Here is a 72089-nt window from a genome sequence, read left to right on the forward strand (position 1 = left end):
TAGATAAAGTCGAGGCACAACACAAGTCAACCATCATATATCATTCTTGGGTTTGCCATAATTCCACTAGGCAACCCCCCTTGTTTCAAATTTTGATGCGACAAAATCTGACCCATCTGGTTTTCCAATTACTTGATCGAGACGAAATGGGAGGTAATTGTCTAAATGAGAGTTGACATATCTTCTTTTGTTTCCTTTAAAATCTTTTTAGACCCCTCAAATTTTCTAAAGATACAAGTAAGCATATCCTCGGGATGGCCACCTTCCAACTCGTTTGGATTTTGTCACTAATGGGGAGGTCCATACATATCCTTCTTCATGTCTTTCTAGTTGGGATTTTGTTCCCTCCTCTCATAGTCTCGATTTTTTCAACCTTCTTCTCTAGTTCAACCTTGGTTACCACTCTCCCTCGAGTATTTTGACGATAACCACGTCTTCCTTGGCTAGGAAATTTACATCTTCATTATAAAAGGCCTCAAACTTGGACTTATTTGGTTTAGCACACCCGATACCCACAACATTGACACTAGCACCAGCTCCCATGACATTTTTAGATAAAATTTCAAGTTGTTCCATGATCTCTGCCATGTCCCAATCCATCTAATGATCTTTCTCCGTCCGCTCCTTCGTCAATTTGAATTAGAGGGGAGATACGTGATCTTCACGAGTATACCAGGCCCGGTAGATTTTGGCCATTCAATCCAATAGTTGCAACAACTATCACATAAGGTTGCTGTATTAAACCTCTCGGTGAAAGTTTGTGAGCACCACTCTTGTTTAGCGAGTCAAGGCTTCGATAAAAATATAGTAGACAGGGGCGGATTTTGGTTGTGGTAAAGGGTGTCACATGACACAACTTCGTTGGAAAAAAATGTTAAATACGTATAAATAATTGAAAGGCAAAAAATAAATAAGGGGACAAATACAACAATGTGACACTACTTATCACAATTAATATTCAAGATCAGTTTGTCTGAAGTCTTTTGTCTGAAGTGTCAATTCTTAGCTAGAGGTCCTGAAGAAACCTATGCCCTAGAACAAGAACCTGGTTCTTGTAAGTTGCTTTTAAGTAAAGATACAAACACTTATTAAATTAAAAACCTTCCTCACTCAAGGAAGGAAAAACCTCATTTTATTAATTCAACTATAAGATTTTTTGATTACAACTCAATAATCAAAAAGCCTTACAACTACTACCTCTCTCGATTGACTACAATCGACTTCTACTCTCAAAAGGTCAAACCCATCTTTTGTTACAACCCTCACAGAAATTTAACCCTACAAGAAGCCAAACCCACTCCTTGTACAATAACTCGTAACTTACAATCAAGAACTAAACAAGAAGATAGTCTTACACGTTTAAAACTTTCTCACTCAAGAACTTTTTAAACTTAGCAAACCTATCGATCTTGAAGACTTCTGCTCGATGAATAAATCTCACTTTTGTCTCTATGTGAAGTCGTCATCTTCTTCATCTGACATTGTCCTCTTCTTATAGAGTTTTATTTTGCCTTGAATCCTTATCAAATAAGGTAAGGAAATTATAGTTAAACAAGGATTACTTTTTATAGTACAATCCTTATTATATACAACTTCCTTCCTTAATAACATATTTAAGGTTTCCTTATTTGTATCAACTTATACCTTTAATATATTATTTTAGGCTTTGACAAATAACTCTATTTTTTGACTACGTGGATGACCCATTTTACTCCCTTTTGGCTGCTTTGCTGCGTCAATTTGCTACTGATTATTTGCACTTCTTGTCTATCATCAAAACATCTATTTTTATATTCTTGTAGTAGAATTATCAATTCTATTATATTCCCCCTTTTTTATGAAGACAAATCTATCAGTGTGATGCAAATACTCTTCCCCCTTTTGACAAATCAAAAAGAGTCCAATAGCAGCTAAACAAAGCCAAATAACATCCATAGCAACAATTGAAGCTCAGCTAGTTGAGCATAATAAAATGTTCTGGCAATCAAATGAAGAGTAACAACACAATGTTTAACAACTAAGAAAACCAGGTTTAAACAAGATGCTTTTTCAAGTTGAAGTTTGACTAGGCTTGGTTGAAGCAGAAGCAAGCATATTTATAACTCTGTGAACCCTTGCATTGTTAGGAAGTTGCTGCTCCACCAACTGATCTTTCAACCTATGAATTTCAGAGTTTGTAGTATGAAGTTCAGCACGTAGATTCTGGTTTTCGAACTCAAGAGTGGCATATTTTTCTTCAGCTACTTTGAATTCCCTGAGTAACTGAGCAACATGACCAGATGTTCGTCGAGAAGCATTTGCAACCTGCTCCGACTCCATGGGATTGCCACACTCAGTAAGAATGGTTTCAGTGAACATATCTACACGAGTAAAAATTCTACCTTCTCCCAATGGTACTTCAAATGCATCAAACACTCTAGTTAATAGATTTCCAAAAGCTAATTGATGAGAACCTAGTTTACGATCAACAATTCTAGCAAGATATTTGATAATCAGTGTGGGCCAGTCAATGCGTTCTTTGCACTTAAGAGCATTCAAGTCCCATGTCTCTTGTGGAGGAAATGTGACGTTGGTGACCTCTAGGCAGTATCACCTTATGTACTATCTCAAAGAGGAGCTTATGCAATGATCTCATAATCCCCTTTAAAACAGTTTGTGCCCCAGAATTGACTCTACATTGACAGAACTTAGCTGGGAAGCTAGAATGTTCATCAAAACCCCAATCATACTCATTAATCCCCACAGATGGTATATGCAAGATATCCCCAAGTTTTGTTGCATCAAAAACAATGTCAACTCCCTTCACATTAGACGATACCACATCTTCTTCCAAGATTACAAAATTTGTATAGAAATTTACCACTTGTTGTTCATAGATCAAATTAGGTTCAAGAAATAACTCCTCCCACCCCTGAAACCTAAGTAGTTCATAAACCTGCTTGACTATATCCATTGATAGTATATCAGGGTGAAAGGTTCTACCCCTAAGCACTCTCTTGGTTTGAAAATACTTTTTCTTTTACCACTTTGAGAAAGTTATCTACATTTCTTTTTGCAAATTTTGATTTTGATTGAGGAGTTTCAGAATGTTTAGCCTCAGAGACATCATCAGTTTCAGAATCAAGATTCCTTGGAGAAACAGATGAGTGAACATGAGACTTACCCAGACGATGACGTTTCACACTATATGTTGCACCATCAGTTGGTTTGACAACATTTGCACTCCGAGTCACTGGCCTGTGTGGACGAACCTGTTTAACTGCAATGTGCTTTCTTAGCCATCTTGGTTTTTTAGGGTGAAGTGTACCCAGAAGAATATCACCATTGATTGGAGAATGTGGAGATAGTGGTGGAACTTGAGGAGTGGTTTTGTGAGATGGAGAAGTAGAGGGATTTTTTGGGACAGTGGTTGTGGGAGTTTCTGGGTTCGGTGGTAATGGGATTTCTTGGGCTACTGGTGGTGGTGATTATGTGACGGGTAGTGGTGGAGATTTTGCAACTGGAGGTGGAGATGTAACTTTTGGTGGTGGAGATGTAGCCGGATCTGATTTGGGTGAGGATATAGATAATTTGGTTGGGAGTTGGCTTTATTCCCCTTGATTAAACACAGTATCAATGACGGGGTTCTCTTCCCCCTGAGAAGATGTACTGTCATATGAATTTTCGTCATCTGAGTAAGCAACGAGTGGATTAACCATGGTGATGGAGAGGATTTTGTTTTTTTTCTTCTTCTGGAGAATGAAGATGAGAAAGAGTTGGTTCCTTGTTTAGAGAGAGTGCTTTATTGGGAATGTTTTTGAAGTTGTATTTGAGGGGTTGAGTAATTATAGGGGATTGACATCGAGGAGACGTGTGCTTTGACGGTTGCACCTGCTTTTCAGAGACGTGACATAGGAGAGAGAAGATGAAATTGTTTCCCCTTTTTTTTATTTTTTTTATTTTTGACAGCTAAGTGTAAAGCAGTTGTACAACCAACTTTACTGATCCTGGTTCATATCTCCTTAGAACTTGGATGGACAGAATTCAATCTAGAAAGATGAGCCCTAACTCAAGTCTATTTTTCTGAAATGATTCTCTTCCTAGTGCCTTGGTGAAAATATCAACAACTTGATCCTAAGTTTTGCAAAACTTCATTACTATGTTTCCTTTTTCAACATTATCACGAAGAAAGTGATGTCTAACATTTATGTGTTTGGGGCGTTTGTGTTGAACTGGGTTTTAGGCCATGTTCATAGCACTTGTATCATCACATAGAATAGGAATACAACCTGTTTCTATGCCAAAATCTTTAAGGTGCTGTTTTATCCAAAGAAGTTGGGCACAATATGAAGCAGCTGCAACATACTCAGCCTCCGCAGTAGATAGAGCCACTGAATTTTGTTTTCTAGTTTCCCAAGATATTAAACATGGTCCTAAAAAGTGTGCAATCCCAGAGGTACTTTTTCTATCAACCATATGTCCTGCATAATCAGCATCAACAAATCCTTTTAAATCAAAGGAGTCCCCAGTTGGATACAAGAGAACCAGGTTCATTGTTCCTTTTAAATATCCTAGGATTCTTTTGACAACTTTTAGATCTGATTCCTTGGGACAGGACTGAAACTGTACAAATAGACCAACACTGAACACTATATCAGGTCTACTGGCAGTAAGGTATAGGAGTGATCCAATCATACCTCTATATTTAGTGTCATTTACTAGTGAACCTGGTTCATCTTTATCAACCATTGTTATTGTCCCAATAGGTGTGTCATTTGACTTAGCTTCATTCATATCATACTTGTTCAGTAATTCCTTGATGTATTTTTGTTGATGAATTGATGTTCCAACTGGAGTTTGCTTAATTTGGAGTCCCAAAAAGAAGTTTAACTCTCCCATCATACTCATCTCAAACTCACTATTCATTAGTTGAGCAAATTCTACTCCCAGTAAATCATTGGTTCCTCCAAATATGATATCATCTACATATACTTGGACTATGAACAGATCTTCACCTTGTTTTAGAAGAAATAGTGTATTATCAATTTTCCTCTTGTGTATCCATCTGTGAGAAGAAAGTGGACAATCGATCATACCATGCTCTAGGTGCTTGTTTTAGCCCATAGAGTGCTTTGTCAAGTTTATATACATGATCAGGATACATGGTATTCTCAAAACCTGGGGGTTGTTTCACATACACCTCTTCTTGCAGATAACCATTTAAGAAGGAACTTTTGACATCCATTTGGTAGAGTTTAAACTCCACGTGGGCAGCATATGCAACAAATATTCTGATTGCCTCAATTCTTGCTACTGGTGCAAAGGTTTCATCGTAGTCTATACCTTCTTCTTGGTTGTATCCTTGTACAACTAGCCTAGATTTGTTGCGTACTATTTGACCTTGTTCATCAAGCTTGTTTCGAAACACCCACCTTGTTCCTATTACAGTCCTATTTTGAGGTTTTGGAACCAGGTTCCATACTTTGCTTCTTTCAAACTGATTGAGTTCCTCTTGCATGGCACTAATCCAATCAGAGTCTAGTAGTGCTTTCTTTATATTTTTTGGCTTAATTAGGGACACGTAGGCAGAGAATGCACACATGCTCCGTAATTTGGATCTTTTAGAGATGCCTGAGTTAAGAGGAGTAAGAATGTTTTTCAAAGGGTGAGAGCTTTGATGTTTCCAACTGTGAGTTGGAATGTTTACTGGCTCTTGAGGTGCAGAACAACCAGTTTCATTAGTAGACTTGTCTCCTATTTCAGCTGTTTTATGCGTGGGTGTAGATTCTTCTCCCCAAATTTTTGGTTATGATGGCTTGGAGCAGGTTTCCTCATTCGGTTCATCCTCTGAATTTCCTTCAACTTCACTACTATTTTCATTAAAGACAACATGAACACATTCTTCTACAAGATTTGTTCTTTTATTCAGTACCTTGTAGGCTTTGCTTTGTGACGAGTAGCCCAGAAAAATTCCTTTATCACTCTTGGCATCAAATTTTCCCAAATTGTCCTTGTCATTGTTGTGTATAAAGAATACACACCCAAAGGCCATAAGATATGCCAAATTTGGTTTTCTTCCTTTTAGCAGCTCATATGGTCTTTTGTTTAACACTGATCTGATCATACATCTGTTTATTAGATAGCATCTTGTGTTCACTGCTTCAGCCCAACAGAATTTTGGAAGTTTTCTTGAGATTAACATTGTTCTTGCAATATCTTCCAGTGTTCTATTTTTCCTCTCAACTACACCATTTTGTTGTGGTGTTCTAGGTGCTGAGAAGTTATGCTCAATCCCATTTGTAGTACAAAATTGTAGGAATTGTGAGTTCTCAAACTCCAGTCCATGATCAGATCTGATGCTAATTATTTCTTTGTTGAATTTTTTCTAAACCAGCTTTGCAAAGATTTCAAACATAGTGAATGTCTCATCCTTTGTTGCAAGAAACAATGTCCAAGTGAATCTTGAGTAGTCATTAACTATTACAAACACATATCTTTTTCCACCCCTGCTTTGTACACACATTGGTCCACACAAATCCATGTGAAGTAGTTATAGTGTCTTGTTAGTACTTACTGTCAACTTTGGTTCGAAGGATGATCTAACCTGTTTTCCTTGAATGCAGGTTCCATATACATGGTTGTCCCTAAAACTTTTGGTTGGCAGTCCCCTAACCAGGTCTTTAGATATGAGTTTATTTATAGTTGTCATGCTAATGTGTCCCATTCTTTTGTGTCATAGCATGGAGCAATCAGAGAATGCACTTAGACATTTAAGAGCATTTTTCTTGGAGTCAACAATCTTGGCTTTGTACACATTCTTGTGGCTCTTACATAGTAGAACAAGGTTCCCAGTCACTGAGTTTGTTACTCTGCATTCCTTTTCTGTAAAGAGAACATTGTTTCCTTTATCTCATATTTGAGATACGCTCAATAGTTTATAATGTAGGACATTCACATAGTATACGTTCTCAATTGCTTGAGTATCCATTGGTCCAACGTTTCCTCCTTTGATGTTCTTAAGTGAGAGTAAGTTGCTTTTATCTCCAGTCATGTGTCTGGAACATGCACTATCCAAGTACCATTGTTGTTGCTTCCTCTTCACTGATCCCTGCAGTTTAATTTTGGGGATTCGATTTTGGAACCCAAATCCACTTTGATTTATGCTTAGAGAATGGATGGATAAGATTTCTTCTGGACCATCTAGGAAGATATTTGACTGTAGGAATTTGTTTTTGCTCATTGGTTTTCTCATGATGAGGTTTTCTCAAAAATTTCAAGTTTTTGTTATGAGCAGTTTGTTTTCTTTGACAATCATGAATTTTATGCCCTACCAGCCCACAGTGCATGCATAGACAATCTATGTTGGGATTTCTTACTTGAGAGCTAGTTCTATCAAAATCTATCCCATGTCTCTGAGATGTGTGATTCTTGTGAATGTTGTCAAGCAATATGGAGGACCTGGTCCATCTCATTCCATTTTCAGCTTCACTTTTAGTCAGAAGAAGCTCTTTGGAGAGTGCTTCATTCCTTTTAGTTACCAAGTCTAGGTTTTTACTTAGTCAGTATTTTTGGATAAAAGATGAAGATTTTGTTTTTCAAGATTCTTGTTTCTTCTCTTAGTGATGCATAGTCTTCTATTATCAATTCCCTTTTTAAGTCTATGGTTTTATATGCATCAATTAGAGTGTAGAGTAAAGATTCTAGCTCCCTTTTTGTGTATGAGTTTAGATTGTCTTGTATGTGATGAAGACTAACCTTTTCATTCATAATCTTCTTCTTCTTTATCCTCTTCAGAATCTGATCCAGCTATGAGTGCTAGTATGGTTTTTTATGATCTGCAGGTTTCCTTTTCTTCCTTGGTTTCCACTGCTACAAGAGCAAGAAAGTCATAATCATCTTCTTGTTCTAGTGCAAGAAGGGACTTGTTTTCTGTCTCATCACCCTCAGACTCTTCATCAGATGAATTCCCCATTGCTGCAAAGGCCTTTTTCATTGAGATATCTGCCTCTTGAGTTGTCATTCTTCTGTTTGAGGAAACAAACTTATCTTTCTTGATGTCTTTGACCTTCTTAAAGTTTGCCTTTTTCTGCTCTAAAGCCCAAAGTGGACAGAATTTGATGAAGTGATCCGGGCTCCCACACTTATGACAAACCAGGTCTTTAGTGTTTTCAGATGATTTTTGAGGAGTTTTCTTTTGAAAAGCCTGCCCTCTCTTTAGTATTCTGGTGAACCTTTTGGTTATGAGGGCAATATTTTCATCTTCAAAATCATCTGATGTAGTAGCCTTTAGAACTAGTTTTCTTTCCTTCCTTTTTCATCCAATTTCCTTTTCTTGGTTTTTCTTGAGTTCGTAAGTGATGATATTACTAATCAACTCATCCATGGCCAGTGAATCTAGGTCGCGGGCTTCAGTGATAGCCTCGACTTTGCTTTCCCAAGTTTCAGGAAGGACACTCAACAGTTTCCTTACTGCCTTTCCATTAGGAACTATCTCTCCCAAGGAGTACATCTCATTGATGATGGAAGTGAACCTGGTGTGCATATCTTGAATAGTCTCCCCTTCTGCCATCCTGAACAGCTCATATTGCCTGTTCAAGTTATCAATTTTGGACTTCTTGACTTCCGTTGTTCCTTCATGAGCGGTTTGTAGTGTTTCCCATATGGCTTTGGCATCTTGACAAGATGAGATTCGATTGTATTCGTCTGTTCCTATGCCACAGATCAAAATTTTCTTGTCTTTGGCATTGTTTTGGATTGCATGCTTGTCTTCAGCATTCCATTCTTTTCTTTCCTTTGGGCTTTTGGTGATTCCATCAGTTGAAGTTTTCATAGGTATAGTTGGTCCATCTAGAATTACTCCCCATAGATCAGTGTTTTCGCCAATAAGATGGTCCATCATACGATTTTTCCACCATCCATAGTATTTGTCATTGAACAGTTGTGGTCGTATTTGTGAAGATCCTTCTTGTGGGGTAGGTGGTGCTGCCATTAAGTCTTTTCAAGGTGTGAATATTTTATCGAAAAGACCTGCTCTGATAAAAATTGAAAAAACTTATCCCCTAGAAGAAGAACCACGTTCTTATAAGTTGCTTTTAAGTAAAGACACAAACACTTATTAAATTAAAAACCTTCCTCACTCAAGGGAGGAAAAACTTCGTTTTATTAATTCAACTATAAGATTTTGTGATTACAACTCTATAATCAAAAATCCTTACAACTATTACCTCTCTCGATTGACTACAATCGACTTCTACTCTCAAAAGGTCAAACCTACCTTTTATTACAACCCTCACAGAAACTCAACCCTACAAGAAGCCAAACCCACTCCTTGTACAATAACTTGTAACTTACAATCAAGAACTAAACAAGAAGATAGTCTTACACGTTTAAAACTTTCTCACTCAAGAACTTTTTAAACTTAGCAAACCTATCGATCTTGAAGACTTCTGCTCGATGAATAAATCTCACTTTTCTCTCTATGTGAAGTCGTCATCTTCTTCATCTGACACTGTCCTCTTCTTATAGAGTTTTCTTTTGCGTTGAATCCTTATCAGATAAGGTAAGGAAACTATAGTTAAACAAGGATTACCTTTTATAGTACAATCCTTATTATATACCACTTCCTTCCTTAATGATATAAATTAAGGTTTTCTTATTTGTATCAACTTATACCTTTAGTATATTATTTAAGGCTTTGACAAATAACTCTATTTCTTGACTACGTGGATGACCCATTTTACTCGCTTTTGGCTGCTTTGCTGCGTCAATTAGCTACTGATTATTTGCACTTCTTGTCTTTCATCAAAATATCTATTTTTATATTCTTGTAGTAGAATTATCGATTCTATCAGGTCCCAAGTTCAGTACTCTACAACTTCATCTATTTATTTTTATTTTTTCCACTCTTATGAATTCACAAGATTTTGAACCAACAATACATTTATTGAATTAGATAAATGATGTTTTATTGTAATTGTTTTGTTGCTTTTATGTATGAACTCCCTTCAGTTAATGAAAAAAATATTTAATAGTCCAACTCATCTTTATTACCTGATAAGTTGTCCAACTTTACTTCTCCAATTTGCATAATTATGAGATAATCGACCATTTGTCTCTATTTTTCTTTGCAATTCAACACTGTTCATTTTTCAATATTTTGATCGATGGTTTAATATTAAATAGGATGCTATAGGGAAACACCCCTCTCTTTCTTATTTCTTAAGGTATATGTCAAGTAAAACATGGACAAGCAAGAATAAATGAAGGGAGTTTTACATTTGCAGAGGCTGATTGAATCAATTTTAAGTTTGAAAACACATCTAGCTAATGATATCTACATGAGTTGTAATTTAATTATATTGTATTCTATATTTAATATGACAGAATAATTTTTTAAAAAGATTAAAATGTGACACCGTTTATACAAATTCATGTGTACGCCACTGACTGTAGCAACACGCTGTCAGACAAGCCATGGGTTACTCATTGTAGCACCAACTTCTTGAACCTTATCCAAGTCTTATGAATTTGGTCGCCCTCCAAGCGTATAAACCTTGTATGTTGTGGCACTGAGTCATCATCTTCGAAGGAGGGGAAAATCACACGTTAAATGTGGTAACCAACTCCTCCCATGAAGTGATTGAGTCACATGACAATTCAGTCAGACCCTTGCATGCCCCCCTGTTAGAGAGAACGGGAATAACCTTAGTCGGACTAACTTCTGATAGATGTTCTTGAATGAGAATCGTCCATATACATCCCATGAAGTTTCAACGTTGTTCATGAGGATCCTCATGTGCGAACCCACTGAAAAGCCCCTTTAGCTTCAACAGTTGTAACATGGTGCTCGTTATGTGGAACACTACATTCGCTTCGGCTGCTGGTAAGCGAATGACACCAATACCTCCCATGAGATGGGAATCGTTAGCATGAGGCTTGTTGACGTCATTGATATTTCTGATGTCATGTTGGCCTATTTTGCTGCCACTACTGCCACTAATTCTGATACTTCCTGTTTTCAACACAATCAAGCAAAACAAAATGAAAATTAAGTAAGTAGAAATACAACTAATCAAGAACATAAGTCTACCTAGTTGAAAATTCTCATATAACAACGCTCCCGCAGCGGAGCCATTTTTTTCAACATCATTAAAGAGAATTCATCTACTTCTATGTATCGACGATCGTTAGTCAGTATAATAATCAAACTAAGGGTTGGGGTCTTGTCCCAAGGGAGCTGTTTAGAGAATTAATCAGCAAAGTGTATATTATTTTGAGCTTGTCAAAACTAAAAGAAATTAACATTAAAACATCATAAATCATAGGAGTGACACAAGTGTTAATTAACAATGGGGGTTTGTAGTAAAATTAACAACTAAAAATTGAAAAATAATAGAGTAATGAATCAGGAGACGAGATTCTTGGGATGTGATAGGAATATGCGCATAAATAAACTGCCGAATATAAGCTATTGATAGAAAATCGCTGTAAATTTGTAACTAAGCTAGTCTTTAGTTGGGTAAATTCTCTCTCGAGAAACTTACCCCAAATAAAATCTGGTTCGCTCGAACACCAAAAAGCCCCAATTATGCGCAGTATTCGCCTTAGCCCATTCACTCTATCAAGCTAAAAGTGTTAGAGAGGGTTTAGGATTCACTTTTTCAAGCTGAACCCACAACAATCCAATAACCACCGGCTATGGATTCAGTAGTTTTGGTCTAAGAACTCTCTCTATCTCGAAAGCCCAAGACACGAATATGAAATCATATTTGGAAGTACAATTCCATTAAGTTCATACACAACTACTAAATAAAATTACTTTTAAATAGCAAATTAACTACTAATTAGCAAGAACCAACAATAAATTCAACTCATGTTCACATATTCACACCCCAAGAATTTGGATTTTAGCTAGGCACAGTAAAGAGACAGAAATCGATACTGAAAAGTGTTTCCATCATTGGGTACGAAAGAAAATGTCTGTACACACACCAAGGCTGAAGATTATTCAAGGCACACTTACTATTTCATGAAGTTGGGAACCTTCAAAACTTCAAGTGTCAAGAACAATGTCTCCCTAAAACTGTAGTAAAATTAGAAAACAAAGTTTAAAAGGTGAAAAATGATGGTCACTAAAAATTTGATACTAAGATACAACTCTCAATGAGTATCTATAGTTTTCAAAATTTTTATGCTATGAAGGATCACTCGGCACAGTTAGTATGGATCGTCGGTCAATGAGATTATCTGCCATTTGGTATATTTCATCACTCGACGCAGTTAGAAGGGTTATCCGCCATTTGGGGGATATATTAGTGCTTAGCGAGAATGTCGGATGACACGCAACTTCTTCTTTTCACTGGTTATTTGATCCACTTCATCAAGTCTCAGCACTCTAGAACATTAGGCGAGATTATGGTCGTTGGAAACTTGCCTAATGGATAAGGCGATCTCAGGCCTTCATTTCTTCCTTTTTTCAGTTCCCTTGTTTCTTTTTGCTTAGTTGTTTACATGCTTTGTCTCCAAGTCTAAATACCTGACACTCAAGGTTTTTCATCAGTTATTGAGTGAAAATATGCATTTGAGGATGCGAAATCTATCAAAATATAACCCTAAATGAGTCCAAATCGTGGACTCATCAATTTGGTGCCACAGAGCACTCTAATTTTTCTTTCTAATTTTTTTATGAGGAGCTCCGTAATAAGTTTGGAAAATATTACATACACTCTCAGAATTTTTTGGCACATTTTCGCATTTACAAGCCACCAATTAGGAATTATGGGACTCTCTTCATTTTTCGTGTGGATTAGCTCATGAATCTGACACCACAAAACCTACAATTTTTTTTGAGTTGGGTAGGAATTACGCGATTTTCTTGGTTTTTCATGTGTATTAGCGTAATGATTTGGGTTCTCGGAGGACCAAAAAAACCTTTTTGAGCACCTCCATGATGAGTCAGGGTAACGTGATACAATCCCACCGTTTTACATCAAAATAAGCATGAAATGAGGGAAAATATGGTCAAAGAAGTGGTTGATAGTTTTAAAATCTCAAACAATGAGATAAAAAATTGTAAAATAAACTATAATTACTGGATATATTCTCTCGAGTGTGTTGACTGTTTTGCTTTTCAAAAGTTGAAACTATTAGAAAATAACATACACAACGAAAACATTCCATAATCTTGCATGAATATAATTAACAATTCCAAATATGCATCACATACAAAGTATGCTGAAAATTAACTCAGGATTACCTTTTGAAGTGTGTGCAAATAACTTGAAGTAAATCAAACTCCAGCTCTACAGTATTCTACAGTGATCCCAATTAACAATTGAACTCTTTCAATACTTGGGTGGGCAAGTATTGTATAGAATATCAAATTCATTTTTTCTAGGTTAGAAGAATCCCTACATAGAGAGATGTCTTTCTAGTCCAAAGAGGAGAAGAGAACACAAATCCTTTTTCTTCAAGTAAACCTGAAACACATGTTTCTTCTTGGATGAAAAAATACATGCTACTTTTCCATCTTCTACTAGAAAATAGGATTCTAAGTTCTAGTTAAATTGCGCAACGGAGGGATCACAAAATTTATTATTGAGGCTTCCTATTATTGAAATTATTCTTACCATAATAAATTATAAATCATTCCACTAAAAATTCGTAATTGCACCCCTCTATTTATTTCGAAATTCATCATAAAACACTTATGTAATTTCCCATGCTAAGATTAGAGATGCTAATCAATAGATTAAATTACTGACGAATTTAATTCAATGATTAATTTCCTTTAGAGAGATACTTAACTTATTTCATGTGCCAGATTTATAAATCTACCGGCCCGATTTACACATGAAAACATAAAAACTTCTCATAAAAGGTCTATCATCAATACCTATACAGAGACATAAATTCCATCAACTAACTAATTATTTCATCAATATATATTTTTATCATCCAATCTACCAGACATATTGACCCGTCTCAGATCTCACCTTTTAGTAAATAAAAATGATAATTAATATATACATATTATAATAGTTATATCAATATTAAGAATAAGAGTATATTTAACAGTTTAGAGAATATGTTTTTATCAGTCAGTCTAAAACATTTATCTCAACTATACATACCAAATGCACTAGCACGAGAACTTAGAACTATATCATTCTTATTATCAAGATAAATTACATTTAATCTGATGCAACAATCTTTCTGATGGTTTTGTCCAGATTTGCATCTATGATTTGGTGAACTGTAACTTTTTAACTTATAAGAACCGATGATTTAATCTTCTGGTGTATAAGCTGAAACACTATACACCAAATCATCTATTGTTTAAGTTAACGGCACATATATGACAATTGATATATTTAATATAACACTTTATTGAATTGAATAAATGAATAAACAATTGTTTAATAATAATATTATATCAAAACGAATGATTTGTTATACAATTGAAAGTGATTTACCTGGTTTGTTTTTCTTCTTGGCTAAAAAATCTTGACAATTTGCCTTCCAATGGCCTGACATGTTGCAACGAAAACACTTGCCCTTAGACTTTTTCATGCCCCCAGTTGCAGGTGCAATTGCCTTAGCTTTTTGATTCTTTTGCTTCTTCTGTCCACCTTGCGCTTTAGAAGTAGAACCTTACTCAACATTAAGTGTCATTGTTGGTGCATGTTTTTTGACAAGTGTCTCTTCGGCCTGCAGCTCAGTCATCAATTGTGCCAAATATAGACTCATCTTATTCTTATTATAATTTAGGCAAAATTGTTGAAAATTGTCAGGCAGAAACTGCAATATCATCTCAACTTTGTAGTCACTGTCAATTTCTGCCCCAAGACCTCTAGTTCATTCAAAAGACCTATCATCTTCATAACATGGTCTCTTACAGGAGTGCCTTCAACCATCTTAGTGTTCATGAGAGTTCTCATGGCAGCCTGCTTAGTTGATCCACCCTGGTCTCCAAACATTTGTTTGAGATTCTCCAGAAATTTAAAAGCAGACAATATAGCTTGATGTTGATGTTGCAAAACATTTGACATTAAAGCCATAATGTAACATCGCACCATCTCATCAACTTTGCACCATTTCTGATAAGCTAACTTATCCTAATCACTAGATTGTTCATTTGGCTTCAATGGACATTCCCCATGAAGCACAAACTTATATTCTTCAGCAGTTAACACGACGTCAAGATTTCTCCTCCAGTCAACATAGTTACAAACCTCTAGTTTGTTTTGACCCAAAATAGTGGGACTAAAAGGTGACATTGAATCTGAGATTGAAGAAATAGTTACAACAGATCAATAACACAATCTATAACATTGAATATTTACATTCAAACTCATCATAATATACCTTCATGCATCTTGAATAGCCAATCGATGGGATTCGAGGATTACTCTTATAATATACATATACAATGACCGATTATTCACTCCATAAGCTTATAAAGACCTAACTCAGATGGAGAGTTTACTATTAGTTTAAGTCAAGTGAAAATCTTCTAGTTACATTGATCCAATCATATATTACTCAGTTTAGGAGAGTTAATAGAGATTATCAAACAAGCAATTAAATACGTAATGTCTTGTATTAAATTCAGCCGATGGGGAGGAAGGTCTAAACCAACACATAAATTAAATACTTCATTACTATTTAATCTTGGTAATTAAAGGGAAGAACTCTAATGACCAACTTGTTATTTTTTTTTCAAATTTATGCTTATAAATTTCCAAAAAAAAAAAAGTATGCGCACACCAAAATCCCTAATACATTCCATATATCATCTCATACATATTCAACATTACAGCTTTTGAGAAGATAACATATATTAATGTAAAATTGTGAAAAAACAAACAAGAACTACAACTGCCAATAACCTCTTGAACAAGAAAATTACAGTCACACTATTATTTTTCAAGAAAATTACAGCCATACTATTTTATTTTATTGATATATAATTAATTTAGCATTTACTTGAACTCATTAATTAAGCTTTCAAAATTTTTTTTGTTTCTATTAATACAAGAAAATGTATAACCACAAGTGGTTAGTGCCAATTTTTTTTTAAAAAAAATCCACTCGACTTTAATTTCTTTTCATTAAAGAAGTTCTCAAGATTTTTTTATTAATATAAGATAATAACTTCTCCATAAAAAATATTAACAACTAAGAACAAAGTCCTTGCCAAGAGAAATCTTTTAACAGAACTCGCACTTCTGCACATTATATTGCCGCCATCGTCAGAACTCTTGTGTTATCACAACTTTACCAACGAATTTACCAGTCAAAATATCGTATGCATTCAACAAAACAAATAAGTCTAGTCTCATCAATTTTGTCTTTCATTTTAGTGAAAAAATAAAATTCATTAACCACCATTCATGCATACAATTTCACACACATATTTTAAGTTATCTATAAAGATGCAAGTATAAGTCTTGATACCAATGGTAAGAATATAGCATACACAATTCAAATATTCCAAAATCATACAACTTGCATAAATATAAACAACAATCCCAAATACGCATCACATACAAACTATGCTGAAAATTAACTGGTAAATCCAACTCTAATTTTACAATCTTTTCCAGTGATCCCAATTAACAATTGAACTCTCTATAGACTTGGGTGGGCAAGTATTGTATAGAATAAATGAATTCTTTTTCTCTAGGTTAAAATAATCCCTACTTTTAGAGATGTCTTCCTAATCCAAAGAGGAGAAGAGAACACAAATTCTTTTTCCTCAAGAAAACCTAAAACACACGTTTCTTCTTGAAAGAAAAAATACACGCTACTTTTCCATCTTCTACTAGAAAATAAGATTCTGAGTTCTAGTTAAATTGGGCACTAGAGGGACCACAAAATTTATTACCGAGGCTTCCTATTATGGAAATAATTCTAAATAATTAATTTGAATTATTCTTATCATAATAAATTACAAATCATTATACTAAAAATTTGTAATTGCACTCCTCTATTTATTTCAAAATTCACCATTAAACACTTATGTATTCCCTATGTTAAAATTACCGATACTAATCAATAAATTAAATTATTGGAAAATTTAATCAAATGATTAATTTTTTGCAGAGTGATATTTAACTTATTTCATATGTCAGATTCATAAATCTAACGGCCGGGTTAACATATGAAAACTTATAAGCTTCTCATAAAAGGTGTATCATCAATATCTATACTAAGACATGGATTCCATCAACTAACTAATTATTTTACCAATATACATTATTATCATCCAATCTACCAGGCACATTGATCCATCTCAGAATCTCACATTTGAATAAATCAAAAGGATAATTAATTTATACAGATCATAATCGTTATATCAAGATTAAGAATATAAGCATATTTAACAGTTAAGAGAATATGTTTTTATCAGTCAGTCTAAAACATCTATCTCTGCTTGGTCTCGTTCAATACATATCAAATGTACTAGCACGAGAAGTTAGAAATATACCATTCTCTTAATCAAGATAAATTACATTTAATCTGATGCTACAATCTTTCTAATGGTTTTGTCCAGATTTCCATCTATGATTGTGAATTACCACTTTTAACATATAAGAACCGATATTTTAGTCTTCAATTTATAAGCTTAAACTCTATACACCAAATCATCTACTGTATAAGTTAAGGACACATATATAACAATTGATCTATTTAATAACACTTTATTGAATTGAATAAATGAATAAATAATTGTTCAATATTAATACTATATCAAAACGCATGGTTAATAGTATATCCTAACAAAAACGTCAGTGTGTCACACGTAATACTTTTGGAATCTTGGCCAATCACAACTTACTTTTCTAATATTGGTAAATATGCTTTTTCAAGTTCGACAATTAAAAATTCTTACTCAACTAAGGTACAATAACACATGAAATGATTAATTAAATGGAATAAGCAACAATGATTTAAATGATCTTGACAAATCCATAAGATTTTTCTGATTTTAGTCACCAAAGTTAAAGCAGTAGCGTTTTGTGCAGCCATACTGAAAATTTTCTTTGAAATAACAAGGAAGTTCATGAATAAGTTGGTGACAACAATGAATTTGTGACAGTCCATAGTCTTTTAATTATGATGAACACAAATGAGGTGTTATCACTTTTGTTGATGATGCAAAGTTTCTCAGAAATTCAATGGCATCAAATGCCTATAAATAATATTTGAATATTGAAACTATTTATCTTCTTTTGGATACTAATGAGGGAATTACATGAAGTTGCACGTTTTTCCATTTGAATAAGCTGTTATTGAATTTTTTATCCTTTAAAATAAATTTTATGCCTCATGAGACATAAGTTCTTTAGAACAACAATCCTACTTAAAGATAATAGGGCGGAAAAAATAGTTGGTTTTTAAATATATGGATTGAAGGACGATATTTTAAGTTGACATATTTTAACCTCTTTCAAATTTACGATCATCTATATTTTACTATGATTTTTTGTTAGATATTTTTACTAACATTATTCTATACAATATATATTAATTTACTAGGCATACACGTACAACGGCCGAAGAACTACTTATACTAAAACCATCCATAGAAACCAATTACAAAAAAAGACATTTTTCTATAAGAAATAAAGAACAATCTCAACGGTAGATATCTATAAATTCAAGAAATTGTTTTACTTTTAGCTTTATATCATTGTGTGAGATTTAAAATATCTCACATTCTTTTTTTGTCATGACCCAATTTAGGACGATGAGTGGACCTAAGGGAGAAAATTCGAGAGCAATTTTTAGGCTTATCCTACTTTTTCTTATTTAAAAAATAAACAACACAACTAATAATAACTCTAGAACCAAACATAATATCCATCAATAATTTGATAGTCACGACAAAATAGAAATTCATATCCAATAATAAATTGTTCCAAAAAATCCCATGCCAAAAAAATGAACTAATAATCTTCACTCGAATAAAGAAAAGGACAAATAGAGTGATTCTAAGAGTTTTGAAATAAAAAAATCATATCAATTCTATAAATCTCTTGCTACACAGTTATGTGGGTCTTACTAGATGTTGCTAATTAACACGTTCTAATTTATGAAATTCTCATCAATATCACCTGAGTTCTCTCTAAAAACATTTAGGGAGGAGTGAGATGCTAACTAAGTGAGTAATAACACTTAACTACAACCCTTTTAATGAGGGACAGGTCAGAAAACATGCGTGGAATAAAATATTCATATCAGTAGATCCCTACTCAAGGGGTATCAATTACGGTATGTATGTTTCTATCTCCCATATTACATGAGTTATATTAGTGATTATTTCATACAAGGTAGACTTGGTCAAATGAATCTATCGTTAGCTACAGGATCCATCAAGGTGCCATTTATACTTCTCTTTATATACCAGTAAAAGCCTTTCAAAATGGTATAATCATATATTTTTATCATATAAAATCAATGAGTCAAAAAGATAAAAAAAACCTCGATTTTTCATATTTGGTATTTGATTAGGCCATAGATTAGACTCATTGGGGCTATATTTTTTAAATATAGAAATTGTGTCCTTAATGCTTGTTTTATCTCAATAACTAATGAATAAATTGAGTTTCAGGCATTTTGAGTTTGAGTAAAAGCATAGACGCTACTTGGCAAAAATGATGAAAATAAGAAAGAAATGAAGGTATGAGGATCGCCGAGTCCACTGTGTGAATCGCCAATAGGTCTGAAGATCACCTTTTGTTCAAGTTTACTAAACCATGAAGGAAAGGATCAAGCCAGCGGTGAAAAAGAGCAGTGGGCGCATCGCCACGAAATTCTGCCAAGTAGTACCTTATCTCCCAGAGATCCAAAACACGAAGATTCTTGGACTAAGAGCAAGATGATGATGAAGTTACCAAAGGGCATCACCGATTTGATTGACAATTCAGACTATCTACGCCGAGTTATCCGGTGCAGCACTAATCTTTGAAAACTATAAATAATTGTTGAGTGCTTTAGCTTAAGGGAGATTATTATTAGACTATTATCAAACATTATTTTATTTGCCCTAGTTTTTATCATATTTTTATAAATTTTTGAGCTCTAAGTTTAAAAGGGTTTTTGAGAAGAACTTGAAGACTCAAAGAGTTTCATCTCCATGTCTTTGACTTGGGTCTCCTGGATTCTTAATTCTTGTCCTGTAACCAGACTTAAATCTTCATACTAATTTGTATGCAAGATCAATTTGGTATAAATTTTTATCTCTTGTTCATGTTTAGCTAAAACACCATTTCTTGGGGTTTGATTTTATTAATATGGGTTAAATTAGTTGTCGGATCTTGATTGCTGATAGTTTATTCGTCGTCTGATTGTAATTTCATTTAGTAGTTGTAGATGAACCTAATGAGGTTGTTGTTGCAAATATATTCTCATATATGTGTTTTTGGCTTGCTTGAGAGAGAGGTTGAGGAAATAAAACTACTAAATTGATTGCCGTGGGAGTGGGTCGACATGAGGTTTAGCTCGAGAGAGTGAACCCTAATCTCACACCAGAAATTGAGCTCGAGAGAGTGAGTCGGTTAAGGAGGAGGCTATGCTTCATGCGACAAGTGGATGTCGGAGAGGAACCCATTTGAAATGGGGTATGTTGATCGAGAGAGAGCTTATCCCCCTTAAAGTCTAGCGTACTCTATATTACTCTATGACTTTCCTATCAAAAGTATGTACCCAATAATCTCATTTATCCCATATTCCTATCACATACAAAGAATCCCCATCTCCTTGATTTAGAACTCTTTATTAATGTTTCTATTTTTACTTAATACTTGTGACAAAACCCCATCAATAATTAATGTTTGCATCACCCCCTTGGATTTAATATGTTTTTATACGATAATGTCTTCAGCTACGACTAGTTAGAACTTAATATTACTTTTCTATTAATTCTCACCACCACTCCCTGTGAAAATGACCCCAATCCTTGGTTGGATTACTATACTATGATATGATTGTTGACACTTGCATTGGAAATTGTATCTTTGATGATGTCACCGAACAAAATGGCTCTGCTGTGGGATGTGGTGTCTCTTTGAGAATTTTTAGTTTAGTAAAAAATTTGTTTTTCTTGGTTTTAGTTTTGCTAATTTAATCATTATTTGTGCTTTTCTTTTTAATTTTTATGCAGAAACTCTCAGCATGGCTGAAGGGAGTGGTGGAAAGTCTATTAAGGCAAATGAAGAAGTCGAAGTGACTTCATGTTTACTGCAGTGGAAACTCACCTGATCGACTTGGATCCGAAATAAAAGAGGTGAAAAAGCTGCGCAAGAGTCAAGGGAGGTACGTAATCCCTTATGAGCAGAACAAGTCTAGAGACACCGAGAACAAATGTATTGAAAATACGCTGCAAATGATTCTCCAAAACATATTTGAGTAAGATAGAGTGCTAGAAGAAATGGTGGAGAATATTGTGGTCTTGCATCAGATGGTCAGCTCTCACTTCAGATCTATCCATCTAATCACAACGTTCATGAGTCATATAGTGCCTCATCTCTACCCAAATTAACAATTGGAGTTTCCTAGTGACACTAGGGCCAACCTCAATAGTGGAGAGTGAGCAAAGACTCATGTCATGCCACGATGTTAACTAAGGTGCTTCTTGGGAGGCAACCCAAGGTTTTTAACTACTTTATTTTACTTTTATAAATAATGGTGTGTTGGTGTTGCATGTTTAAATGTAGAAAGAATTTGTAAATCACATATTGGCGATTAAAATGGTACGTCGGTGATTAGACGACTTGTCCACGGATTTGACTATGACTGCCACTTGGATCCTCGTGTTAATTGAAAGTCTTGTAAAACTCTTCGATGCAATTGACCACTCAGGGAATCACCTAGTGGACTGCAAAGCGCAACTAATGTCACGAAATGTCCGCGAACTGGATGGTTTATTATGGCTAAAAGTTGTGGAATTTGAACTTCTTCACTTTCCCTCATTTTCAAACTTCACAAACTTACACCAAGGTAGTAGTTTCATTATTTTTGCGTTTTACAAGAATTTGGTTGGTTAATTAATGCTTGGAGTTATATTACGTTGCCGCCTAGCTTTTCAATCACAATTTAGTCAACACAAACAGTTAGTTTTTCAAAACCCGGAGTTTATTTTTGAAAATTTTGATACTCATTTTTAACAATCGGATCCAAATGTTATGTGTCGGGCTTCTTTGATTGAATTAGAATGTTTAAATTCCTAATTGCAATTTTTTAATCTTGTCCCTAATGTTTTGATCGTGTAATACCCGTAATTTTGGTGTCTTTAAATGATTCGAATTGTTTTGGGTTGTGCTCGCATATTGTTTAGATTATTGAGTGAATCCTGAGTAACCCATGTTCATTCTAAAGTGACGAAAATGGCTCAATGATAGAGCGAGTGACTCCAGTCTTAAGAGTAAATATTTTCAAATAGCGAAATTTTGCAAAACATGAAAATGTTTGAGTATCCTAGGGTGATGGGTAGTACGGGTTTTGTTTGAATAGCATTAGTGCATGATTTGATTTTCTTCTCAAAAGTTGTAAGGTCGGATTCGATAATATGGATTGAAAATTGAATCGTTGGTCGATTCAGTGAGCTGGGTAGAGCTCGCCGAACGCTCGGCAGTTAACCAAATCACGCCCTTAATTTTGTGTAAAATATGATGTGAGAGTCTATAACTTTCGGTGAAAATCTTTTAGGTCACTAAAAGCACTCGGCGACTTGCCAAAGTACACTTGATCACCCTTTGCGTGCTCTGCTTAAACTTTGGTGCACTGTGACTTTAGGCGTGCAAACTCTTGCTCACCGAACAAAGTTGGCGATTTGCTTAAGACACTTTCCTATCACATACTTGTTGTAATACTTAAGACAATCCCTTTGGCGAACCCAACTTAGCTCGCAAAAATGGTTCGTTGACTTGCTGACTTGATTAGTGAGTCTATCTGCAATAGAATTTCTACAATTTTTTTTGGTTTTCTCCAAAATTTTCTAAATATTTCATAGGTAAATTCATACCAATATAACCATGACACTTAAAACAAAATCACATGACATAAAGATAAATGAAGGGGGATCACACCTCTAAAAAAAAGAGGGAAGCAACTACAACCCGGAGACAAAAGCAAAAAGAAAAAAATTTTACCTAGGAATGAAATAGCTATTAAAGCAGAATTTTCTCAATCTAAAGATAGGCAGCTTCTCATACACTGAAAGAATGAGATATAGGATAGACCCCAATCAATATGTGCCAGAATTCCCTTAGCTACCACCCTTTCTTAATCAGATTTAGTGCGAACATAGGTTACTTTAATGCCCCCACACTCTATATGGTTCCTTCAACTACAATGCTAAACAGATTGAAAAGTGATGGTGTTCGAACAATTCTAGAAGAGAAGCTTCTATATGTAGAGGCTTGGAGTGAAAATATCCCATTGTTCTTGATACCCTCTCTTACCATGCCTTTAAGAAGCTCACAAGAACTTGAGGCCCTTACATTCCTTCTTAGGTTTGGGAATTTAACATATCCTATGGGGAGTTGGTACAAAGAATAATAAGAAGGCCAACGATTTTAGGCCGGTAAAGTCGATCATGTTTAGAGGCAAGGAAGTTGAGTGCAACATCCAGTACTTCAACACTGTATAGGATAGACCGCTGCACTATGCACTTCCTAACAAGGTATTATATTTTGCGTATTCCCTAAAAGGCTTGAAAGTGTGGCTAGACCTTTTTTTCTAACACTACTCCGGGATGGATATATGTCGGGGTCCTATCGATAACAATTTTCCCTAGGTTCTGGTTTGGCTTCATCAACAACATGATAATGCTATCCCATAACGAATCGATATTGTGCCATCCTAGAGTGGATTACCTTGTCTTGATCCTGTCGAGGAGACGCATTGATATGGTACTAATAATGTCATAGGAGATGACTATGAGGGCAAATTAGAGGTACAATTTTCTACCATATTATGTAATGATCATGTAGTTGTCTCGTCAAGATGGAGTACCCCAAGACACTTTTAGGGACATTGAGGTCACCTTTTCATCCTCTACTGACATCAGGCGTATTTATCTGAGTACACACGAGAAGAGATGGATAGAAGGAGAGAAGATTTGCTAGACATTTCTCCGGAAGTTGATGTTGAATCGTTACCACGAGAGGCATCTTTGCCTACTCCGGCCTCTGGGCCTTCAGGTACATATGCTTTTTCCTCTTCTTCTCAGTCCCCAGTTTTTCCATCATCCTCCTAGTTTGTCAGGATTACTCAGGAAATGATCCTTAAAATGGGGTGGTTGGCCCAATCAGCTAACACTCAAGCATCCCAACTCGAGAGATTCATTCCAAGGATGATCCAGAGTGTCATACTTACTACATTCACCCCTCTTCACACTTTTATTGATGCGTAGACTGCAAGAGTCATATCTTGAAACAGAAGATAGGGCAGATCTTCGTAGGTGAATTCTTTGAAAGCCGAAGCAGAAGACTTGAGGAAGGACATAGACTATCTTAAGTCTATCGACTTCAGTGTATTCATAGGGGGGTAGATGGCTTGGATACTCCAGAGACCTCGAGGATTCCTTCGTCTAAAAACGGAGATGTGCAGAGGAATGGTACAATAGATGAGACCTGTAGGCAGAGAATGATGAGGAGATGAAAGAATTAATGAGGAGGAGACGATGGACAACCAAGAGGAATTCATATGTATAGGCATGCCAAATCTTATGGGGACAATTATGTATCAGGTGCTACAAACATCACCAGCAGAGATGTCCATAACAGCTCCTAGTGGATTTGCACTGTTACTCCCTTTGAGGAGACTCCGAGCATCGATGCCCATGTACAGACTATTGCACTGAGCGCTAGAGCCTCGATAGATGGAGATAATTCATAGACAATACTTCTCTTTACCTCCCTCTATGTTTTACTCTATATTTATTTTTGGATACTTTATATGCATTTGAGGACAAATTTTTTTTCTTTAATTTGTGGTGGGGTGAGGCCCACCTCGTGTACGACTAGTATTATTTGTGTTTAGTGATAATATTTTTCTTGTCTACTTTACATTGTGTTTTATCTGTTTTTTTGGACGTTTGATCTTGAGGCTTCTTTTTGGTTATAATTGAAAAATGATTTTGAGCCTTCTGAATTTTTAAAAAAGAGTTTCATAAATTTCTGTCACGTCTTTTATGTACTTTAAAATGTGGTAGTTTTAGACAAATTTAAGTCTTGGTTTCGATCAATACCGATGAGTTAAATAGTACCCACAATCAAACGAACATGAATGCATAACTAGAAAGAGGAAAAATGAAGTTTCATTGACAATATGAGAACTCTTTGTGTCACGTTTTGATTAGCCAATTGTTGAATCGATTTCTTGTAATGATCATTGCACACTAGCATAGGCATGGATCCTTGTTGGACATCACCGTGAAATTCCTTGTGTGATAACTATACCTTGAACCATACATGACAACACCTAGAATTTTATATGATCTTAGTCGACTTTATAATGTATGAGTTAATTTGACATATACCTCTTTTGTGACTTACCCTGCGAGTGTGTGAACCTCTCTTGAACACCCCTTGTTCTTTATATTTCTTTGGAAGAAAAATTAAAAAAAAACATAACCTCTCTTAACCATTTACCCTTAATCCTCTTGCTTTATGCTTTATAGAATAAACAACATGGGCCAAAATCATAAGTTGGGGGTGTGGTGAAAAGAAAAGCAAGTGAAGAAAGTGCGAAATGGATCCTGTCTATCAATTCTGTTAAGAAAAATTGAACCCCTCCATATAAAAAAGAGAAAAGAGAAAAATAAAAGAAACGAAAAAGAAAAAAATTGTGCGATAAATTTGAAAGTTACAAAAAGAAGAAGGCGGTTTCTGGCATGGAAAACTTAATAAAGGGATGACTGTGAGCACTTATGAACTTGATAAAGGAAAAGAAGTGTTGTGATCAAAAATTTCATAAAGATTATAGTCAGTGAGCCTAATGACCATACCTTTGCACTCGGCCCCATTACAAGCCTTAAACAAGCCTTTTTGATCTTGATAAAGGTTAAACAAATATCGATAGAAAAATAAAGGGAACCTACGTATGAAAACATGCACTATGTTATTTTTTGTGATAGTAAGTGTTTATATGATTTCCAAACCTTAAATGATTATACAACATGTGTGTGAGAATGAAATCATAATTTGTGTGAGGGAATTTGAATGCTTTGGCTGAGCTTAAACTTGAATTTTAAGCAAGTATTGCAAGCTTGAGAATCTTGGTAATGATGAGTCACAACTTGAATAATTTGGTACACAATTGATCCTTGCATAAGTAAATAGAGTCTTGTTGTGTACATTCATGATTGAATCTTGTATAGCACTATTTAGAACATCCTTTTTGAAATGATGAACTTGAGGACAAACAAAAGTTTAAGTTGGGTTTTTGATGAGTCCACAGATTGGACTCATTCAAGGATATATATATTTTTTTATATAGAAATAGAGTCCTTAAATGCTTGTTTTATCTCAATTACTGATTAATAACCATGAGTTTCTAGCATTACAAGATTGAGGCAAAGCATACACACTACTTGGAAAAAAGAAGCAAAAAGGATGAAAAGAACTAAGAAATCAAGGTCTGAGGATCACTGATAGGTCTGAAGATTGCCTTTTGTTCCTGTATGCTGAGCCCTGAAGAACAAGATCAAATTGGCAGTGAAAAGTATTAGTCGGCGCATCACCGAGAAGTTCCGAGAAACAGTACTTTATCGCACAGTGATCAAGAACATGAAGATTCCTTGACTAAGCGCAAGACGGAAATGAATTAACAAAAGGGAGAATTGCCGATTTTATCGGCGATTCATACTAACTAATCCCAGTGATCTGCTGCAGCACTAAACCTTGAAAACTATAAATACTTTTCGAGTGTTTTAGCTTAAGGGAGATCATTATCAGATTATAATCAAACATTATTAGAAGGGGATTCTTGTTTGTGGTGACGCCACGTAGGCGGGCTTAAGTTTCTCTTTTATACATATATATTATTATCTATTAGAAAATATCAAACTTCATTAAAGGAAATGACAAACATGAAAAAAAAATACAAACATAAATCTTAAACATTGAACAATTAAACTATTTGACCAATGAAAGATGTCTCAAAAAGTCACGTAATATGGAATAATTATTAATTTAATTTGTGAGGTAATATACACCTATTAATATGAAAAGTAAGGACATATTTCTACTTTTACCCTTTTAGTTACTCTCACACTATTTATAAAAATAAATCAGACTACGAAGAATAAATAGGAATAGTTAGCTCTCTTGGACTAATCAGTTAGAAAAGGTAAATGAAGGACAAAAAGGAAAGAGCTTTCCAAAAATTTTCTTTAACATTGAACAAATAACTTATTCTGAACAATAAAAGTTTCAAACTTTTAATTGTTTTGAACAATTAACATAAATATCTAATGGGGTCATGCCTTTCCTCAAAACTCCTCATTGTCAGGCTATTGTATGATAAAAACAACTTTGGCTCACGTATAATACTACACATAAAATTTTGGAATATCTTTAAAAGCTTAGTGCATTCTCAAACTAAGTACAGAAAAATCAAAAATAAAATCAGCTTTTTGGAATTGATAGCCACCAGATATGGTCAGCCAAATATGCATAACAAGAACCACATCAAACTACTGAGAAGAAGGAGAGAATTGACAAATCATTAGAAAGTTTTGTTTTTCTACTATCTGCATGGTCATTGCAGGGCAATCAATTGTACAAAGCATCCTGCGTTAGCAGACGCCAGGAGGAGTTATAAACAAAAATAAGGTAAAGAACATTTTTATCAATGCTTACTAGTTTTTTCTTAAATTTCGTATGTTCTTAAGAGCTCGGACTCAAAAGGTTAATTTTTTTCCTTGAAAAAACATAAATGACATATCAAAATTTCAATTATCTTTAAAATATTTTAGAAAATGTTTGCATATTCAGTGCAAGCAATTAACTATAAATAAATATCTTATACTATTGACCGCATATGTCATGACCCGACCTACACCCTAGATATAGCCAACACGCGAGAACCATTGTTGGTCTCCAAGTGAACCCTCATCCTAACTGACTACCAGAGACAAACTAACTCAAACATACAAAAGCTTAAAACCTGAATAAAACAATATATTCCACTCACCATAAAATAGGTAACTTCAGTCTTTAAAACATTTAACAAAATAAATAAATAGACTTCTCAAATTCTATTGTCTATCTATTAAGACTTTAAATGGCAAAGATGAAAGTCAGTACAAGACCCACGACATCTTGAAAAAACTAAAAACTAAATGAAATCCTTCTAAAGAGAGAAGGGTCACCATAGCTATCTCGAACTTCATGTGGTATCAACGAAACATATATCTGCATCATGAAGTGATGTAGTCCAATTGGATCAGTCTTTGGAATGTACGAGCCAGTAAGAAAAATTATAAAGCATAAATATAAACTTGAACTGTTCAAAAGGAAATATTGTTACCTCTACTCCACTCACAAAACTAAACTCAACTCAAACAAAAAATTTTCAACTCAAGGATAAGATATTTAACATAGTTAAATAAGGCTTAAGTCAATGATAAGATATTCAACTTAGTGACGTAAGACTCATCTCAATAATAAGATGCTCGACTCTGAGTGCTCTACTCTGGGTACTCAACTCTAGATACTGAACTCTAGGTATTCAATTCAATATAAAGCAACCACACATATGTAATATATGGAAAGATTCTATAACAAATGAAAGCAAATAAATTGGTATGCAATGATACCATATAAACTTTTCTTACATATGAAAATACAAAGTAAATTGTGTGTATATAAGAATACAAAATATCTTCGTGGGAGTTTCTCTATCCGACAATCATCACTATGAGATAAGTTATGGTAGATCATCTTGCCACACACTTACAGGGTAATCATATACCTTGTCGGGGGGTAAAGAACCTAACTCACTAAGTGGATCCACTAGTCTATGCTAAAATTCATTAAGGAATCATCTAAAAAGTATAAGCATTTCTCCCCACGTTGATACGTGGTTTATGGAAACTTGAGTTTTATGAACTCCTCCCCATATTGGTGCTCAATACTACATCCAATAGCTTCCACGGTAAAATCCTACACCCAACGATGGATGGTTCTAGTCTTAGCTCAAAAATAATACCACGAGGGGTATGGGATTGATAGAGGATAAATTTTATATAAATACATACATACATACACACACACACACACACACACACATATGTATATATATGTTAAAATTATTAATAATAAACTAAAAAAAGAGGGATAAAGTGATAGAGCAATAAGATTAATCAGATAAAGTAATATTTTCTTCATTATTTTTTTCGTGTGTTTACATTGAAGAGGTATTGTCCATTTTATAGGAAAACACTTCCTTGGAGAAGTGATAATTCCACAATAATAGGTCATGGGTCATGGACATACATATAACATATCTTTATTTATAAACTCCCCCTTTGTAAGTCCATGTATAAATTAAATAGAGATAAATAAAACTTGTTTGTAATACACGTTATTTACTGCATTATTAAAAACCTTATCATGAAAACCCAGTGGGACAAAACTTGATTAACGGAAAAAGAGTGCAACATGTATGTACTCGCCCAGATGAAACTATCACTTAATATCTAGAAGATGACGCATTCCAATGTTTTATCTTAATTTCTCAAAGGTTGAAGTTGGCAATGCGTTAGTAAACATATTTTCTAGATTATCACTGGAATGAGCTTGTTGAACATTTATTTCTCCCTTCTTTTGAAAGTCATGAGTAAAAAAGAAATTTGGTGAAATATGTTTTGTTCTATCTCCTTTGATGTATCCTTCTCTTAGTTGAGCTATACATCCAACATTGTCTTCATATAATGTTGTTGGAGCATCTCCTTTTAAAGAAAGACCACATGTTTATTGGATGTGTTGGGTTAGTGATCTTAACCATCCATATTCTTGACTTGCGTCATGAATAACTATTATCTCTGCATGATTGAAAAAGTGGCAGCCATTGTTTGTTTTGTTTAATGCCAAAATATAGATGTGTACCTCCACATGTAAATAAATAACTTGTTTGATATGGACCTTAATGTGGGTCATAAAAATATCCCGCATGTGCATATCCAATTAATTGTAAATTGAACTCCTTGAATAATATAGTCCCAGATCAATAGTCCCTTGAAGGTATCTAAATATATGTTTTATACCATTTCAATGTCTTCGTGTCGAAAAGAACTAAATCTAGCTAATAAATTTACAGAAAAAGATAGATATGATCGAGAATTACTAGCAAGGTACATCAATGCACCAATTGAACTAAGATATGGTATTTTAGAACAAACCAAGTCTTCATCATTTTAATGAGCTCGAAATGGATCTTTATTAATATCACGTGATCTCACAATAATTGGGGTACTTAGTGGATGTGCTTTATCATTGTAAAATATTGTTAGTATATATTGATTCATGGATAAATTCTCCATTTTGTTAAATGTTCAATTTGTATATCTAGAATATAATTGCCTTTTCAAAGTCTTTCATTTCAAATTTCTTTTTCAAACATTCTACTGCCTCTGAAATCTCTTTACGAGTTCCAATGATATTCAAGTCATCAACATATACAACTATAATGACAAATTTAGATCCAGACCTTTTAATAAATACGCAAGGACAAATTAGGTCACTTTTTTACCCTTATTTTAATAGAAATTCGCTAAAGGGATTATACCACATGTGCCCTGATTGTTTCAATCTGCATAAAGATTTTTGAAGTTTTATTAAATAACTTTCCCGGGAATCATTATACATTTCAGACATTTTTAATGAATCGGAAATTTTCATAAAAATGACGTTGTCTAGTGAACCATATAAATCGGCTGTAACGACATCCATTAGATGCATGTAAAGTTTTTCATGAACTACCAGATTTATAAGATACCTGAATGTGATTGCGTCCACCACTGGAGAATATGTCTCAATATAATCAATATCAGGTCTTAGTGAAAATTCTTGTGATACAAGTCGTGCTTTATATCTTACTACATCATTTTTCTCATTTTGTTTTCACACGAGCACCCATTTTACCCCACTGGATTTATACCTTCATGTGTTCGGATTGTCGGTCCAAAAACATCACATTTTTCAAGTGAAACTAATTGAACTTGAATTGCATCTTTCAATCTTTGCCAATCATTTCTTCTGTCTACATTCCTTAACATATTTTGGTTCAAGATACTAATTTTGTTGCATTATTTGTATAGCAACATTATAAGGAAAAATATTATCGACAATTATATCATTTCAGTTCCATATTTTTCTTTATGGGACATAGTTTATTGAGATTTTTTCATTATTTTTAGGCTCCTAAACTTCTTCCAAGGTTTCATTAATTATTATGTCTCCTTGCTCTTCTCGAGCATGTTATTTCATATTATGATCATCCTGATCGTTACCTCCTTTCTTTTTTTAGGATTCTTATCTTTGGAACCAATTGGTCTACTACGTTTTAAGCGCAGTTTAGATTCATCTATATTAATTTATCTTCTTATCAGGACGTCAACTCAAATTGGATCATTAAAAGCTGAAATATGAGATTTAGTAACTCTTGATAGGTCAGTCAATGAATGCATCTGATAGTTGATCTGCAATATTTTGAAAATGGATTATATTTTGAAGCTCATGTTCACATTTGCTTGTATGAGGATATAAATACGATAGTGATAATTCATTCCAATCTATTTCCTTTTTTTCAGTTGCTTATTTTCTCTCACAAATGTTGTGTAAGACCCAAAATGAGTTAGGGTGTCTAGATACTAGTATGTTAGTATTAAGTATATAAGCTCCTAAAAAGACATATTATATGGTTTAGAGTCATTATGTGATGTTTGAGGTGAATTGGAAGTCAAACGTCAAGGGACGACCAAGATTTTCGATGACTAGTCACCTTTGTGCCTCATGTGTCTATACATGTTTATATATTGTATTTCATGAGATTATGAAGTCTTAAAAAGATTTATAATGATTTTTAAATAAGGTATATGGAGTTTCATGATGTTTGGAGGTAAAACATCCAAGAACGTCCAAGATGTTTGAAAGTTAACCCTTAAGACGCTCAATGTGTGTCTTGATAGGGCGTGCCTATTTGGATGTTTTTCGTGTAATTATTTTGGGTAAAACTCATGTTTAAGGTCTAAAACTTTTTAATGGTTGTATTTACGTTAGAAACTTCCGGGTACGACTTCGAAAGGCCCCACAAGAAGGACCCAAGGTTCGGCGAGACACTACCTTGGCAGTTTCAATCGACGGACCAAACAACAGCCAGTTGGTTGACCAAATTCCTATTGGTGAGGTATCTTCAATGTAATCTTAGATTGGGAAGGTTTTCAACACAAAAATTAGCCAAGGACCAATTGACGGAAGACAAAGGACGGCCAGTTGATTGGGTCCGTCGATGGTGGCCTGTAACTGTTGCCTTGCGTCTGTTTTATTTAAGGGGTGAATTGGAAATTCACCCCATACCCTAAAATGAACCTAATGATTAATTTACATATATTTGGGTGTATATAAGGGATCAAACACGTGAACAACCCATTCCAAATTCCCTCTACATGAAATAAACCTTTCCCTAAAAAAATCTTCTCCTAGAAACCACCATTGTTAGTGAAGCTCAAGAACAACTTGGAGATTGTATTTCCATGGATTAATCACCAAGTTTTATAGGTATTCATGTATATAAACATATGGTGATCCTTTATCTCCAAGTTACCTTTCACTTAGAGAGTTCTTCTCAATGTTTTCAAAGAAAGTTTCATGATTAAAGTTCTTCTTCTTCAATCAATCCATGGTTTCCTTCTAAAAACGTTTTAATGATTAAATCATGATGAATTTACGTTAATGAATTGTTTTTTTACTCCAATGTCATGATAAACCCACGTTCCCTCCCTAAATCGATTTAGTCCTTGCATGGGCTTTGTGAGCTTGACTTGTTATCGATTGAATTACGATTCTATTATGTTGAATTGATTATATATTGTTTTTAACGTAATTGATGTTTATTTGATGATGAATAATCCATGTGGATCGATATTTCAAGGTTTGAACAAGCCTAGCCTAGTCTTCATTATGATCACTGAAATGTGGTTCCTTAATTGGTTAAAAAGTGGATTTCGATTATGTTGTGGTTCTTGTATCTACTTCTTAAGGGTAATATTATGATTGAATTGTAAGTATAAATCATGTATGATCAAGGTGAAGAAGTATGAATATGATTTTAGCAAAGTTCTTCTAGTCTATAGAATTGTAACTTGTGATCTTGACGTAAGGTTAGTTGTTATGTGAATTGATCATGGTTAATTGTCTATAGCTACTGCTTATAATGCAATGTGAGTATGAATTATATGTAATATATCCAATGTGGATCAATTCATGATATTTTGAATAGGATTAAACTATGTAAACTTACCTTCCATGAATTCCTAATATTAAGCATGCTTATAGTGAATTTGACCTTATTGGTAATTGTAGTAGTGTCTCATCTAGACTGATTTCTCTAGATATTGATGATCTATAACTCTCTACTTTATACCATATATGTGATATAGTGCACTAGTTGTATCATGGTCTTGTGATGACTTGTACATGGTTTCGTTTATAATTTAAGTACTTATATTTACTGCTTAATACTCGTATTAATGATGAAAAATTTTTATTGATCAATGATGATAAAAGAGTGAGAAATTGGTAAGAATGCTTATCTCCTCGAATTTTCTATATAATGTTGATGAGGCCTAGTGTCATGACCGGAGTTCAGACCCCAGATGAGACCAGTATTGTTGACCTCTTAGAGGTCGCAGACAAGCCTACGTACGTCATTCTTACTTCATCTAGATTAATTTTAGCGGCAAATTTGAAATTTTTTTTCCTAACATGAGTACTAAACATTCTATTACATGTATAATTGTTCACCATCAACCATCTAACCTTAAGATCATCAAATGAAAGAAATAGTTCATAGTTGCATTAACTGGGTACTTGGCAAAACGGCACCAATACAAAGTCTCAAATGAAATTGGAAATGAAACACTAGTGGAACATGCTCCACTAGCTAAAGTCTACATTTAAGCTAGATATTAATAGTAGATAGCCTCTAAAGCGTGAGGGTCTACCAAGTCCGGATGAAATCTCCACGTCCGGATAGCTGTAATGTCATACTATAAGATCTTACGTCCACCTGTGCCTGCACCTAAAAGTAGATATTTGAATGAATTATTAAAAACTTGTACTAAGTATGGGTATATGAAATCACACACCAAGGACATGCCTGAGAAAGAATAGCTCTTTCCTAAAAACATGATTTATGGAAAGTAAAGTTAGTGGACTTGACAAATTTGGATCAGGAAAGTCAATGGACCTGCCAAATTTGGATTTGAAAATTCATGCCATGAGTGTAACATGCATCATCAAACTTATCTTTTTGCAAACAACACATAACATATTTCACATAGCACATATCATAATTCATATAACACATAACGTTGTTTATATCATTCATTCATATGCCATGACACATAGGAATCATGGACTTTACATTAATACTTCCTAAAAATGATGGCTCAACATATAGAACCTCAACTAGGGAGTGTGCTTTAGCAAACACAGAGTCTACTTCATTCATTCATACATACTTCATTTCATTTCATTCATGGGTCAGTGTAAACACCAGTTATACCTAGGATGTGATTTAAGACTTTCATCGGGTTTGTTGTGCATTGAGCAAGAATTACCTAATGTCATTACTTAAATCTAACTCACCTCTTGATATCCTATTCTAACACATTTGGTATCATTTGTTTCATTATTTTCATCATTTGAGGCCGTCCTCATTCATTCATTGGGAACTTTAACTTTAACAGACATAGATCATGTTAGCATCATGAAATCAAGTGTCATGAAACCCCACAGCGAAAAGAGGTGGAAATACCGACCAAGGTGACCCAAAACATGCTAGCGTACATGGGAATGAACCCCACCAGATCCCTATATTGCTAGTATAGGTTCGAAGAGTAGGAAATATAAGGAGACCCATACCCGTCATACTACACACTCTCATCTCATGAGAGTTATGTGAACCTCTGCCCTTCCCCACAGCCTCTCTTTAATTATTTTTTAGTTCTCTAGGGACTCTGAGGTTGTGGGTTCGAACCTCCATAATCTCCTTATTTTATTTCTATTTAAAGATTGACTTAGCTATGTATTGGAAGTGAGGTTGTGGGATCGAGCTCCCACAACCTCACTTTATTTTCTTTTTATTTATTCCTTTTTCCTTTACAACCTTGAGGTCGTGGGTTCGATTCCCATGCCTCACACTTCTTTTCTTTTATTTTTCTTTCCTTTAATTCGCTGCCTGGAGGTCGTGGGTTTGATTCCCAAGCGTCCCATTTTGTTTTATTAATTTTTGTGCTCTACACATTCAGCCATCATCCCCCATGTCGATCCCCCCGACCCTATATCTTTTCTTGCGAATTTAAGGCATCACACGGATGAGGTCACAGGTTCGAATCCTGGTGGTCTCATTCCTTTTAAAACCACTTAAATTTCCATATTACTCCTCTATAGTTTAGACTAAGCGAAACTTGTTGTTTTTGCTGTAAAACTAATCATTTTCTTACCTTATTTTCATCAATATTTCCACTTGAAAACATAGGAAAAGTCATGGACCATTTAACACCTTTTTGGGGTAGATTTTATGGATTCGTTTAACACATTCTTAGGTGTACATTCATTGTTGTTTTAGCTGCAACTTTCCATTTAAAATCAGTCACATACAACTCATATGAACATCACGAATTACACATTTTATGCACACTTATTTCAGTCATTAAACTTACCATTTTAAGACTTCAAAAGGGATAACAACACCAAACATTTACATATTGTACCACATCATTTTCGGTTGACATCATTGAACATTCTTGCTATTTCCATAAACAAAATAACAAAGAATATCACATTTCACACTTATCTACCAGAAGCCACACAAAAAACATGATTTCTAACCTAATTTAGATTTAAATTGGAAGGAGACCAGGGACAAGAAGTTCAACATTCAAAGGGACAACACTAGTTTCATACGTTTGAATTTGGTAGAAAGAAATTTCTTTTGGAGAAAGGATTCCAAGGGAGAAAACCCATTCCTTATTTTGACATTTAAACCTTAAATTTGCTGCCCAAAAACTCCACTCAAGAACACGTCTAAGACTCCTCAATATTAACTCCACTCGAATGACAACCTCCCTTAGCCTAGTGTGCAAAATTAATGTTTGTTTTCATGTGATTTCCTGTGAGTTATTCAAGTGTGAAGAACTTGGTTTATTTTTCTGCTTTTGTATCTTACTTTGGCAGAGAATTTCGTGTGAATGAGGTAGAGAGATTGAGAGTGTGAATGGAGAGATAAACGTGTGAGAGAGTTGGAGTTATTGGAGGTTTAGGAGTCTAGTTTTTGGACTTAGTCAATAGAGTTTTTATTTACTTGATAAAAATCTGATTTTTATTTTATTTTAAATCAGATAATAAATAATAATAAAAAATTAATTATATTAATTCGGTTGGTTAAATAAAAATCACATTAATTCATTTCTTCCGCCTAGGTTCGAACCCTGGTGAAGCAAGACCTCACTTCAAGAGCTCGATTTCGGCTCTCTCTCTCCCCAAATTGCCCATCCACCTTATTAATTAAATAATTAATCATATATTTTAGGTAATTATGATATTACCCTTATCCTGGAAAAGACCATTTTACCCCTAGACCCTCCAAACATATGATTTCCTCTTTTTAAGTTTGGTAATGACTCTTTCGATTAAATCTTCGTATTCGAGAGCCCTGCATAGTTGTAACCAACCTTTCCTAGCTCAAATCACTCCCCAAATTAGTTTGCTTGGATGTTTCAAGGGTTTTGGAGTCTGGTTCTACGCGCATCAATCCGTGTGAACCCTACTCTAATCATAGGCATTCTTGACACATTAAGTATCACTTAGTATATCTATTTTAGGGTTGTTACATTATCCCCCATTAGGAACATTCATGCCCTAACAACACTACTCTTTACTAAGAATAAGTAAGTCATCTATAGGACGTGTGCATACATAGGCAATTCAATACTCCCTATTTGTGAATATCCGATTATCATATTAACATGATGGTGAATATCCTTGAAACCTACTAGTAGCTTCACATTAATAGACTATGTAACTCTTTCCTAAAGAAGTCTCATCAAAGTATACAATATAAGTAAACATATAAAGTCATATAAATTAGCAACCAACATGATGACTCAAACATATTAACTTCATACCAGTGCATAAACACCATACATAGTCAAACACATGAAAGACTAATTAAGGCTACTCACCTGAGACTTCACCAGAAGTGTCTTCCCTTGCACCCCTAGACTTGAGTGCGAATAATAATTGCCTCCTTGAAACCTCTTCACTTGGACCATTAGACTCAACTCTCTCCTTCCCTTGTTGTTGAATTCTTCTTGTCGGACAATCCTTCACCATGTTACCCGGTTTGCCACAACTATAACAAGCATTACCCATCGTACATTCTTCTCCATGTAGTTTGCCACACTTCCTGCAAGGTGGTCGCTCATCAGGTGCATCTACTTCACTGTTTCTCTTAACTCTGGACTCAAAATTCGTATCATGGTGACCCTTTGATGAACTTGACTCCCCTTAGTGGAAGAATCCCTTCTTAAACCTTGGCTTATCCCTGATTTCAGTACTACTCTTCCTTGAAAAATTCTCCTAAGCTTGCCTTGACCTGTTCCATGCCCTAGTGTTTTTCCTTTTTCTTATTTTCTCCACTTGCTGGACAAGGACCATAAGCCTGGAAAGGTACATGTTGTCATGTATCATAGCTGCCCTACACTCCTCTTTGAGATCCTCAACAATTCCTGTGAAGAATCCACTCATCTCATCTCTGCTGTTACACACAAGAGAAGTGGCATACTTGGATAATTTCACAAACTTCAGGGAATACTCCCTGATTTTCATCGATCCCTGTTTAAGGTTGATAAACTCGTCAACCATGGCCTCCCTCATCTCCTTAGGGGAAAATCTCTCCAGGAAGACTGTCTTAAAAAACTCCCAAGTGCCCGGGACTCCGCCATAAACTCAACTATCCTGCCATATTTTGCATCAAGTCTGTGCAACATCCTTGAATTGATAGGAAGAAAACTCTACTTTATCTGTATTTGTGGCTCCTATAGCCACCAAAATCTTATGCAACTCATCCACAAACTCCTAGGGATCCTCTGAAGTCTAAGACTCCGTGAAAATAGGAGGATTCATCCTCGTGAAATCCCTCAATTTGTCAGCCATGATACGCACTAGTGGGTTCTCCCTCTCAAGATTCTGCCGGTTGACGTGGGCAGTCATGGACTGGGCGTGCATAGGGATGACCTGTTCCATTTGGTTTGGAGATTACCAAGCCTCCGCATCAGTCAACCCAGCTAGGTTAACTGGCATAGCCACTTCTTCAGCTGGAGCTTGGGGTAGAACCTGATTGTTCCCATCAGCTACTACTCCTCTCCTCTAACCAATAGTTCTCCTAGTGTTCATTCTCTGTAAATAACAGGATTGATGTTAGACACGCTCATAACATTAGGAAAGTCAAACATTATGAAAGGCACGATAAGATCCTAAGAAGGGAAATTTTCCTACGCATCGTGCAGTCTCGAATCCAGGATAGCGGTGCACTTCACTACCATGACTTAGAAACTACTCAATGTGGTTGATGTGAACTTATTATCCTATGAATTTAACCTAGTTCTGTGATACCAACTTTGTCAAGACCGGAGTTCATACCCCAGATGAGACCGACATCATTGACCTCTCATAGGTCGCAGACAAGCGTACATAAGTTATTCTTACTTCATCTAGATTAATTTTAGAGGCAAATTTGAATTTTTTTGTTTACTAACATGCATACTAAACATTATATTACATGTATAATTGTTCACCATCAACCATCTAACTTTAAGATCATCAAATGAAAGAAATACTTCGTTGCTGCATTAAATGTGTACTTGCCAAAACGGCACCAATACAAAGTCTCAAATGAAATGGGAAATGAAACACTAGTGGAACATGCTCCACTAGGTAAAGTGTACATCTAAGCTATATAATAACAGTTGATAGCCTTGAAATCATGAGGGCCTACCAAGTTTGGATGAAATCTCCACGTCGGGATAGCTGAAGCGTCATACTGTAAGATCTTACGTCCACCTGTGCCTGCACCTAAAAGTAGATACTTGTATGAATTAGTACACACTTGTACTAAATATGGGTATATGCAAGCATACACCAAGGACATGTATTAGAAAGAATATCTCTTTCCTAACAACATGATTTATGGAAAGTCAAGTCAGTGGACTTGCTAAATTTGGATCAAGAAAGTCAATGGACCTGCCAAATTTGGATTTGGAAAGTCATGCCATGACTGTAACATGCATCATCAAACTTATCATTTTGCAAACAACACATAACATAATTTACATAGCACATATCATAATTCATATAACACATACCATCGTTTATATCATTCGTTCATATGCCATGAGGCATTGGAATACCAAAAATGAGGGCTCAACATATGGGAACTCAACTAGAGAGTCTGCTTTAGCAAACACAGAGTCTGCTTCATTCATTCATACGTAGTTTATTTCATTTCATTCATAGGCCAATCTAAACACCATTTATACCTAGGATGTAATTTAAGACTTTCATAAAGTTATTTGTGCAATGACCAAGAATGACCTAATGTCATTACTTGAATCTAACTCACCTCTTGATTATCCTATCCTAAAACCTTTGGTATCTTTTGTTTCATTATGTGCATCCTCTGAGGATAGCCTCATTCATTCACTGGGAACTTTAACTTTAACCGATATAGATCATGTGAGCATCATGAAATTTAGTTTCATTAAACCTCATACCAAAAAGAGGTGTAATCACTGGCAAAAGTTACCCAAAACATACTAGCGTACATCGGAATTTTACCCCGCCTGATCCCTATATTGCCAGTAAAGGTTCGAAGACTAGGATATATAAGGAGACCCATATCTGGCATGACAGACAGTCTCATCTCATGAGAGTTACGTGAACCTCCGCCCTTCCCAAAAGAAGGCATCACCGATCATAGCTTGTCTATCAGTGCTCTGTAAAAAATAACATTACGTTCAACTCATTTGTCATCGAAGCTGGCTTCTAGTATAAGGAAATAGTAGCTCTATAGATGATTTCTCATCTCATCATTAATATTAAGTGTGTTAATCTCAATACTTTCATCAGAGTATTCATAGATACTGGTCTCTTTATTAACATTACACTCTCATAGGTGAGTACGTTTTAGTAACATTTACTTGGGCTCATTTGAGATTGCTCTCATCATTTACATTAGCCTCATATCATGTTGTCACCACATTCATTAACATTATCACATTTTCTCTTCATAATTACCCACCCCTTTTTATGTGAATGTTCATTTCATCATATGCCAATGCACTTGGCCATTTAGTGTGTTTCACACTCTTACTTAACCCTTCTAGGGTTTCATCATATCATTGTTCATTTCCTCATATGCCAATGAACTTGGTCATTTAGTGTATCTTACAGTCATACTTAACCCTTCTAGAGTTTCATCATTTCATTACATACATCTTAGTGGGTTCACTTATTTTTAATTGTATGATATATTTATGGGTCTGTACATACAAGCCATGTGCATTCATTCATATTTTGTTAGGTGAATCATATCTTCCTAAGATTATGTAGTACAAGACTTGTGTATTTTGTATGTATGCCAAGATCTAGATTTTTATCTAAGTACGTGGCATTATTTTTGAAGGTTTAACTCACGTATGATTTATGTATCAATACGGAAATTTGGGCAAGGGAACCCAAGTTCGAACCCCTTGGACAATACTTAATCTTTTCTTGACTTTATTTTTATTCATCTGATATTAGAACCCTAAATCGATCCCCAACATCAACAATCTATCTTTATTTTTCTTCTTGGATTCTCTTGTTATTTGGCCGGAGGGTTGTAAGATTAAACCCCCACAACCCCTTTTACTTTTCATTTAAAAATTTAATTCCTCCTGTCCAATTTTGCATAGACCATGAGGTTGTGGGATCAAACCCCCACAACCTATCTTTAATTGTTGTTTAATGTGCTAGGGACTATGAGGTTGTGGGTTCGAACTAATTCATTGGCAATGAGGTTGTGGGATCGAGCCCCCAAAGCCTCACTTTATTTTCTTTTTATTTATCCCTTTCTCCTTTACAACCTTGAGGTCGTGGGTTTAATTCCACGCCTCACACTACCTTTCTTTTATTTTTCTTTCCTTTCATTCGCTGCCTGGAGTTCGTGGGTTCGATTCCCACACCTCCCATTTTATTTTATTAATTTTTGTGCTCTACACTTTCATCCAGCATCCCCCATTTTATTTTATTAATTTTTGTGCTCTACACTTTCATCCAGTATCCCCCATTTCGATCCCCCCTGACCCCATATCTTCTCTTGCGAATTTAAGGCATCACGCGGATAAGGTAAGAGGTTCAAATCCTAGTAGCCTAATCCTTTTTAAAACCAATTAAATTTCCAGATTACTCCTCTATACTTTAGCCTAAACGAAACTTGTTGTTTTTGCTGGAAAATTAGTCATTTTCTTACCTTAGTTCTACAAATATTTCAACTTGAAAACTTAGGAAAAGTCATGGATCATTTAATACCTTTTTGGGGTAGATTTTATGGATTCGTTTAATACATTATTAGGTGTAGATTCACTATTGTTTTACCTGCATCTTTCCTCTTAAAATCAGTCACATACACCTAATATGAACATCACAAATTACACATTTTATGCACGTTAATTTCAGCCATCAAATTAACCATTTTAAGACATCAAAACGGATAACAACAACACCAAACATATACGTATTACACCACATCATTTTTTGTTGACATCATTGAACATGCTTGATATTTCCATGCACAAAATACAAAATAATATCACATTTCACACTTATCTACCACCAGACATACAAATAACATGACTTCTAACCTAATTTAGATTAAAATTTGAAGGAGACTAGGGAAAAAGAGTTCAACAATCAAGGGGACAACCCTAGTTTCATACATTTTAATTTTGTAGAAAGAAATTTCTCTTGGAGAAAGGATTCCAAGAGAGAAACCCCATACCTTATTTTGACGTTCAAACCTTGAAGTTGCTGGCCAAAAACTCCACTCAAGAACACGTATAAGCCTCCTCAATATTAAATCCACTCGAATGACAACCTCCCTTAGCCTACTGTGAGATTAATGTTTGTTTTCTTGTGATTTCGTGTGAGCTATTCAAGTGTCAAGAACTTGGTTTAAATTTCTGATTTTGTATATTATTTTGGCAGAGAATTTTGTGTGAAAGAGGAAGTTTTAGATTGAGAGTGTGAATGGAGAGATAAAAGAGAGAGAGTGTTGGAGTTATATGAGGTTTAGGAGTTTAGTTTTAGGACTTAGTCAATAGGGTTTTTATTTATTTAATAAAAATTTGGTTTTTATTTTATTTTAAATCAGATAACAAATAATAATTTTTGCTCTATCTCACTAAATTTTTCCTCCTCCTTATTAATTAAATGATTAATATTATATTTAGGGTAATTATGATATTAACTTAGCATGGAAAAAGACCATTTTACCCCTAGACCCTCCAAACCAAAGATTTCCTCTTTTTAAGTCTGGTAAAGACTCCTTCGAGTAAATCGTCGTATTCGATAGCCCTACAGGGTTGTACCCAACCTCTACTAGCTCAAATAACTCCCCAAGTTAGTTGGCTTGGATGTATCAAGGGTTCCGAAGTCTGTTTCTATGCACATCAATTGTGTGAACCCTGGTCTAATCATAGGTATTCTTGATACATTAAGTATCACTTATTATATCAATTTTTAGAGTTGTTACACCTTGTATGGAATCGTGTGATATGGTCCCCTTATGGTGGCAGTGTTTAATTTATTGGCATTATATATGTGTTGATTATAGCCCTGAAGGCAAATTGATGAATATATGAATATGTGGTTATGATGATTACCCTATGTGAAGTTTATGCCTACTTTCCTATTCTAGTTGTGATCTAGGTTGTATGGATATTGTATAAGCATGTGCATATACATGTTAAGGTAAAGTATTGGTGCTAACATTGATAAGTTAAAATAACTAATAATCCCTTACCTATGTACCCCTATGTGAATGCATGAATAGTATAAGTTAGGAGTCTAAAGTGTAATATAAAGTTCACTTGTATCCTATGCTATTGTGTGTTGTGTGGTCTATGTTTGAAAGAGTATAATGGTGTAAGAGTATGGCTGCCTCAATGTGTTGTTGATAGCCATTATGTGATCATGTTGACCAATGTACACACACACACTCACTTTACATGCATTTTAGAAGTAGTATAGATCATGATGTCTAAATGAAAGGTAGTTCTCATATTAACTAGTGTTTACAATTATGCATGTTAAGGTGTTGTTTATGAAAGTATGATATGTATTTCATTATATAGGATGACTTGATAGGTGTAATAGTATGGGCAAGGGTATGCGACTTTGTCTATGCATTGCACATGTTTACCTTCATAGGATAGTTCTAGTTTTGGTTTCTATATGTATGAATATGAATATATGAAATGTGTGACTTAAGGTATTCTGTGGAAGGTTTTCTTACATATATGTATTCACATACACATGAAGTATGATATAGTCAATAGAGGATCCTCGAAAAGTGTGCTTAAGTGTATCCTAAACTAGATCGTGATAATACATATGCTATGTCCATGTGAAAGGATCTTTTCATATGTTTTAGGTTGATGAACTTTAATTTATTACCTATGAGCTAAGCATGTGAGGGGATGAATCTCCTAATCCTATATTTTTATAAAAGTAATGTAATAATGACTTTTCAATAAAGGGAACTTAGCTTAGCACCGAGTGAACTTGAATGAGTGTGTGTCCCTTCCGTTTATTGGAAGGTAGTTCACCATAAACCTCATGAGGTGTATAACCGCAATGCCTCAATAGGCATAAATAGGTTTCCGTAAGTGAATAACCAAAATGCCCATGTTTGCATAAAAAGGGTTTTCACATATACCTCAAAGTTCCATAACTATGCTTGCAATATAGGATCTAGCAATGTAATATCACTTAGTATGCTAGCATGTGTTAATGACTACCTTTGCTAGGTAGGAACACCTTCCATTGGTGTAAGGCTCTACAATACCAAATTCCATGTTTAACACCCATGGTCTTAGTGTCGGTTAAGACTATAGTTTCCCTAAAGTTAAATGGACAATGGAAGTAAATGAATAGGATCCTAACTAGGAGGACTTAAGGTAAGTTAGTTTATACAGTTGGAAGTAATGTACCCATCTTGACATTGCACAAGTAGCTCCTTAGATGTCCTAGGAAGGTGACCTAATATATATAATTATGTTTATGTCCATATGCATTTCTTGGTAGTATTGGTCTACTTGTTATGAATATATGCATGGTATGAACCTACATGATGTTGTATTACCTTTATATGCACTATGTTGGACTAAATGACTATATGATGAAGGTCTTGTATTAACATGAATGAAGTTGTCTTCACTTAATTGGTGATGTATGTTTGAATATTAAGGTTTTTGGTCTCATGAAGGGTTTACTAAGAATGTATGGGGATATGGGGCTCCATATATTCATAGCACTAGTAGAATAACATTGGGGTGATTAAAGAGGTCTTATAAAATGAGGTATATGAAAGGAAGTAAATATGTGTGTGGTTTGGTGTAGCTTACTTTAAATCCTATAAGTCCTGACTTAATTATGTCTATGATGTGTTATACATATATGATGATATGTGTTTGCTTATGTAGGTTGTATTTATGCTTTCGTTGTGACCTTAAGGTGATGCATTGCAACATGTATCAATAGAGGGTTACTTGGGAGGTTGATGAATAAAAGAGAAAATAGTTCACTGTTAAGTAACAATAGCTTCCTGTAAAATAGCTTCAAAAATATCATAAATTCTATATGTGATATTATGTAATATTTAGCCTTTAAATATGTTTATATGAAGTATATGAATGATATAAATTCTATTGTTTAAAGGTTTTATAAATATGTACTCAAAAAGGCATGAAGTATAATTTCAAGAATATGTCTCTTTTAAATGCACATTTTTGGATGGTTGCCATACTTAGTGCATTCTTGTACTAATATCATTCTTATATACTTTTTACACATAATATAGGTTATGGATGCTTAAAGGGATGTCTATATGATTTAGGAGCTTGATCTGTGATTCCCAAGTTCAACGAAAGGAATACTTAAGTCTAAGGATTTCCTATGTTATGGTTTACTATAAATTCTTAAATAATGTACTTATATTTATGTCTTAAGGGTTGTTTCCCTAATGTACTCTAATGTTGATTGAGTCTAAGATGACAAAAACACTTAAGGTCTAATATGTCATCTCATATTTTATATATATATGAAGTAAAGTTTATAGCATATGATGTTCTATGAAAAGTTTTAAATTTTCCTCTAAATTTAATATGCCAATGCGATGAATGATAACTATGAGCTTGTATAAGACCTCTGAGAGGTCATGTACTCAATGTTACTTCTACAGGGTGCTCACCGGATGTGACAAATGTGGTATCAGAGAATGAGGTTTTAAAAGTTGTTTAGCATCCAAGAAGTCTCATATTGCCACGTCTAGTAGAGTTTTTATTCATTGGATGTGAGTCGCGACACATCAAATGGTGCAAGAGGCTTTATGACGATAGAGTTTACCTTCTTCATCATTCTCATATCGTGCCATAGAACTTAACTCTATAATATATCTCTCTCATATTTTCTTGTCCGGTGATCTTTTAGATGGGATTTATTGGATGAGATTGTTCCTTATGCTTGATGAAGAAAAGGTGAGTTTAAATGCTTATGTGTATTCTATGGTCATATGAGAATGTGTAAAGGTGAATTTTGTATGTTTAGATGATGTGATGCCAATTATGGCTATATATGAAAACTTATGTGAAATAGCATGTTATATTGAGAAATATATGTCATGATATAGTTAAAGCATGTTAGAAGTTTTTATGGTCAAAATGAGTTCTTTTGGAATGATGTGTTCCTATATTGTTTTATATGATGGTAGACTAATACAATCATTTGAACTTGAAATGCTTAGTGACTACCTATGGAAGCATGCTACCCTAAGAATATGTACTTAAAGATGTTCAATGTTTCCCTTTGTATCTATGTGGTCTATGATAAGTTGTGTAGTATGGATTGGAATAATATGCATAGACTTGATCCTAAGTGTGCTGATAGTATGCATGCTTATGTGGGATGAGTTGGTAAAGTTTTATATCTCATATTTTCATTATATTCCCATCAATTGCCTAAATGTTTCATATTTGGAATGTCGACACATTCTCACTGTAATGCTTGGAAGCTTATTGTAAGATTTTTGGGAAACCAACTAAATTGTTTTTTGTTTGGAAGTTTTTGAAATGTGTTTAGAATCGATGCATATGATCATAATAATGAATGTAAAAAGGAGATTTCCTATTTGGAATTAATAATGAGAGTCTTATGGCATGATGAGTCGTAGATTTAATTCTAATATCTTCTTGTGTTTTGAGTCCCTTGATGTTGTGGAATTGATGTTTCCCCTAGAATTGAGGGTACTATTCTTATTCTGGTAGGGTGATGATGTGGGTTTGATTGACCTAGAAGTTACCTTACTTTAATGTTGAAAGAAAAGGAGTCCTCATGATTAAGACTTCTTGTTGTTTCCCCTAATGTTGCATGACCATGGTGTCTATTTTATAAAGGAATAACTTATGTGGTTAAATAGTATGGCCTAACTTGATAATTGGAGGATAAATTGTCTAGGTGATAAGGTTCAGAATATCTTGGTGTTCCTATGTTAACATACTGTAAATCCTTTTAAACTGGTAATCACTTTTAAGTGATGAAAAATGAAGGTTCTTAATTTAAGATCCTCTTAAGGTTGGATTAAGTTGCTCTTTATTGGGTTTACCCTAAATGGGGGATGGTAATGGAGTAGTAAGGTTGTAGATATTTTCTACCTTGTCCTTCTATTTTAGTTGAGCTTGAAACTAATAAATTCTTAGTAAACTTGTTCATGAATAAATATTGGATTAAAGTATGAATTTCATGACATTCATATATTTGGTATGTGTTGATTGAAATTGCCTTAAAGATATTATGAATGTTACAAAGTGCATGAAAGAAAAAATGTTGATAAATTCCATGTTTTATCATGTTGATTTGCATCTAGATATGCTAGTTGTGCATTTGAGTTAGTGAGATAAGATAATAAACATGGTTATAATCACTTGTGAGGTGAAATCTTTAGAGTTTTAATGAAAAGTTGAGTCTATTTAAAATGAAATATATCGAGTCTCTTGAAAATTATGTGATTTTTATGATTTGGAAAGCATGATTGTAGGCTCACTCTTGAAGAATAAAGTATGTTTAGCTAAGTGTTAATGTGTTTGCATATAATTTTTGTGATTCTTCTCAAATGATTCTTACTTACTGTGAAGGTAAGTACTATATCAAAAATTGACATTTTGTATAATTACTTTCTAATTGTTATGATGTGTTTTTTGTGACTTACCATTTGGACTTCACGAGGAAGGAAACATGATCATTCCTTGGTTTAAAAGTTGAGAATTTCTCATTTCAAGAGGAAATTGACCTTATATTTTTCTTTGGCATGACTAATGATACATGTAAGTGTGTTGAGAGAAGGATATTCCTCCATGGACACCACTAAGCATGGTATGGTTGAGTATGACCTTCATGACATTAGGTTTAACTAATAAAGATCTTTGTTGGTTCAATTAACTCAAGTCTATATGCATTGAAGTATGAGTGCCTAATTTCTTCTTGAGTGTTGTTAAAATATTCCTAAGTGTGACTTAAAGAGTAGTTGCAAAACGAACTCTTAATAAATTGAAGTGTAATGACCATGTTATGATTAGGAGAAGGATGTTCCTCCTATGAACATGATAAGAGCCTTTGTGTTAGATGCATTAAAGAGTAATTGGATGGAAGCTTTGCTCTCTTTTTTGCATTGAGTACTAAAATGATTTGATGATGTTATAAATGTGATGAACATCCCTATGATGAATTGAAGTCCTTGTTGTGATTAAAGTGTTCTAAGTGTCATTCGTGGACGAATGTACCCAAGAGGGGGATATTGTATGACCCTAAAATGAGTTAGGGTGTATAGATCCTAAAATATTTCTTAAGGTTCTAAGGTCCTAAAAATACATATTATATGGTTTAGAGGAAGTATGTGAAGTTTAAGGTGTTTTGGAAGTCAAACATTAAAGGACGACCAAGACGTTCGACGACTAGTCACCTTTGCACCTCATGTGTCTATATGTGTTTATATATTGTATGTAATGATATTATGATGTCATAAAAAGATTTATAATGATGTTTAAATGTGGTGTATGGAGTTTCGTGAAGTTTGGAGGTCAAACATCCAAGAACATCCAAGACGTTCCAAAGTTAGCCCTTAAGACGCTCAATGTGTGTCTTGATGGGGCCTAGCCTGTTTGGATGTGTTTCATGTATTTTTTTTGGGTTAAACTCATCTTGTAAATATAAAATTTTTTAAAGTTTGTATTTACGTTGGAAACGTCCGGTACGAATTCTAAATGGCCTCACAAGAAGGACCCAAGGCTGGTCGAGACACTGCCTTGGCAGTGTCAATCGACGGACCAAACGACGACTATTTGGTTGGCCAAAAGCCCGATGGTGAGGTATTATCTATGTAAACTTATATTGAACAGGTTTAAACCCAAAAATTTTCCAAGGAACAATCGACGGAAGCCAAAGGACGGCCAGTCGATTGGGTCAGTCGATGGTGGCCTGAACTAGTGCCTTGCATCTGTTTTATTTAAGGGGTGATTGGGAATTTCACACCACGGCCTAAAATGAATATAATTGATTAATTAACCTATATTTGGGTGTATATAAGGTATAAAACACGTGAAAAACCCATTCCCAGTTCCCTCTACACGTAATAAACCTTTCCCTCCAAAAATCTTCTCCTAGAAACAACCATTGTTGGTGAAGCTAAAGAAAAGCTTGGAGCTTGGATTTACATGGATGAATTACCATGTTTTTATGGTATTCACGTATATAAAGGTTTGGTGATCCTTCATCACCAAGTAACCTTTCACTTGGAGAGTTCTTCTTAATGTGTTCAAAGAAAGTTTCATGATCAAAGTTCTTCTTCTTCAATCTATCCATGGTTTCCTTCTAAAAAAGTTTTTAATGATTAAATAATTATGAATTTATATTAGTTTATTATTTTTAATTTGATTTTACTCCAATTTCATGATAAACCCATGTTCCTACCCTAAATCGATTTATTCCTTGCATGGGCTTTGTGAGCTTGACTTGTTATCGATTGAATTATGATTCTATTACATTGAAGTGGTTATATTTACTGTTGTTTACGTGAATTGATGTTGAATGGATGATTAAGAATCCATGTGGATCAATGTATGAAGGTTTGAACATGCCTAGCCTAGTCTTCATTATGATCACTGTAATGTGGGTCCTTAATTGGTTAAAAAGTGGATTTCGATTATGTTGTGGTTCATGTAGATATTATTCAAGGGTAATATTATCATTGAATTGTAATTATAAATCGTTTATGATCAAAATGAAGAAGGATTAATATGAGTTGAGCTAAGTTCTTCTAGTCTATGGAACTGTAACTTGTGATCTTGACTTTAGGGTAGTTATTATATGAATTGATCATGGTTAATTGTCTATAGATACTGCCTATAATGCAATGTGAGTATGAAATATATGTAATGGATCCAATGTGGATCAATTTATGATAGTTTGAATAAGATTAACCTATGTAATTTTACCTTCCATGAATTCCTAATATGAAGCATGCTGGCAGTGAATTAAACCTTATTGGAAATTGTAGTAGCGTCTCATCTAGACTATGATTTATTTATATACTGCCTTAAATGAATTATAATGAGTCAAAATGATTGATGAATTAAACTAAGGAAGTTACTTGATGATCTATAAGTCTCTACTTTATACCATATATGTGATATAGTGCACTAGTTGTATCATGATCTTGTGAAGACTTGTACATGGTTTATTTTATGATTCAAAAACGTATAGATACTGATCTATACTCATATTAATGATGAGAAAGGTGTATTGATCAATGATGTTCAAAGGGTGAGAAATTGGTAAGAATGCTTATCTCCTCTACTTTTCTATATAATGTTGACGAAGCCTTGTATGGCATTATGTGGTATAGTCCACTTATGGTGGCGGTATTTACTTTATTTACATTATATATGAGTTGATTATGGCCTTGAAGGAAAATTGATGAATATGTGAATATATGGTTATGATGATTACAATATGTGAAGTTTTTGCCTACTTTCCTATTCTAGTTGTGATCTAGGTTGTATGGCTATTGTATAAGCATGTTTATATCCATGTTAGATTAAATTATAGGTGCTTTCATTTATGAGTTAAAATTGTAAATAATCCCTTACCTATGTACCCCCATATGAATGCATGAATAATACAAGTTAGGAGTCTTAAGTGTAATATGAAGTTAACTTGTCTCCTATGCTATTATGTGTTGTGTGGTCTATGTTTGAAAGAGCATTATGTCTAAGAGGATGGCTGCCTCAATGTGTTTTTGATAACCATTATGTGATCATGTTGACCAATATACACACACAATCACTTTACATGCATGTTACAAGTAGTATAGATCATGGTGTCTAATTGAAAGGTAGTTTTCATATTCACTAGTGTCTACTACTATGCATGTTAAGGTGATGTTTATGAAAGTATGGTATGTGTTTCCTTAGCTAGTATGACTTGCTAGGTGTACTAATGTGGGCAAGGGTATAGTACTTTGCCTATGCATTGCACATGTGTACCTTGATAGGATGGTTCTAGTTTTGGTTAATATATGTATAAATATGAATGTATGAACATGTGTGATTTAAAGTGTTATGGGGAAGGTTTTCTCACATATATTTATTCACACACATATGAAAGATGATCTAGTTAATAGAGGAGACTTGAAAGGTGTACTCAAGAGTATCCTAAACTAGATCATGCTAATACATATGCTATGTTCATGTGAAAGGATCTTCTCACATGATTTAGGTGTAATGAACTTTAATTTATGAACTATGACCTAAGCACGTGAGGGGATGAATATCCTAAGCCTATATTTTATAAAAGTAATGTAATAGTGTCGTTTCAATAAAGGGAACTTATCTTAGCGCCGAGTGAACTTGAATATGAGTGTGTGTCCCTTCCTATAATAGGAAGGTAGGTCACCATAAACATCATGAGGTTGATAACCACAATGCCTCAATCGGCATAAATAGGCTTCCCATAAGTGAATAAACATAATGATCCATCTTGGCATAAATATGGTTTTCACATGTACCTCCAATTTCTATCAATATGATTTCCACATAAGATCTAGCAATGTGATATCACTTAGTATGATAGCATGTGTTAATGTTCTACCTTGGATAGGTAGGAACACCTTTCATTAGTGTAAGTCCCTACAACACCAAATTCCATGTTTAGCACCTATTATCTTAGTGTCGATTGAGGCTATAGTATCCCTAAAGTAAAATGGACAATTGAAGTAAATTAATAGGATCCTAACTAGGAGGACTTAAGGTAAGTTAGTTAGTATAGGTGGAAGTAATGATCCCATCTAGAGATTGCACAAGTAGATCCTTGGGAAGTCCTAGGAAGGTAACCTAATATGTATTATTATGTTTATGTTCATATGCATGACTTGGTAGTATTGGTCTACTTGTTATGAAGATGTGCATGGTATGAACCTATATGATGTGGTATTATCTTTATATGCACGATGTTGGACTAAATGACTATATGATGAAGGTCTTGTATAGAGATGAATAAAGTTGCCTTCAATTACTTGATGATGTATGTTTGAATATTAAGGTTTGTGGTCTCATGAAGGGTTTACTAAGAATGTATGGGGATATGGGGCTCCATATGTTCATTGCACTAGTAGACTTAGATTGGCTTAAATAAGGTACACGAAGGAAGTAAATATATGTGTGACTTGGTGTAACTTACTGTAAAACCTGTAAGTCTCGACTTTAATATGTCTATGATGTGTTATACTTATATGATAATATGTGTTGGCTTATGTAGGTTGTATGTATGCTTTATTTGTGACCTTAAGGTTATGCATTGCACCAAGTATCACTAGAGGGTTACTTGAGAGGCTAATTGATAAAAGAGAAAATAGTTCACTGTTAAATAACAATAGCTTACTGTAAAATAGCTTCAAAAATATCATAAATTCTATATGTGATATCATGTGATATTTGGCATTTTAATATATTTATATGAAGTATATGAATGATATAAATACTATTGTTTAAAGGTTTTTTAAAGGTATACTCAAAAAGGCATGAAGTATGATTTCAAGAAAATGTCCCTTTTAAATGCATGTTTTTGCATGGTTGACAAACATAGTGCATTCTTGTACTAATCTTATTGTTCTCTTCTTTTGAAACAAAGTGTAGGTTATAGATTCTTAAAGGGATATCGGTATGATTGAGGAGCTTGATATGTGATTCCCAAGTTCAGGGAAAGGAATCCTTAAGTCCAAGGATTTCCTATGTTATGGTTTACTGTAAAGTCTTAAATATTCTATTAATGTTTATGTCTTAAGAAGCGTGTCTTTAATGTACTCTAATGTTGATTTAGTCTAAGATGGCAAAGAGACATAAGGTCTAGGATGTAATATGATAATATATATATATATATATATATATATATATATATGAAGTAAAGTTTATAGCATATGATGTTCTATGAAAAGTTTTAAATTTTCTGTTAAATTTACTATGTTAATGTGATGAATGATAAGTATGGGCTTGTATAAGACCTCCGAGAGGTCAAGTACGCCGTATTTCTTCTACGGGGTGCTCCACAGATATGACATGTTGGGTATCCCGATTCATTGAAATGACAATCAGCAATTCTTACCGTAAATAAATCTCTAGTCAAAGGTTCCAAATATATTATAATTGAAGAAGATTCATACCTAACATATATCCCCAGCCTTCTTTGAGGACCTATGCTTGTATGTTGTGGTGGAACAATTGGAACATATACCGGACATCCAAATATTCTTAGATGGGAAATGTTTGGCTCCTGACCGAAAGCCAATTGTAATGGGGAGACTTTATGATAGATTGTCGGTCTGATCCGTACAAGACGTATTGCATGTAAAATAACATGACCCCATAATGAAATGGGAAGACTTGTTCTCATAATCACTTGTTTTGCAATTAATTAGAGATGTTTAAATAATTATTTCGCTAGACCATTTTTAGTATGAACATGAGACTGGATACTCAACTGTTATCCAAGTTGATACACAATACTTATTAAAATCTTTAGATGAAAATTAACCAGAATTATCAAGACGAATTTTATTAATTGTATTATCTGGAAATTGTAGTCTCAACCTTATTATTTGAGCAAGTAATCTTGCAAATGCACATTGCATGATGATAATAAGCACACATGTGACCATCTTGTAGATGCATCTATTAAAATCATACAAAATAAAATGGTCCACATGATGGGTGAATGTGCCCATATATATCACCCTGTATACGTTCAAAAATGCAAAAGATTCGATTCTCACTTTGATTATTAATGGTCTAATAATCAATTTGACTTGAGAACATGCTGCCAAGAGAATTCCTTAAATTGAAGAATATTATGGTTCTTCAGAGAGTGTCTATGTGAATTCTCAATTATTTTGCACATCATATTAGAACTGGATAGCCCAGCAGGTCATGCCAAATAACAAAATCATTTGATCTAGTAAACATTTTGTTTACTATTACATGTGTTTCAGCCAGGTAATACTTTTGTAGTATAAGACGGATGAATGAACGGGTATTTTTTCAAGTACAAACTTCTTATACGACATCATTGTAGTAATATCAAGATATTCATTCTTTTCATCACTTGTAGTCTCAATATGATAGTAATTTTGATGAATGTCTTTGAAACTTAATAAGTTTCTTTGAGACTTACTACAATATAATGCTTCATCGATTATCAAATTTATTCCCTCGATAAGTACTAAGCTAGCTTTCTAGAGCCTTCAATTTGTTTTGTACTATGGGATATTGTATTAACATTAACTTGTTTTATAATCTAGTAAGAGAAATATTTCTTATCTCTTAAAATTGTATGTGTTGTGGCACTATCAATATCATCATGATTTATTTTTGATACAACTGAAGACCATGGAATTTCGACATTCTTCAAAAAAATATAATGTATTATAAGAATATGAGAAACTTTAAGAAAATTATACTAAAATATTGAAATTAACAAGACTTAACACCTTAAGAATTAACAACAATTAAGAAGGACAACAAGATACTAGATATATAGTAACAATTATTCTTTTTCATAATTTTCTTTCTAGTTAGATGATCAATTCTTCAATCAATATTATCATAAAAATCTTCAGCTTCCAAATGAGTAATATGGGTGGCCTTCAAAATCTACATCTTTATAAGCAAGATTTGTCTCAATACCATCATATTTATTTGAGGAAGTTGTTATCATCATTCCGAAAGGTCAAGTTCGCCTCCACAATATTATCTTTTCTTTTGAGAGTGACTTGGTAAAGTTTGACAAAATGATCAAGCGTACGACATTTACGTGTCAAATGACCTTTCATGCCACGTTTGTGACAAATACTAATTCTTCCTCGAGATGGATTGTTTTGAGAAACTTTGTTATTCTGATGTCTATTTTAACCATAATGATAATAATTGTTTTGTCCTATACCGTGTGCTTGTCCATGACCATGGCCTCGACCACAACCATGTCCATGAGAAATATTTTCTCTTTATTCACACTGATTATGTGTTGCTACAACATCCTTTTCAAGGAATGGAGCAGCCTAGTGGGATGGGTTTCATGAGTTTTCATTAACAAATTATTATTCTGCTCAGCCACAAGTTGACATGTAATTATTTCAGAATATTTCTGAAACCCCTTTTTCATGGTATTGTTGTTGTAACAACACATTTGAAGAGTGAAAAGTAGAAAAGTTTTCTCAAGTAAGTCATCATCATCGATAGATATGGGAAACTTGATTCATGTAATAATTTCATTAATGAAGACCTCCTACTCTAATTTTTGGAAACAGTTGAAGATTCAAAATTAGGATTTTCATTCTAGCCATGGGTTCTTTCTAAAAACATTTTCATTTTGTTATTTGATGTATATAATGAATGGTTTGAAGTTTTAGTGGTGATTTGATGATAAAACTCCCCATAAAACCATGAACTACCACATATCCCTAATTTCACGAATTTCAAGGAAGTTGTTGTTGCAATATGATTACTCTTGTGCATTGTGGTTATGTCAAATTTGTTTTGAAACCTTGCTTAATCATGTTGATGATAGTATATCTAAAATGTGAGTGTAAGACTTGATTCATGACCTTGTAAGTGTTAAAGTGTGAAGAATTGTTATGGTTGTTGATAGTTATTAATGAACTTGTGAACTCAATTAAAAAGTGAGCAATTCTATTACTATTATGTGAGTAGAGGTGTTGTTGAAGACTAGTTTCCTCTATCCTTACTCATGTTTATGCATGAATTGTCTTGGATGATGTTGTCGTTGCTGTGTTTATTGAATGGATAATTTTCATGAAAACACTATAAATTATGAGGTTAAAGATATTCATCCATAATGATGATTTTAAGGTGAAAGGTACTTCTCACTAGAATATATGAGTTACATAGAGAGTCGTATTGAATAAAGCGCAATGCATGCCTTCACACATGTAGATACAATTTCATACTATTTATATATAATTGGGAAGAAATGCTTAGTACCAAGTGGATATAAACAATGAGGAGAAGGCCCCTACGCTAAAGCAATATATTGGGTAATCTATAGTAAACTCATGAGATGGAAGCTTGTCCGCTTATATAATAGGTTGGATTTCTAGTATCAATCTCCCTATCGCATAACTATGTTCCAAACATAGGAGTTTGCTAGTGGATCCACTTTGAAGCTAAATATGATTAGTTCTACCTTTGGCAAGTAAGAACGCCTTCTCTCGGTGTCGGGTTATATGACACCGATTCCATGTAAGCTCACATACTCTACATTGGCTATGGCTAAAATTTCCTAATGATAATAATAAGATAATGAATATGATAGAAACTATAATATGACTACTTAATGGGTTTATTTGGTGGGAGTGAGGTTATGAGATTTCATTTTTACATTGCATAACGAGGACTTATTAGGATATTGTAGAATGGTTTCCTTATGGTATATAAGATATGATAGATGACTTTCTTGATGTTTAAATGATGTAATTTTACTATTCCTCAATCATGATTTGTCACGACCCAAATCCGGGCCGCGACTGGCACCCACACTTACCCTCCTATGTGAGTGAACCAACCCATCTAAACCTTAACATTTTAATCTAATATCAACATAAAGTAATGCGGAAGACTTAAACTCATTAATAAAATCAATAACTATTATTATCCCCAAAATCTAGAAGTTATCATCACAAGAACATCTATAATCAAATTACTAAACTAAAAGTATTCTAAGAAGCTAAAAATACATAAGAAGCTAGTCCATGCCGGAAGTTCAAGGCATCAAGACTTGAAGAAGAAGATCCAGTCCAAGCTAGAAGCATTAGCTCACCCTGAATTTCCGATGTAGTAAGACTGGCTTGAGTTACTGTTGAGCCGAAGATGATGGCACGTTTGCTGCACTCCAGAAATAAACAAAAAGAAAACAATAAAAGTAGGGGTCAGTACAAAACACGGGTACTGAGTAGATATCATCGGCCAACTCAAAATAGAAAACCGTATGTATTAAGCAATATCATAAAATCAACTAATATCCTTAGCATGCAGCATTTACAGTTACAATAACCCTTGGTTACAACACCAAGCACATCAATGAGGACTCACACCTCCTCATCATACTCATTGGGAATTTAGTTCATTAGATTGGATATATTAACATATTTCAAGATTCATTATCTTTATTCCCCTCGTGTCGGTACGTGACACTCCGCTCCTCAATATACTATCCTGGTGTCGGAACGTGACACTCCGATCCTCATTCTATCCTGGTACCAGAACGTGGAACCCGATCCATATTCTATCCTGGTGTCGGAACGTGACACTCCGATCCTCATATACTATCCTGGTACCGGAACGTGGCACCCGATCCATATTCTATCCTGGTGTCGGAACGTGACACCCGATCCATATTCTATCCTTTTACCGGAATGTGTCACCCGATCCATATTCTATCCTGTGTCGAAACGTGACACCCGATCCATATTCTATCCTGGTACCGGAACGTGGCACCCGATCCATATTCTATCCTGGTGTCGGAACGTGACACCCGATCCATATTCTATCCTTGTACCGGAACGTGGCACCCGATCCCCTAATCTCACCACTTTCGTTCATCAAGCCTTCTTTTATACCAAGGCATCATCATTAACAAAGTAGATTAGGGTTTCTTTTCAAGATTTAGGATTCAATAGCTTCATCATGCTTATTTATTCACAATTACATAATCACATCATTCATGCAAGCATACAATTAAGCATATAGAAGGTTTACAATACTACTAACACATATCATTCGCTATTAAGAGTTTACTACGAATAGCATGAAAACCATAACCTACCTCCACCGAAGAATTGAAATCAAGCAAGTTAATCCTCAAAGCTTGGTGCTTTCCTCTTCTCTCGATCGTTTCTCTCTCTCCCTTCTTGTTCTTTCTGTTTTCTTATTCAAACCCTCTTTGTTTTACCCAAATTAGTATATAATTAAGAATAAAAGATGGCAATAATACCCCACTAATTAACTTAAGATTACCTCTTTTAACCCCCAAGAATTTGAGTTATTAATATAAACCCACGAAATATATAATTATAGCAGGAATAGTCCAAAACGCCCCTTTAAAACTTCACCAGAAATCCGACTCCAACTGGGATTACGCAAGCTGTGACGGCCCGTCGCACCTGCGACGGTCCGTCCTGCTGCCCGTCACAGAGTTCAGAGACTCAATTTCTCTGAAGAATCTCTGACGGTCCGTCACACCTGTGACGGTCCGTCTTGCCATTCCGTTACGAAGTTCAGAGAGTCGATTTCTGTACCCAATTTTCTGTTTTTCTAAGTGTTTTGAAACGAGACCCTGCGACGGTCCGTCGTGCCCTTGACGGTCCGTCGTGGGGTCCGTCGCTTCTGCCAGTTTTTCCAGAATTGAAGTCTGTTGCTCAAAACGACTAAAGAGGTTGTTATAATAGATACCAATTTACCCATCGTTCGTCCCCGAACGATCACAAGAAAGAAAACAAGGGAGAAAAGGAGTACCTGAATCTGTAAACAGATGTGGGTATCTTTCTTTCATATCTGCCTCCTTCTCCCAAGTGGCTTCTTCAACCGGTCGATTCTTCCATTGCACCTTGATGGATGCAATCTCTCTTGACCTCAACTTGCGAACTTCTCTATCTAGAATAGCAACAGGCTCCTCCTCATAAGACAAGTTCTCATCAAGCAAGACTGAATCCTAACGGATAATGTAGTTTCCATCCCCATGGTATCTTTTCAACATCGACACATGGAATACCGGATGTACTCCGGACAGCCCTGGAGGCAAGGCTAACTCATAAGCCACCTCCCCTACTCGCTTAACTACTTCAAATGGTCCAATGTACCTTGGACTTAGTATACCCCTTTTTCCAAACCGCATCACCCCTTTCATTGGTGAAACTTTCAAGAAGACTTGTTCACCCTCCATGAACTCTAAGTCTCTAACCTTTCGATCTGCATATTCTTTTTCTCTACTTTGCGCCGCTAGAAGCTTTTCTTGAATAGACTTCACTTTTTCCATCGAATCCCTCAAGAGATCAGTACCCCAAGGTCTAACCTCGAACGCATCAAACCAACCAATGGGAGACCTACATCTCCTACCATACAATGCTTCAAATGGAGCCATATCAATGCTTGAGTGATAGCTATTATTGTATGAAAACTCCACTAAGGGTAGGAAGCTATCCCAATGGCCACCAAACTCTATCACACATGCACGAAGCATATCTTCCAACACTTGAATCGTTCTCTCAGACTGACCATCGGTCTGAGGATGGAACGCAGTACTAAGGTCCAACCTAGTACCCAATTCCGCATGCAATGTTTTCCAAAACTTAGAAGTAAACTGCGTACCTCTATCTGATATGATGGATAGTGGAACCCCATGCAATCGCACCACTTCCGAGATGTAAAGTTTGGCTAACTTCTCTGCATTGTAAGTCACCTTGACCGGAATGAAGTGAGAAGACTTAGTTAACCTATCAACAATTACCCAAATAGAATCAAACTTTCCCAATGTCTTGGGAAGACCAACCGCAAAGTCCATTGCAATTCTCTCCCGATTCCATTCAGGAATGGGCATTCTCTGAAGTGTTCCTCCGGGTCTCTGGTGTTCATACTTTACTTGTTGACAGTTTGGACACTTGGCAATAAATTCAACAATATCACGCTTCATTCTACTCCACCAAAAGTGTTGCTTTAGGTCACGATACATCTTGGTTTCGCCCGGATGTATAGAATACCTTGAACTATGAGCCTCTGTCAGAATAGTGTTGATCAAACCATCGACGCGGGGTACACATACCCTTCCCTTGATCCTCAAAACACCTTCCTCATCAATTTGTGCTTCCTTAGCCTCTCCTCGCAATACCTTATCTTGAATTCTGCGTAGTTTCTCATCATCAGACTGTCTTCCCTTAATCTTGTCAAGAAAGAAAGATCTTGCCTCCACAGAAGCCAACAACCCTCCCTTCTCATTTACTTCTAATCTCATCAAGTCATTAGCTAGAGTTTGAATCTCTCTAGCCAGTGGGCGTCTAGAAGCTTGCAAGTGAGCTAGACTTCCCATGCTTCCCGCCTTTCTACTTAAAGCATCCGCTACAACATTCGCCTTCCCCGGATGATACAAAATAGTGATGTCGTAGTCCTTTAGTAGTTCCATCCATCTCCTCTGTCTCAAGTTCAAATCGTTCTGAGTAAAGACATACTGAAGGCTACGATGATCCGTGTAGACCTCACACTTAACCCCATAAAAATAGTGTCTCCATTGTTTTAATACAAACACTACCGCAGCCAATTCCAAATCATGAGTTGGATAGTTACGTTCATGCACCTTTAATTGCCTTGAAGCATAAGCAATCACACTCTCCTCTTGCATTAGTACTGCGCCCAAACCAGAATAGGATGCATCACAATAAACAATGAAGTTCTTACCCTCTACTGGCAAGGTAAGGATAGGTGCGGTAGCCAACAAAGTCTTGAGCTTCTGAAAGCTTTCCTCACATTCGTCCAACCATACAAATGGAACATTTTGCTTAGTCAAGTTTTTCAGTTGGGAAGCAATAGAAGAGAATCCCTTGACGAATCGGCGGTAGTAGCTAGCTAACCCAACAAAGCTCCTTATTTTTGACACATTAGTAGGTCTTACCCAATTCTTCACTGTCTCAATCTTAGAAGGATCCACCATCTCTCCATCCTTAGAAACCACGTGCCCCAAGAAGTACACTGCATCTAGCCAAAACTCACACTTAGAGAACTTGGCATAAAGCTTTTTCTCCCTCAACATTTCCAATACCATTCTCAAATGCTCTTCATGTTCCTTCTTGCTCTTTGAGTATACCAATATATGATCAATAAATACGATCACGAAGAGGTCCAAATATGGTTTAAAAATCTCGTTCATCAAGCTCATGAACGCAGCAGGGGCATTCGTAAGACCAAAAGACATCACTACAAATTCGTAATGCCCGTACCTCGTTCGAAAAGCAGTCTTTGGCACATCCGTTGCCCGTATTTTCAATTGATGATAACCGGATCTCAAGTCAATCTTAGAGAAGACACAAGCACCTTGTAACTGATCGAACAAGTCATCAATGCGGGGAAGAGGATACTTGTTCATTATGGTTACCTTGTTTAGTTGTCTGTAGTCTATACACATTCGAAAACTCCCATCCTTCTTCTTCACAAACAAAACCGGAGCACCCCAAGGAGATGCACTTGGTCTAATAAAGCCTTTGTTTAACAACTCTTGAAGTTGGGCTTTTAAATCTCTTAACTCTGCGGGAGCCATTCTATAAGGGGGTATCGAAATGGGGCGAGTACCCGGTTCAAGATCGATACAGAAGTCAATATCCCTATCTGGTGGCATAACCAGAAGATCTGCAGGGAACACATCCAAAAACTCGCGGACTACCAAAACCGACTCAATCGAAGGTACTTGGGTAGTGTCATCCTTGAGATGTGCCAAGAAAGCTAAACACCCTTTACTAACCATTTTCTTATCACGAAGAAAGGAGATGATACGCACCGGATCGGAAGTGTAGTCACCCTCCCACACTAACAGATCTGCCCCAGGCTTGGCTAACGTCACCGTTTTAGCATTACAACCCAAGATCGTAAATTGCGGAGAAAGCCAAGTCATACCCATTACATCAAAATCAACCATTTCTAAGATAACCAAATCTATATAAGTGTTGCTCCCCACAAAGTTCACCAAACAAGACCTATACACCTTTTCAAATACCACAGACTCACCCACGGGAGTAGAAACACGAATAGGCATATCAAGTAATTCACAATGTAAAGTTAGACCATTAGCAAATGAGGAAGATACATAAGAAAATGTGGATCCAGGATCAAACAATACAAAAGCCATGCGATCACAAACCAGAAGATTACCTGTGATGACAGCATCAGATGCCTCCGCTTCAGACCGCCCAGGGAGAGCGTAACAATGGGCCCTATCGTTTGTCTGTCCATTGCCCCTACCATGTTGTGATGTAGTGGCTCCAGTTTGCCCATCACCTCGGCCGTTTTGGCGACCACCATTTCCTCGACCACCACGTCCTCCAGGATAACGGCCTCTGCCATGACCACCTCTACCTCTAACATTTGAATGTCTGTAACTCTGTTTTGGACAATATCTCTTAATATGTCCAATCTCCCTACATCCATAGCACTCTCTGGGTTCATGCATAGGTCTTTCAGAGAAGTGTTGACCGGTCGGAGGTGGACCCCCAACTACAGTCTATAGTGACGACTGAATGGGTCGAACTGCGTAACCTCCGGACCCTTGTCCTCTAGAGTAAGAACCGTTAAACTCACCTCCCTTTTGAAACCTTTTTGATGTCGATGTCAAGGTGAAGTCATCGGGCTTCACTCCTTCCACCTCTATCACGAAGTCTACCACTTCTTGGAAGGATTTTGCTGTAGCCGCTACCTGTAAGGCCGAAATCCGCAACTCTGATCTCAACCCCTTCACAAACCGGCGAATCCTCTCTTGTGGACTGAAACAAAGTTGCGTGGCATATCTGGATAGTGCACGGAACTTAGCCTCATATGCATTGACCGACATCCTGCCTTGCTCTAGGCTCAAGAACTCATCCCTTTTCCTATCCCTCAAAGTTCGGGGGATATACTTCTCCATAAACAAGCTAGAGAATGAGGCCCAAGTCATAGGTGGTGCCTCTGTTGGTTGACACTCAATATGTGACCGCCACCACATTTTGGCGTTCCCTTGAAACTAATAACTCACGAACTCAACACCAAACCGTTCTACTATACCCATCTTGTGTAGTAGCTCATGACAGTCAACCAGAAAATCGTTAGCATCCTCAGATTCCGCACCCTTGAAGGCTGGAGGTTTCAATTTCAAGAACTTACTAAAAAGTTCATGCTGATCATTTGTCATTATAGGCCCAGTAGTCAGACGTGGAAACGTGCCTATTTCCAATGGAACATCCATGCGGGGAGCCATAGTAGCCGCATGTTGTACCTCCGGAGCCTGAGGTGCTGGTGCAGAAAACACTGGGGGTGTCTGGCCCTGATCATATAACCCGCTAAGATAAGCCAGAACCTGATTGATCATCTCTGGGGTAGGTTGGGGTGGCATTTCCTCATTCTGCACTTGTTCATTTTCCCCATCCTCCCCTTCTCTTATTACCTCCTCAGTCGATGGAGGAGTCACTGCCCTAGTATCAGATGGACTAGGTGTTCGTCCTCTTCCCGTAGAGGACGTCCTCCCATGACCTCTACCACGGCCCCTTGCCGCTGTTCTTCCTCGAGCCACAGCCCCAGTGGTTGGCTCAGTTGTTTCTTGTCTGGCCGGTGTTGGTGTTGGCGTAGTCGTTGCTCTAGTTCTAACCATCTACGAAAGAGAGTGAAGATGGTCAGATACCAATTCGTATCGCCTAGATACCAATTGGACTCAAGTAGTAGCACGAAAGAAAGAATGAAAGAGTGAAATTTTCCTAAAGTCTTATAGCCTCTCAAGGAAAAGTAAAGACGTCCCCCTACCGTTCCTTAAGACTCTACTTGACCTGTTCTTGTGTGATGAGACCAACGAACCTAATGCTCTGATACCAAGTTTTTCACGACCAAAATCCGGGCCGCGACTGGCACCCACACTTACCCTCCTATGTGAGCGAACCAACCCATCTAAACCTTAACATTTCAATGTAATATCAACGTAAAGTAATGCGGAAGACTTAAACTCATTAATAAAATCAATAACTATTATTATCCCCAAAATCTGGAAGTCATCATCACAAGAATATCTATAATCAAATTACTAAACTAAGAGTATTCGAAGAAGCTAAAAATACATAAGAAGCTAGTCCATGCCGGAAGTTCAAGGCATCAAGACTTGAAGAAGAAGATCCAGTCCAAGCTAGAAGCATTAGCTCACCCTGAATTTCCGATGTAGTAAGACTGGCTTGAGTTACTGTTGAGCCGAAGATGACGGCACGTTTGCTGCACTCCACAAATAAACAAGAAGAAAACAATAAAAGTAGGGGTCAGTACAAAACACGGGTACTGAGTAGATATCATCGGCCAACTCAAAATAGAAAATCGTATATATTAAGCAATATCATAAAATCAACTAATATCCTTAGCATGCAGCATTTACAATTACCATAACCCTTGGTTACAACACCAAGCACATCAATGAGGACTCACACCTCCTCATCATACTCATTGGGAATTTAGTTCATTAGATTGGATATATTAACATATTTCAAGATTCATTATCTTTATTCCCCTCGTGTCGGTACGTGACACTCCGCTCCTCAATATTACTATCCTGGTGTCGGAACGTGACACTCCAATCCTCATTCTATCCTGGTACCAGAACGTGGCACCCGATCCATATTCTATCCTGGTGTCTGAACGTGACACTCCGATCCTCATATACTATCCTGGTACTTGAACGTGGCACCTGATCCATATTCTATCCTGGTGTCGGAACGTGAAACCCGATCCATATTCTATCCTGGTACCGGAACGTGGCACCCGATCCATATTCTATCCTGGTGTCGGAACGTGACACCCGATCCATATTCTATCCTAGTACCGGAACGTGGCACCTGATCCATATTCTATCCTGGTGTCGGAACGTGACACCCGATCCATATTCTATCCTTGTACCGGAACGTGGCACCCGATCCCCTAATCTCACCACTTTCGTTCATCAAGCCTTCTTTTATACCAAGGCATCATCATTAACAAATTAGATTAGGGTTTCTTTTCAAGATTTGGGATTCAATAGCTTCATCATGCTTATTTATTCACAATTACATAATCACATCATTCATGCAAGCATACAATTAAGCATATAGAAGGTTTACAATACTACTAACACATATCATTCGCTATTAAGAGTTTACTACGAATAGCATGAAAACCATAACCTACCTCCACCGAAGAATTGAAATCAAGCAAGTTAATCCTCAAAGCTTGGTGCTTTCCTCTTCTCTCGATCGTTTCTCTCTCTCCCTTCTTGTTCTTTCTCTTTTCTTATTCAAACCCTCTTTGTTTTACCCAAATTAGTATATAATTAAGAATAAAAGATGGCAATAATACCCCACTAATTAACTTAAGGTTACCTCTTTTAACCCCAAGAATTTGAGTTATTAATATAAACCCACGAAATATATAATTATAGCAGGAATAGTCTAAAATGCCCCTTTAAAACTTCACCAGAAATCCGACTCCAACTGGGATTACGCAAGCTGTGACGGCCCGTCGCGCCTGTGACGGCCCGTCGCGCCTGCGACGGTCCGTCCTGCTGCCCGTCACAGAGTTCAGAGACTCAATTTTTCTGAAGAATCTGTGACGGTCCGTCACACCTGTGACGGTCCGTCCTTCCATTCTGTTACGAAGTTCAGAGAGTCGATTTCAGTACCCAATTTTCAATTTTTCTAAGTGTTTTGAAACGAGACCCTGCGACGGTCCGTCGTGCCCTTGACGGTCCGTCGTGGGGTCCGTCGCTTGTGCCATTTTTTCCAGAATTGAAGTTTGTTGCTCAAAACGACTAAACAGGTCGTTACATGATTATGGAGTGAGATAACATTGAAGATTATGGTAATTATTATGTGGTTTCAAGGAATTCTTAGTACGGTTTGTATTATGGGATGCTAACAATACATTGCATAAGTGATCTTAGAGGTTCCTATTGTATTGATATTTTTATGTTATGGGTGTATTGTGATTGTAGCTTGTCTTTTATGTTTGCAAATGTGTACTGGCTTCCAAAACTAGATAAATGCATACTTCATCTAAAAATATCCTGTTTAGATGTTTTATTACATGTGTCCATAGTACATATTTGTGCTAACCCTTTCTATTCTACATACTATGAGTGTAGGTTTTGGGTATTGAATAATTACTTCCTTCATAAAAGTAAAGCTTTGGTCGACTATTTCCTAAGTGTTGGTAAGCCCTCCAGTTCGATGATGCAATTGTTATTTCATCTCTAGTTTTTGACGTTATTAGTCATTAGTCCTCCACTTATGACCTTATGTGTATGATTATGCTAATGACTTGTGTGAGACCCTTTTGGGGTAAACTATGACATGTTACATCTAGGGATAACCCTCGGTCATGACAAACTTGGTATCAGAACATAATGTTTAGGAAACAATTTTTTGGATTGATGTCTCATAAAACCACGGACAATAGAGTCTTGTTCATAAGGGTGAAGCGAGCCACACTTATGAGTAAGAGGCTATAGTATGTTTAGGATTTTTCCCTTCATATATCACTCTCTATTCGTGCTTGAAAACATAACGATACAATTTTCTCTCTAACCTCTTTATTATGATTATAGGAAATTAATATGAGGAGAGGTAATGCAAGGATAGGCCATGTAGAGAATGAGGGGATTCTTCCTCAAGATCCTCCAAATCCTCATGTATCTGTTTGAATGATAGCTATGACTAATATGGAGATTAGGACGGATCTCTAGACCCTGACTTAGGCTTTGACGGATCAAGTCATTAGAGATGCAAGAGTTCAATCGAATTAGAGTGCTAGCACAACCGCTTCCAGTCTTAGGGATTTCACCAGAATGAATGCCCTTCTATTCTATGTCTCCAAAGTAGATGAGTATCCACAAGGCTTTATAGATGAAGTGCTAAGGTGTTTGATGCTATTGGAGTGACTAATTATGACAAGGCAGATTTGGCTCCTACCAGTTGTAGGACGTAGCTCAGGTTTGGTATGAAAACTTGAAATGGGAAAGAACTGTGGGAGGGGCTCAATTAGTTGTGAAGCGTTCAAGTCGGCTTCCCTTGATAGGTTTTTTTCACTAGAGTTGTGGGAGAGGAAGATGCTGGAATTCATCAACCTGTATTATGGAGGTATGAGTGTCAAAGAGTATGGGTTAAGTTCACGCAAATGTCTAAGCATGCGCAACCTTAGTGATAGACTCACAAGCTAGGTTGAATAAATATGACATGTCAGTGTAACAACCCGCAAGTACACCCTCGAAGTTAGAGCATCCATGTGTCGCCACACGGCAAATGAGACTTCAAGTTGTATCATCAAAGCCACTTGTATCATTCATTGCATAATAAACATTCTAAAATGAGTAAGAAGTTAAAACTTTCTTCACACACTAAGAACTCTTTCCATAATCATTATGCAAGCGAAGACTTTCATTTAAAACATTAAACCTTTACAACATCTCATTGAACCATCTAAACTTTAATGTTTACAATACTTGGGACTAATCCCATCAAAAAACATAAAATAAAGACTAAGATATAAAGGAACATGTGGATATTGTCCTCGAATCAATGAGGACTCACCAATAATTCATCTTCAACCCTTAGAAGACTATCAATACTCCATGGCATATTAAGACTTCCAATTTCCTACCCTTTAATCAAAAAGGGATAAGTAGGGGTAAGTACATTAGCTGCACTAAGTATGGAAGCCATGCAAAAACCATGAAAAAGGGACATTTAGTAAATAACATGCTTTTCATTAATTTTGATTAAAACATCACACTATAAGCATAAAAACAACATTTAACATCGTAGGAACACATAAGAAATCATTAAATAAATTGTTCACATTTTTAGAACTTCACAGTAAGCAAGTTAATTGTACATTGAATTCCATTCACTTCACATAGAGCACTTCCTAGCATGCAGTCCTATCACTAAAAGTTATCCTAAGACCCACTTAAGTAAGATAAACTGAGACCACTCATACACCCTCTCTAGGAACACCTAAATGATCCTTAAGACCACCTATAATGATATACACACCAAGCACATAAACATGAGATCCTCCTAAAAGTGATGATTCTAAAGTTCACTTGAGTGAGTTGTGAAGCGACCGCCCATACAATTCCTTACACATACACTTAAAAGATCCTATAGAATACCTAAGATAAAATCATTCTCACTTAATATATTAACACATAGATAATATGACATTCTTCTTACAAAGGCCATCAAATGACTTACTTAAGTAAATCAAGAAGATAACATCCATGATTTGACCTCTTCAAGATTACCTAAATAATCCTTAAGACTACCTAAGGCATAGATCATGTCTAAATAATAAACCATCTTCCCTAACTAGAGTCATTCTCAAGACTTATGTAGGTAAGATATGATATGACCATTTCTTATGCCCCCTACACACCTTAACTAGATAACCCTTAACTACTCTAGATAAGTACTTATTCATTAAACAAACATTCTTAACTTAAAATCATTACATTCATTAGTTTATTTAAGACTCATTCATCACATAAGGACATTCAAGTAATGGTCTTGGACAAGACCTGGGGACTCTAACTAACACCATCAAATCGTATTGTACAATGTCTAAATAACGTCCCATACCACAACCTAAACTTCATAGAACTTCTCTAATACCAGTAGGTATCCCATATGATGAGAATAGACAATAATCAATATAAAGCATGATAGATAGACATGGAATCCGAAGTTTTAACCTACTCTTATGAGGGTGTTCTACTTTCTAAGGGTGGTATTAGGACACGTCCCATGTATGCACATGGTTAAGGAATATGAAGGAACTTTATGCAATAATCTCATTCTCAAGTAGAGCTACATTGTACTCTAGTCTATCTCTTAAGTATAGCTACTTCCCATAACATAATCACTCAGTTCTAGCCTTTGTTCTCATAGAGTAATTGACACTAAAGGATAACATGAAGAGGTTCCTTATCTAGTTCATAACCCAATCACATTCACCCTACAAAAGATGTGCACTAGGGATACCTTTCAATGACAAATAAGATAGGTCATTATGACTTTCCTAAGAATGATATGATGTCGTTCCATCCAACCAACCCTAATTCCATCATCCTTTACATGAAGGATACCATTAAGGCTCTTCGACTTCAACATTCATAACCTTACCACTAGGTAAAAGGTTCCACATACATGACCTTCTTAACATCATCTAAGGTCTCGCATATCATTCATTCATACATGACAAGGGTGCACTAATCCTGCCTAGTAAAGATATCTCATATTACCATATCATTCATACATGTATCAAGTAAGGGACACAAGTCTACCAAAAATAAGACACAACATTCTTTACTTTATTCCATATACCATATCATTCTTTGAAGCGTTTAGGAATGACCCTTATCATCTTCATGTCACCGTATACATTACTATAACATCATAAATATAACAATCATAGACTCGTATAGTCAATTAGGAGTAAGCATGCATCAACTCTAAGACTACACATATAAGCACATAGTCATATCATACATGATATCCTAAAACACACAGAAAGAACACATACTTTCAATTAATCACATGTAGATAGATAAGATCTTACTTCACATAAATCAACTACCCAAATAATCATAGTACTTCAAGTAGTGCCTACAAGGCCATGATCATCATATTACATATAGTAATGTCGACAAGGCCTCATCAATTCACATAGCACCACCACCATAAGTGGACCATACCAATCATCATTGCAATAAAAAATCTATACATAATATTAAGAGAGTTAGGGAAGCATACCGCCCATTCCATCTCACCACTTCCATCCAAAGCTAAATCATCCAATTCAATACCAATAGGCCATACCCATGCCCCTGAACATCAATTCGATACATAAACTATAATAATCAATGAATCTAGGTCAATTCATATAGATTTATAAACCTAAGACAACTATTACATCAATCAATATCCCATAGAAAACTACACTAGGATTAATAAGCATTAAGTCAATATCAATTCAATAAGCTTAATATTCAATGGATCTAAGAATATACAATACTCAATTGATCAAATTAAAACATACGATAAACCAATCAAGTATAGACTATACATGAATCAAAAGCCCATAACAATCTACACTTGAATTCATCAATAACAAAGCATGATCACATAACCCATATTTTAGTTAAATTGAGAGATTTGATAAGGTTAAGGGTTCATGGAGAAATTCATTTGAAAACCTCAATTATACATCAACAATATCATATCTCAATGTTTGAAAACCTTTCATACAAGAATCCAAGACTGAGAGTAGAACTTGGACTTTTTCATCAATCTCAATCTTATCTTGAGCTCTAATGGAGGTTTTTGAATAAACTTAGGGAGGGAATGAGTTTGATTTAGGTGCTAGGGTTTAAATGAGAGTTTATGACTTATATACTCTTAAACTACCCTTAACCATCCAAAATAAACGTCCTCCTATTTTATAAGACTTGGGATAAATTTCCAACCTCACACCTAACATTACAGTGAACCTATGCAGAAGACAGTCCACCAACGACCTGCCAATCGACGACACATCCCTTAACAAATGGACCATCATGTTGGTCCATAGTTTATGACTGAGGCTGGTCTTTGGATTAGCCTCCCCACGCCTAAGTTTCCACCCACGTCCCCGCACATACAGGGCGTTGATTGACCCACTGGGCGTCGATTACCTCCGTAGGTTGGGCTGGTTTTTGGAAGCTTGGGCACTCTTGAAGGATCCTTCTTCAAGGACCCTTGGATGGTCCTTGTGGATGTTTACCAAGACTTTTCTAACACAAACATGTTCGTATATAAGTTAGGACCTAGCGCATCAATTTAATAAAAAACGAACACATTAAACTTGACGAAACATGCATAGGCATACAAGGTCGTTTCAAGGCAAACATTTCGAACATCATGGACGTTCTTGGAAATTTGACCTCCAAACTTCACAAAACTTGAAACACTGCCTATATACATAACAATATTTCCTATACGGACCTAATAAACTCTTGAAGCACATAAAAACACATAAAACCACATATGAGGCACATAGGTGACTTAGTTATCGAACGTCATGGTCGTCCCGTGACGTTTGACTTCCAATACACCTAAACTCTTAGAAATTTTTTCATTACTACATTTTAGACGATTTGAGGACCTTAAAATATCATCACAACCATGTTAGGCTCTAGATTCACCTAAGTCATTTTTTTGAGGTGTTATATGGCAAAATCTTCCTTGGTGGTAAAAGAGTGTCGTTTGGTAATGATCATTCCAAGAATGAAAATTTCACACCATATGGTTCATGACAAACAAATTGAGTCAGAAAAGCTTAGGCAGGCTTGTAGAAAACTAACGAGCACAAAACTAGAGGATAACATTTCGTCTAAAAGCAGATTTGAGGTTCAAGGAAAACCAAAGTTCAAGAAGAGGTTTTCTAATGAAGATACGACTAATAATTCTAATACAAACAAAGAAAATGTACCTATGTTCAGTCCACATGGTGGTAGTGGAGGCGAATCTTATATCAAGAGGCCTACATGTACAAAATATGGTAAGAAACATGAAGGTAAATGTCATCTCGGTATGGGTGTGCGCCATGGATGTGAAAGGGTGGGCATCAACTGAAAGACTTCCCAACTTGTTCGGACAAAGGAAGAGAGGGTAATAAACACCCCAAAGATGTTTATAATTGGATGCTCCTAAGAACAATTACTTTATGCTCTCCAATCCTAAAGTGATCAATAGGGATCCTAAGATGTTGTTTCCGGTATGTTAGAAGTATTCTTAACTCATATTTATGCATTATTAGACCCTAGTGCAACTTTATCTTTTGTCACGCCTTTGGTAGCTATGATATTTATATACTCCCCAAAACTCGAATGGAGCGTTCTTCAATGTCCACCCCAATTGGTGACTCGGTTATTCAATAAAGAGTCTATAGAAATTGACATGTTTCTTTATTTCATAAAGTCACTCGAATTGATTTGGTAGAGATAGATATGTTGGATTTTGATGTCAATTTGGGGATGGATTGGTCACATGCTTGTTTTGCTTCTATTGATTGTACGACTCTGGTAGCAAAATTTTAGTTTTTTGATGAGCTAGTTTCTGAATGGAAAGGGGGAAATCAATTCCTAGAGGGAAATTCATTTCATGTCTAA

At 35.5% G+C, this 72089-nt stretch overlaps 1 protein-coding gene across 1 annotated transcript; it reads right to left on the reverse strand.

The window, feature by feature from the left end:
- Positions 1-37451: 37451 nt before the first annotated feature.
- Positions 37452-38153, reverse strand: LOC138337906 (uncharacterized). Its single transcript, XM_069288344.1, has 2 exons — positions 37867-38153; positions 37452-37734 (listed from the first exon to the last, which is right to left on the reverse strand). Exons 1-2 carry the CDS (start codon positions 38151-38153, stop codon positions 37452-37454), a joined length of 570 nt encoding a protein of 189 aa, XP_069144445.1.
- Positions 38154-72089: the final 33936 nt, after the last annotated feature.

This window comes from Solanum lycopersicum, chromosome 8 (genome assembly GCF_036512215.1).
Source record: "Solanum lycopersicum chromosome 8, SLM_r2.1".
Classification (NCBI taxonomy): domain Eukaryota; kingdom Viridiplantae; phylum Streptophyta; class Magnoliopsida; order Solanales; family Solanaceae; genus Solanum; species Solanum lycopersicum.

Excerpts from the sequence above, each read along its gene's own strand:
- LOC138337906 (XM_069288344.1), bottom strand. The coding sequence starts at position 38,153 with ATGAGGGAGGCCATGGTTGACGAGTTTATCAACCTTAAACAGGGATCG. Across the intron at positions 37,735-37,866 it reads AGGGCATGGAACAGGTCAAG|AGTTAAGAGAAACAGTGAAG; the intron begins GCAAGCTTAGGA and ends TTTTGAGTCCAG.